At 35.9% G+C, this 72089-nt stretch overlaps 2 protein-coding genes across 5 annotated transcripts; one reads left to right on the top strand and one right to left on the bottom strand.

The window, feature by feature from the left end:
* Window positions 1–3636: 3636 nt before the first annotated feature.
* Window positions 3637–16255, bottom strand: LOC141623660 (putative methyltransferase PMT2). 4 transcript variants are annotated; one of them, XM_074439783.1, is made up of 8 exons: window positions 16153–16255; window positions 15870–15941; window positions 14694–15342; window positions 14365–14575; window positions 13844–14138; window positions 12775–13149; window positions 12175–12252; window positions 3637–4193 (listed from the first exon to the last, which is right to left on the bottom strand). In XM_074439783.1, the coding sequence occupies exons 3-8, from the start codon at window positions 15333–15335 to the stop codon at window positions 3962–3964; spliced, it is 1833 nt and encodes a 610-aa protein (XP_074295884.1). In that variant the 5' UTR covers window positions 15336–15342; window positions 15870–15941; window positions 16153–16255; the 3' UTR covers window positions 3637–3961. The 4 variants fall into 4 exon arrangements, with proteins under 4 accessions (XP_074295884.1, XP_074295883.1, XP_074295885.1 ...); XM_074439782.1 differs by lacking the exon at window positions 16153–16255 and having other exon boundaries at window positions 15870–16152; XM_074439784.1 differs by lacking the exons at window positions 3637–4193; window positions 16153–16255 and adding an exon at window positions 5139–5381 and having other exon boundaries at window positions 15870–16147.
* Window positions 16256–41285: 25030 nt separating this feature from the next.
* Window positions 41286–42482, top strand: LOC141618508 (uncharacterized). The gene is made up of 2 exons (XM_074435619.1): window positions 41286–41628; window positions 41689–42482. The coding sequence occupies exons 1-2, from the start codon at window positions 41286–41288 to the stop codon at window positions 42480–42482; spliced, it is 1137 nt and encodes a 378-aa protein (XP_074291720.1).
* Window positions 42483–72089: the final 29607 nt, after the last annotated feature.

Genomic DNA, 72089 nt, shown 5'->3' on the forward strand with positions numbered 1-72089 from the left:
TGGTATCTTTTCATGGTTTAATGATTTGTTGCTTAAGCTTGAAGGGTATGTGTAGATGGTTTAATTTACATGTATCAACATCTTGAGGTGATAGTATTGGGTAGATAATTGTGAGAGAGTAAAAAGAGTCAAGCTTTACCATTGTTGGGTTACTATGAGAGAATTACATCAAGTATTCCCCTTAATATTGAATCTTGCATACTAGTTGTTTGTGGAATTGTCTCAATAGGAAGATCTTCAATCTTTACTCATATTTCCATGTTTGTTTCCCAAAACCAATCCTTTTTCATCCATGTTTCCTACTAGTTGATCTTTGTTAATACCCATTGTTTGTGATTAGTGCCTTTTGTTAAGTTTAAATTGTCATTAGGATCTTAATTAGTAGTAGAGACCTACTTAGTAGTTAATAGTTTACAATTCAAGTTTTTAGTCTTAAATCCCTTCTCTTGGGTTCGACCCTTACTTCCCTTTACTACTATCCTTAATAGCATAGTGTAGAGTGAGTTTGGTTTATAAATTGTTAATTTAATAGGCTAATTCTAGTATATTACGACACCTAGTTTTGCGTTATCAGCTGCACTGGCAGTAACCACACTCCATTCTATGCTAGCCTCGCTCGGTGCGAACCCTGTTGTCGGGGTTGCACTGCCATCGGATTCAGGGATTAGTTCATGGGCTATTGGGCTAGTAGTGCAGGAGACACACTCAATCTCGAACAAGTCGAGCTGGCAGTACTGTCCTTGCAGGTCCCACTAGGAGGTCCTGATCGACCTGATGTGTTTATTTGTTCCACAGATGATCTAGGAATAGCATCCCAGGACACCATGTTGACTGATGTCAACGGGTCTGACGTCCGGGTTGCAAACGTGTCGGACTGCAAACGTGTCGTTTCTAATCCATTCTGAAACGGATTATGTTCTATTATATCAACAGATTTCCTGTTACAACAATAATAGCATGACAAAAAAGACGATTTCTTTTCTCGGGTTGTATTATTACTACTATTACAGGGAGTTTTCCGCACAGGTCTTAATAATAATACACTTTGACTATTCATACTCGACCCTGATTGTAATTTTAATTTCGAGAGGTCTATCATAGGCTTATCAGTCGGATTTTTTGTGACCCTTATGTTACTTTCCTGATCTATACCGCCACTGAAGTACTTATCTGCACTAAAAACGTCAATCTCGCCATCATTCAGCTTCTTCGGCCTAGAGTTATATTTGAGGTCAAGGGTATGAAGGCTGGTAATGTTGGTTTCGGAGAGACAAGAAGGTGGTAAGCTAGTAGTTGAAGATGATTTTGATGCCATGTATGTACAAAATTAGTGTTTGATTTAGCAAGGGCAGGAAGATAGAGGATTTAGGTGGTAAATAATGACCCTGCAAAAGGTGTTTTATGTGTTCGTCTCTAGTTACGTGTACTTATAGATATGAGTGTATGAGTAATACCTTAGGAGGGCCTGTTTTGGCTAGAAATGTAATCAAAATGATCTTCTCATGGAAATTTGACAGGTGATTTACAATCAGAAGAAGACTTTTGACATATCCTCTCAGTATTTTGTTTTATGTACATAGGGATGTTGAGATGTTTCTGTTGCAGGAAATGACATGAGGTACAAACAAGTGGACACTCAGACACATGCATTTCATGACTTTGTTCCATGCTAATCCTTTGCTGCTACAACATAGCAAGTACGGAGTATATGACAAATAAGGGTGTGGGAGGGGGGCTCACAGTCACAGGAGTAGAAGAAAAACTGAGGACAAGGAGGGAGACCCTCATCCTTGCTACAGTTCTATATCGACCAAGGTTGTATCAAGAAAGCTTGTCAAGAGGAAAACGAACATTAAATGCAGAATGTCGCATTGCAAAGCTTCCGATTGACCATGACTTCATGAGCTATTTCTACGGTTTTCCCTCATTATTTTTGTGGTTCCGATTCTCTATGCCATTCACTTGAGATACATAATCCTAGTTCCGAGCGTTGCATGAAAGCATATTTGCGTTTATTTCCGATATTAACTCTCAACAACCATCTCATTTAGAAGATCTACATTTTACAAGAGGACCTGCTCTCACTGTACCGGTGCATTTGAATTTTTAGACTTTAGTCCACGATTACAATCTGATACCGTAATTCGCTTAATTAAGTGACAGCGTAATTAGCTGAAGTAAACTGACTAGCTAGCATCGTGTACCTGTAAAATGTACTCTAAATTGTAACCTATGTTACTCCGACACTTTAATTACCTGTCGTGTCACGACACCTCAACACTTCAATTCAGACCACAAAATAGAAACTTCACCCAAAATAGCCATGTCTGACACTCCGACACGTGTCGTGTCTGAAAGTCGGAGTAATACAGATTGTAACAACAATCACAGACAAACTACGGAGTTCTGTACAACCCTATCTCTTGATGCTATGGTGTATGGCAATCGAGTCAGTCGGGTCGGGTCAGGTCATATCGGGTCAGCATACCCTTTCGGATCGAGTCGGGTCGTTATCAGGTGGGGCCATTTCGGCTCAATTGCTATGTCGGTTCGGGTCGGTTTTGGGTCGGGTCATTATCGGGTCTAGTAACATTACCGCATTACTACAATATCTCACCATTAAGTTAAGTTGTTTACCATTGTTTTGGTTTAGTTACCTTGTTATTAAGTCCAGCGTATCAAGGTAAACACTAAATCGCTTTTGTTTTGATCATTATTAAGTTTAATAATTATCCGGGATCAATCGGGTCAGTGATCATGGGGTTGTAGCGGATGTCGGTCACAAGCAGGTCAGGTCAGTTTCGGGATCTATCGGACGGAGACTGTATGTTCGCCATTGGGGTTAATGGTAATGTTGTCAGTTGTTGAGCCAGGAAAAAAAATGTAGGCAGAAATTCAAAGTAAAATTACACGAGATTTACAGCGTATGCCAGTCTAACAAGTTTGACAAGCTTGGCTACATGCCTATATAATTAAGGATGAATCTTACATAATCGTCATGGCTGTACGTTCAAAGTAAAATGGACTCATGGTTGTACGTTCAAAAAAGTACACAAATTGGCAATCTCTCATATGTAGAGCTGGCAAGTATGACCCGACCCGAATCCGAGCAAACTCGACCCGAGAATATTGCAACCCGAAACCGAAACCGACCCGACCCGATGATGACCCGTAACCCGACCCGATACTGACCCGATTATTGATGAACCAACAATTATTAAGCTTAATATTGATCAAAGAAAGTGATTTTGTAATTAGATTGTTATGTTTGACTTAATAATGAAGTAATTAAACCAAATAATGCTTAAAAACTAAATTTAATGGTCAAAAATTGAAGTAATGTGATAAAGTAACCGGACCCGATAATGACCTGACCCAAACCCGACACATCATTTGACCCGAAATGACCCGACCCGATAATGACCTGACCCAAACCCGAGCCGACCCGATACATCATTTGACCCGAAATGACCCGACCTGATAATGACCTGAACCCGACCTGATTCGACCCGAAAGGGTTGGCTAACCCGATATGACCCGAACCTGCTTGACCCGACCCAAACCCGACCCGACTGACCCGATTGTCACCTCTACTCATATGTATATATTTAACCTAGGAAAAAAAAAGGTTCATTTAAATGGTAGTGATAAAAATAAAAATAAACAGAGTAAAACCAGAAACAAATGGAAGTGTTAGGAATTAAGCAATTAGGCGGTGACCAACAGCGTAATGATGCTACTAATTACCTTCTTCAGTCCCCAAAAAACCTACTACATAGACTACAGCTTAAGCTAAAAGAAATAAAGTAAACACGCATTTAAAACTGGTCAAATCGAGCAGAACCATCGGGATCAGATTTTTTTTTTTTTTTTTGAGCAGTCATTGTGAGGTTGTAGTGTTACCTTCATGTGTCCAGTATTGCTTCACGGTAACAAGTATCTTCTCCGGAACCAATGGAAGTCATTGTAAGGTTGTTGTGTTACCTTCGACTGTCCAGTACTGCTTCACGGCAACAAGTATCTTCTCCGGAACCAAAGGACCATCCTCATGATCCACCATTCTTGTGTCCCACCTCATCCCGGCTACTGTCTTTTTCACTTTCACCAACACATCTACTTCATCACAAATTATGACTGCCCCTTCTGGACGCAAGATACGGTCCATTTCGAGAAGAATGCCTTCTAAGTTACATCTGGTCGCATGATATAACTCAAACAATCAACCAAATTTCACTTACTATATTATATTTAGTTTTCAATTTTTCAGGACTCGTTTAGATTGGCCCAGCACCATTTACGACAATTACATTTGTCAAAAGGGTTGGATTTAAGTAGAATCCAAATATGGATCTGGTCTGTACAAGTTCCGGTTAAGTTAGGGTCAAAAATACATTCCCGCATCTTTTTTTCTTACCATTTCTATTGTACATTTTTTTTAGTACTGTTTCTCATATGAAATCATATACTCCTTCCTATTTCCTTATATCTTCCCCTTTCTTTTGGGCACAAAAATTAAGAAAGGGGAAGAAAGAAGGAATAAAGTAGAATAAAGTATTGTAAGTTGTGAAATTTATAGGTGAGAGAAAATAATAAAGAATGAATGATGAATAAAGAATAGATAAAGTAATGAGAGTTGTTGATTTTTTAGGAAAGAGAAATTAATAAAAAATGAATGAAACTTACCAAAAAAGGAAAGAGGGAAGATAATCAAACTTATATGAAAAAGAAAAGAGGCAAGATAATAGGAAATTGGAGGGAGTACTACATTTTACATTTTACATATACATGGCCTAATAGTCTTAAATTTAACAAGGTACTATAATAAAATTGTTCTCCCTAAAATCACGGGGAGGACTAAGTTATAATATTTTTTACACATTTTGCATATTTATATCTAATAATCTACATAGTATAAAGGGTTATTTGATGAGAATAATCCAAACTATGTCCACTCTTCTCATATTAATCTACACTACCGTTTAAGTGAGAAAAATCTGAATTACGCGCTCATTTATCTTTCACTGAACTCGGCCTAATTTTTACCTATAACAACAGGTAAGGCTTCAGGTCATAAGTAGTGGCCCCATTTTTTGTTCATCTTCCACTTTCCCCAAATTAAAAATATAACCCAGAAAATTATTGATGATGTTACTACATGTGATTCAGCTTCTTCCTCGTATTAATAACATTATGGTGAACAAGACAAGCATGAAACATTGTCACAAATCACCAACTAATCAAATCACTTAATTAAACACGGTCAAAACCACCATCTCTCCACCATCATCAGCAGAATCAACTGATCAAGCACCTCATCTGCCTCTACAACGGCACCACCATCCGGGGACGACTGAACCAAGCCATATGCATCACCGCCATAACTATCTTTTCATCACAAATTCGAAATTACTTTGTCTTGTTTTCCGAAGGAAGACCAATTAACCAAATGAAAAGTAACCCCAGCTATAAAATAAGGATACTTCTTGAAAAAATCAATCATATCCAAAATTCTTTCAAGGCTTGATTTTTTTTACACACTTGTAAAGATGGGTCTGTAATTTGTAAAGCTAAGGAGGATTAACTTCAAGAAGACAGAAATCCCAATTAAAATAGGGAAAAAAATGTTGAGTTTTAGATAGGTTACATAATGTAGAAATGACGAAAATTAATTATTAATTTCAAGATTTGAAGAGGTAGAAAGTGAGTTTTGAAGGGATTTCGATGATATTTGTTATTCTAATTTGATTTTAAGCCTGACATTTAGATGAATTTTGATGAGATTTGTTTGTAATTTGAAGGGGATTTCATTTTTGAAGAATGTTGGTTAACGTGAGATTTGAAGAGTGATAGAGAAGTTAAAGTAGGTGAAGGGGAGGATTTTAAGTAACACAAATTCTTGTTTGTGACGGCACATATCCGTCACTCTTGAGTGACGGATACCATTTTACCTCATAAAGTATCCACTTTTTCTCTCTCTGCAACACTATTCATGTGGTCCCCTTTCTCCACTAACCCATTTTGTTACCATTTTAACTCACAAAATATCCGCCAAAAATGGTAACCCGTCACAAGGGAGACCAATTGTTTAAGTAATTAGGGGTTTATTGATTTTAAGTTTTTTTTCTTTTTTTTTTAAGTGTGACTTGACCAACAGGTATCCAATTATCCAGTGTATTGTGAGATAAATGAGTGCGTAGTTTAGATTTTTCTCAGTTAAACATTAGTATGAATTAATATGAGAAGGGAGGTCATAGTTTGGATTATTCCCATCAAATAACTCTAGTATAAAAGCCAAATTTTTTGTAGAACTGTGATTGGCTACTGATTTTAGGGGTAAAAAAGTGATTTTTTAATGTGGGGCTTACCCGTGATTTTAACAACAATTATGTATTATATTCAAATGATGTTTATAATCTTTATATAAAAACTTATAAATTTCATTTGCCAAAAAAGTATTATAAAAAAATTATGAAAATTATATTATAATAGATTCATGGTAAAAGAAATGCTGGCATTAGAATATAGTATCACATTATTTGCATATATTTTTAATTATGATAAAAAAATTAAAAATAAACGTACGAATATTAATAAATATTACTCCCTCCATTTAAGACCAAATACAACATTTTCATTTACACACTTGCCAGGACACAAGTTATAACGTAAATATCTTTAAGTTTACATTATAAAAAATTTAAAAATTTGATATTCTCATTATACTTTATAGGTGAATCAAATAAGATCTCACATAACCGTATTTTGTCTTACATATTGCAAGGAATCGTAAAGATTCTATTTGTTCATGAATGGTGTAAAAAAAAAAATGTTGTATTTGGTCTTGAATCGAGGGAGTATAGTATTTACTCATTATTATTAACACGGGTTATATGTCGAATTATGTGCAGAAAAAATGGTGTATTTCTTAGTAAGTTATTTGTCCCACATTGAAAAATATGTTGGTGTGGTGAATATATTACGTATAAATAATAGAATTGTCTCACATCGAAAGTTTAGCATAAAATGGGTGATCATATGATTATAAATAGAACGCTTCCTTAGAACCTAAATACCAACCCAAAACCTTCTGAGTCTCTTAAGCATTATCTTGGAGAGCTCATAAGAGTTTATATCATTATCTCCACTGTATGATATATATATTTTTTATATTATATCCAAGTGATGTTTATAATTTTTATATAAAAACTTATACATCTTATTTAGCAAAAAAGTAACATAATTTTTTTTTTTGAAAAATTATACAATTAGATTCGTGGTAAATAAATGATAGCATTAGAATATAGTATCATATTATTTGCACATATTTTAATTATGATAAGAAGTTAAAAAAATGTACTATACAAATATTAATAAATAATATAGTATTTGCTTAGTATTATTAAACTGGGTTAGATATCGAATTAGGTGCTAAAAAGATAGTGTATTTCTAAGTATATTGTTTGTCCCACATTGAAAAATAATGTAGGTGTGGTAAATATACTACATATAAATAGTTAAATTGTCCCACATTAGAAGATTATCATGAGGTGAGGTATCACATGATTATAAATAGGAGTCATATTTGAAACTTAGGGGTATCAACCCAAAATCTTTTTAATCGCTTAAATATTATCTTAGAGAGTTCTTAAAAGAGTTTGTATTAACGGCAAATCTTAGTTACAACAATACCATACAAATGATAATCACGTAGATATTTATAAAAGCGATTATATATTACTATATTAGTGATATTATATTGTTTATTTTAAGACAATCGATAGTATAATAACTTTATTTAAGACAAAATCATAATTAAAAAATAAAATGGGTGCTAAATATACATAAATTGGTTATTAATGTGTCATATATAATGATAATCTCTGCACTTAAATAGAAAATTTATGAATTATAATACAATCAAGTGTTGCATAAAAAGATCTTGAATCCACAAACAAATCAATAATAAGCTTTTTTTACTTTGATAAATAGTAGAATTAAATCTTTTTAACAATATAGGTAATTATTATGCCTCATTACATTTGAGTAACTAAAACACATCATAATTTTTAACCATTAATCAAAATTGCACCAGAAAAAAAAAATATCTTGCATTTGTTTATACATTTTATTGCTCCCTCAATTACATCTTAAAAGTCGTCTTAAGAAAAAAAATGTAATTTAAATCATATCATTTGAACATATTTTAATTATGACAAAAAAATGAAAAAAAAAAACGTACGAATATAAATAGATAGTATAGTATTTTCTCATTATTAAATCGGGTTGGATATCGAAATAGGTGCAAAAAAGATGATGTACTTTTTCGTGTGTTATTTGTCCCACATTGAAAAAAAATTTAGGTGTGGTAAATATACTACATATAAATAGTTGAATTGTTCCACATCAGAAAATTATCATAAGGCGGGTGGGGTGGTCCTAAAAATTAATTTAGGAAAGTATCATAAATAATATTTTTTTATGTAAAAAATAAAGTGAAGAATCTTTTAATTATTATAATATTTATTTCCTATATTATATTCAAGTGATGTTTCTAATTTTTATATAAAAACTTTTACATTTCATTTGGCAAAAAAATATCGTTAAGAAAATTATGAAAATAACATAATTTGATTCGTGGTAAAAATGCTACCATTAGCGTATAGATTTCATATAATTTGTACATATATAAAATTGTGTACTTCTTAGTATGTAGGATTATATAAAAATAATAGAATTGTCCCACATTGAAAGATTAACATAAAATGTGATGGTCTTATGATTATAAATATGAGGCATCCTTGGAACTTAGAGGTATCAACCCAACATCTTTTGCGTCTCTTAAATGAGATGTTTTGACTTTTGATTTTTTTGTTACTAAGTTAATTACCCCGTTGCAACGCAGGCATCCAAACTAGGTATTATATGTTAGTTTATTAAATAAAATATGGATTTAGGAGTTAGATGATGAAGTGTTTGTGTAATAGATAACAAAAGAAAAAGGCGTCACAAGTCATAGGAGTAATGGCGTTATGATGGAAGTTGTCAAATACTCCCTCCATACCACACCAATGGTAACATTGAGAATCTTGACACTATTCATGATCGTAGAGAATCTTTGATATTATTCTTAATCTATAAAACAAAATATAGTCATGTGAGATCTTGTTTGATTTATCGTCATGAATGCTATAAGAATATCAATTTTTTATAATTTTTAATATTGTGAAACTAAAGATATTCACATTGCAAAACGTGTCTCGACAAGTGTGAAAAAGTCAATGTTACCATTGGTGTGGTATGGAGGGAGTACTATTCTGGGAAAGAAAAAGGTGAACACAGGAGTACCATTAGTAGAAACTTAAAATTAGGGGTACCATGTGTAATCTATCAAAGTTCAAGGTTACCATGAGAAATTTTCCAATATTATAATGATATAGTTAATTAAATTTTCAATTAAAAGAGAGAGATATCCGTACCAATAAAACAATAAATGGGGTATTATTTTTTAATTGTTATTTTATTGTCACGCCATCAAACTTAACGTCCATTTAACAGCCTTTACATTAGAGGGTACCACTGGCAAAAAAATGAAACCTCAAGGGTATCATAGGCAGATTCTTAAAAGTAAGGGTAACATGGAAAATCTGACAAAATTAAGAGGTACCACAGGAAATTTCCGTATCTCATTTATGATAAAAAAAAATTGAAGAAAAACAACGTACAAATATTAATGGAGAATACTTGATCATATTATTAAATTTAAATATAACTATTAGATATAATGAGTAGCAATTGTCCGTATTCGTTATTCGGGATCTGGTTGGATGTTGAACTAAGTGCAAAAAAAGATGGTGTAATTCTGAGTATGTTATTTGTCCCACATTGAAAAACAATGCAGGTTTGATGAATATATACTACGTATAAATAGTAGAATTATCCCACATAAGAAAAATCATCCAAGTTTTGTGAATATATTACTTATAAATAGTAGAATTGTCCCACATCGAAAGATTAGTATAAGGGGGTGATTATATAATTATAAATAAGAGTTAACCCACGTATATATTAATCTTTTATTTTTTTTGAAAGAGATATTTTAATAATATGTAAACAAATCATTAGACATAGAATGTAAACATTAAACCGTTATAACGTTTTTTTTTTGCATTATAAATAAGTTAATTATCGTGTTGCAACGCACGGGCATTCAAACTAGTTAATTAAAATTTACAACAAATTCTCTATAATTAATGTTTCCAACAAATTCTCTAGAAGTGTTTGGGTAATTTATTTAATTCATTATTACTACATTTCAGTTTAACTCAATGTCAATTCTCTAATTTAATTTCAATTCATATTTTTTTTATTTAATTGTTAATAAAATAAATATTATATCTAATTATATTCATACAAGGTTAGTATATGATAATTTAAAACTAATCCGTGCATTTTTTTACACGAGAAGGTACTATAATAAAATTGTTCTCCCTAAAATCACCGGGAGGACTAAGTTATATTCTTTACACATTTTGCATATTTATATCTAATTTTTTGGGTAAAAACGAGTCAAAGTTAGGTTCAACCACCCTGACCCATAACACTAAATTTGGAGGTAACTTTGAGTTCACGTCACAAGTTAAGATGTGACATAGATCTCCCTCGGATGACCAGCAATCCGTAATGGTATATTGATATCACTAATACTTGTTTAAAAAAAAAAATATAAAAAAATAAAGGCCTACTTAAAATAAAAACTAAAATCTACATTCTCTATCTCCTTTTGCCTCTTTAAAAACTCTAGCCTTGATCAATCGCATATGGGGCTACCATTGACAATTAACCAATTGTAAGCCCCAAAATTGTACCTTTGTTCAATTATAAGCATGAGAATCATCATTTATTTACGTAATTTATTTTCGTCGTACGTTTTTTTACTGATCATAGTACTTTTAGTTCAATATTTTCCATTTTGATACCCTTAAATAAAAAACTCCCCAAGCGAATTCTCTCAAATTCCAACAATTAAACCTCTCAAAATCAACCAAATATCTTCAATTCTAATCCTTAATTTGGATGTAAAACAAGTATTTTACTATTTGAATACAATTTATTGAATAAATTGTTTTCTTTTTCTTCCATTTTTTTTTGGTAATTTATTTTATTGTGGGTTTTGGGGGTTTATTAAGGTTTGACTTGGTTGTATTTGGTGGTCCGGGGCAACCTTAATAAAGTGGACGACATTGCCGGAGGTATCGTGACGAGCGGTGCACCATTCGTAATTGTAGATATTGAATACTGCGATCAATAACTTGATACAACACTTATATTTTATTGGGACTTCTTCCCATGTGAATCTGCAATAGTGGTGGTCCATGATAATGCACCACATAAAGGATGCCTTGTTGAAGTGCGTACAAATTGATATCAAGTATTTCAAATACCGTTAATTTCTTCGAAATAGTTAATATTATGTCGTCGTAATTCTAGGTATTGAATACTAACACAAGGGAGACGTGGTAGTAGACTGGACAGAAGGTGGACAGTAGGCGGGCGGTGGGTGGCCAAGGTGGAGGTGGTGGGTGGTCTAGAAAGGGGGTGATAGTACGTGATTTCAGTTAGTTATTTTTGTATTTTTTTCTTCGATGCAGTACAATGAGAGGATAAATGAGAAGGGTAAAATAGTCATAAGTGTATTGTATTAAGTAAATTGTGTATTGTGAAAATCAGCACCCTATATTTATTAGTTAATAAAAGACTCCCTTTTGGTGAGATTTGTTTTTCAATCCTTTTTTTCGGGGGTTTTCCAATCAATAACAATCATTGTAGGGTTTAGTTTCATCGGTGACATAAACAAGATTAGTTTGTCGGTGGTTCATTCGTCGCACACTCGCATGTCTCTTCAATGGGTACAAATTATTCGTTAACAATCTTTGAAACCAACAAAAGGTGAACCATTCCCCACATAAGCTGCATGAAAAAAACGACACTAGTACATACCAAATCATTAAATCAAGGTTTGAGATCCTCAGTTTATACTTTATAATGAGAAATTTATTCTTTGGTTTCTATTAGCTTAGTTTTTTTATTTTACATTTCTTTTGTAGGTGCCACTTGGCGTTTATTAATGAATTGTTCTTCTCTTTCAAAAAAAAAGAAAAAAAAAAAGAGGCTTACTTGTTCTTGTATAGGCTGAAAAGTCCATTGGCATGGATGAGGTCATATGTCCTTGGATAAGTAGAGAAACCCTCACACCTGCAAACAAAGTACTAATATTTTGTTTATAAAGAAACATCAAGTAGCACATGTGCAGAAAGAAGGGGACTTTTAGGGTCCGTTTGGATTGAAGGAATTGGAGAGAAGGGGAGGGGAGGGAAAGGGAGGGATTTAATTTCCTTTGTTTGGATAAAAAATATGGGAGAAAGGAAATGGAAGGGGAGAGAAATGAGAGGACTTATTTTCCCTCCTATAGAACAAATTATAATCTTTCCAAGGATGGCAAGATTTGGAAAGAAAACATTATTTGGACTCTAATTATACCACCACCATCCTTCAATCCTCCATCCATTCTTCATCTTCCTCCTTCCTCCCCTTCCATTTCCCTTCATAATTTTTGTTATCCAAACACCCAAATCCCATTTGCCCTCCCCTTCTCTCCCCTCCCTTCACCTCCCCTCACTCCCCCTCCCCTCCCTTTCCCTCCTAAAATTGTATCCAAACGGACCCTTAGGGAAGAACAATTTAAAAAAGATGAAATATAAGGCAGACATCTCCTACCAGTCATGATAGATGCCCGTTAGTCCTCGCTCATATACAACACCCAAGGTATTCTTCTCTGCTATAGTTGGCACAACATTCATGACCCACAACTTGGGTGATTGAATTGCTGCTGCAAATCCTCCCAACCCAGCGTTCATATCCATAATATTACGGTATCTGCCAGTATCAAGTAGGCTATTGATTCTTTTGTAAGCCTTCACATGTTTCTTCCAAAGGCTACTGTCCTTTGAGTATGAATCAGCAGTAACTCCTGGAATAGATCCACTAGATACCCTAGGAGGAACTGCATACAGCCTTTCGGGGAATGCCTTCAGCTGCTCGCCAGCAATATCACTTGGGTAAGGACTGATGCATGGTTCCATTTTCTTGTACCTAAGAACCACAAAACAAGAAATGACAATAGAAAATCTGCACCAGCTTTCATGCTAAGATTATGCACTACTAGTGTCCATCTAAATTAATTTGATCGCTTCGGACAAGCTTCAAGCACAAATTTTGAAAGAGTGGCATATGAAACAGGTGCATGTTAGATATTTGTCCTATACAAACATACTCTTGTTTTTCTCCCCCTTTTTTGTCAGCCCAACAAGTCAATTACAAGAATACTTCAAGGGAGGTGTTTGCTTTGTACAAGGGAAAGAGAAACAAAGAGAAAGGAAAGGAAAGGAAAGGAAATGAATTCCCTTTACTTAAGATTTAATAGGGAATGGAAATTCACCAACACCCACCATGAAAAATTGAAAAATCCAAACACCAGCATCCAAAACACCACCCCACCCTGATCTAATTGTGTACACCGCCAGCGAATCCAACCTTGCTATGATTTACCACCAAACAATGCACTAATCTAATTGTGTAAGTAATTGATTGATTAAAACTTGACATCAAATCTAATTAGACAATCAAAACATGACAGTTGACACCAAATCTAATTAGACAATTAGAGCACCTTTTGCCCTGTACAAAGACGAAAGAACATGAAATATAAGGCTAAAATTCAAACCAATAAACATAAAGCTGGACAGAAAACCAGAGTAAGTAAACAAAATTATGGGGAGAAACATACCACACATCATCGGGATTAGTAGCCTTGCACATGGTCACCTGAGAACGATCTTGTCTGCTGCGGCATGAATCCACATTTTGACTTTTTTGCCAAATGGCAATCTCCCCCTTCTCATGAACCTTATCCCAGCAAAGAAGTTTAGCAGTTTTTTCAATGTTATCTTGCTCTTCCTGAAGATCCTCCTTAGTACGCTGCCATGCTTTGTAATTAGTCTTCCAATTGATCGGAGGACCAGAAAGTACCCAGTATCCACCTGGTCTTAGAACACGGTCTACTTCGATCATGGATATTCCACCTGCAAAGAGTATGAGAAAGAATGTCGTACCATTAGGTAATGCTGTATTGCAAGCACAGCCAAAATCACTACCATCTCCAAGAAGTAAGAAAAGACTCAAATCTCTATCCTACTATGTTATCAAGGACTAAATCTCAGTAAATTAGTTGACGCAATGATGTTGATAAAAATTGGCATGTAAAATTTAGATCAGAAAAAGATGATCACTTCTGCGAGCAAAACCCACCATTTGCTCCCCAAGGAATCAAGCAACGGGAACAATGAGCCATGTCAAAGGCATTTGACGGATATGGCAACTTGATTGTTCCAAGAACACCGATCACAGCAGGCACTCCTCTTTCCAGGGCAAACTGAACCTGAGCTTCGTGAGAGTCTCTAGGAGCAAATGACATTGCAATAACATTTCTGCTCCAAAGGTACGCACCCCAACTTGCAACCTAATACAATACAAGTCAGTTCCTGCTTATAAAGCATGGAATTTGGAGTTGAGAAAGTTACTAAAATAAATTGGCAACGGAAGACATGGTAAATTGTTAAGTATAACTCTAATATTACCCCGCAGCCGGTGTCAAGAGCTGTTCTAACAGTGCCATTCTTCATTGGAATCACAGAAGCGAGCTGATCAATATATTTATCAGCTCCTTGAGGAAATTGGGTCCCACCACCAGGGAACCTAAACACATTTCCTTCGTATTGGATCCAGTTTTGTATAGCTTTCTCCACTGTCAAGGCTTTGTAAGGAGCATTGGCATATGGTACATAGTCACGGCTCTTTGGCCATGGAAAAGGAGTTAAATATCCTTGCGGTGCAGGGATTAGGCAATGCAATTTCTCTTCTTCAGGGGGACAATGCCTTTCTCTATAGATCATATTATCTCGTGGGAACGTCATTGCACGCATTTGATCCTGACAAGGAGTGTAATCTGTGTACTTAGCATCGCAAGGCTGAAACACTTTCGTGTTTAAAGTAGAAACCTCGGTTTTAATCTCTCCGCCATGATGGGTCTCGAAACTCAAGTTTGATAGGACCGCACAGTCAGCCCCACTGTTGGTGACTGCCATAGCGATACTATCTCCCTTCCCAAACCCACTTCTATGCCATGCTCCCAACAAAAAGAAGAAACCGCATAAACCAACCACAATAAATATTGACACCGAACTCCTTGTCCGACTCTCACCCTGATTTTGCTTCGCCATTGGCAACCTGTAACATTTCCCATGGTAATTCATCAACCAAAACACCAGAACTAGTCACCAGTGACTAGACATCAACAACACATCACAAAAACTAATATGAGACGATCATATTTCAACCATACAAAAGACACCATCAATCAGTGCAAATATTTGGTCATAGAAAAAAAAGTTAGTCTTTGTAAGGCGGTTTTACCCAAAGATGGCATAAAAAGATCCAAACACAACTATATTAGTGGTTAAAAGTAGTTACTAACAGAAGCCATTTTAAAACAAATTTGTAAAATTGACAAAAACAAAAAGTTGATATATTTACAAGTATGAGGTGGTTAAAGCGTAAGTTTGTGTAGTGTACATGTAATCCTCGTCAGCTAATAAATGTCAGGATCATAGTTAAACACAGTAGATGAAGATGAAGATGAAGATGAAGATGAGATGATAACTGGAAATCATTATAAAATCATGATCGATTGATCCAAGAATGCACAAGGAGATTTAAGAAATAAATAAGGAGTAAAAAGATGAATGAAAACTTACGAATATCATGAAATTGATCCGATCGCGGAGAGACTCTTTCAAAATAGTACTACAGAATACAGAATTGATAACCTGACCAATGAATCAAATCAAATAAACAGAATTGATAACCTGATGAATGAATCAAATCAAATCAAAACCCAATTGAAAAATCCTATTCCTTAATTTATTTATTTATTAATATTAATGCATTTCCCCAGTAAAATTTCGTGTATTCGAAAATAGGAACAGGTATAACAGAGGAGTACTCAAATAAACAAGAGAGCGTGTTCAAGTATATTACGAGTTTACGACTAATCATCTGTTTATTTATGTACAGCACAGAAACTAATCATTTTATATATAAAGAAAATTAGTTGATCTTATATCTGACTTGGTGTCCCTTCAAATGGGTCAATTTTAGTTTGAAATAATAAAGAGATGGTGAAGTTTTGAGACTACTCGCTCCATTCAACTCCACATTACATGTTTGCTTTATCACGTTTGCCAATGCGACTTTTACGCGATAAATATCTTTAACTACGTATTTGCAAAAATTATAAAAGTTAGATATTTTTAATGTACTCTTAAAGACGAATCAAATAAGATCTCACATGAATATAAAATTGAAGTTGAATGTCCGCTTGTGAATAGTGTGCAAAATAGAAACTTGCAAGGTGGAGTTGAAGGGAGAGAGTATAAAATACTCCCTCCCAGTCACTATAATGTTCCCTCTTTTCCGAAACGGATTATTCAACTAATGTTCCCCTTTCTATTTTTAGAAACTTTTACTCTTATTTTATTCATTCCTCTCTCCTATCACCAAACCCTACACAACTCTTTTACTCCTATTTTATTACTTTCCTTTATGTTTTGGCCCCACAATTCTTTATTTAACTAATAATAATTCATCCCTCTCTCCTATCACCAACCCCACACAACTCTTTTACTCTTATTTTAATACGTTTCCTAAAGTATTGTGCCAAAACCAAAGGGGAAGATTATGATGAATGGGAGGGAGTAGTTAGATACTACAGTAGTTTGGATGCTCGTGCGTTGTAACGGGGGTAATTAACTTAGGGATATGATAAATCCCGCACACAATTTTGCTTAATCCAACACATTTTTCCGTCTTATTCCGACTTTACCCCTTTCAGTTTTCACACACAACTAGGAAGACAAATAAAAAAAATAAAGAAAACCCAGGAAAAAAAACTCAGATCTAACTGCCCACCAGCCGCCCCACCGACACCACCACCCTCCCCCGCCCGCGCCCGACACCAACCACCCCATCCCCACGCCCCTCCCAGCGTCGACCACCACCTACACCAGCCGAACTTGCATTTGCTTTCGCAACCACCACTAGTAGTCGTCCCTCAAGAGCCACCGCAATACTCCTCTTAAACAGCCACCGCAACCGCCATAAGTACCTACTCAATGCGCCCTCCCTATAGCGTCGACCCTTCTCCAACCACCCTACCCCGGGTAATTCGATGACCACCAACAAACACTCTTTCAAAAACCCAAATTCCAAACCCTAATCGTAAAAGTCCATTTTTAAGGAAAAAAGACATCCATTCAATCGATTAAACGAAGTGTGTTAATAAAATTGTTGATAAGATGACAAAATTGCTTGTGATATGTACTAATTACGATCCATAATTATTGTAACACCCCGACCCAAACCGGGTCGGGAGCGGTTACTTATGATAGCTCACCAGGCTGTGTACATGGCCCACAGATCAACACGGGTCCTTTATAGCGCATTTTGTCCTCACTTATGCGCATCTCGGAAACCTTCCCAGGAGGTCACCCATCCTAAGACTACTCCCAGTCAAGCACGCTTAACTTTGGAGTTCTTTCGCATGGATGACCATAAAAGAAAGTGCACTTTGTTGATATGAGTAGTACTTCCAATCCCTTTAAGCACTAGTCATTTAAGCCTATCACTGGACCTCTTCAATTACCGTGAGGTGCTACAGTCACCCCCACTTGAAGAACGCAACGTCCTCGTTGCGCCTGGGAGCATAACCGCTAACCCAGAATCCTCCCCCACTAGGTGTGTGATCACAATGGAGCGTATAACCACTGCCTCCAGGAGCGTATAACAACTGCCTCCGATCACCACACGGTCGCAGGGTTGCTCTGATACCACTTGTAACACCCCGACCCAAACCGGGTCGGGAGCGGTGTAATACTCCGTATTTATAAGTCTTGGGGTACTCTATCGAGTAGCCCTTACTCTGTCGAGTAAGGGTAAGTTGCGAGATAAAATAGTTTCTGACCTGTTGGGTACTCGATCGAGTAGCTGGGGTACTCGATCGAGTAAGGGGGTACTCGATCGAGTACCTTGGGTACTCGATCGAGTGTCCGGTTTTACGGGGAGTTTTCTCGGGTTTGTTAATTATGCGATTAAGGTATTTAAACATAGTCGTCATTGTTTTAAATCACTTTTACAAAACCTAAAACCCTGTTTAAGAGAGAAAGCAACCAGTTCATCTTCCTAATCGCATCCTTAGCAATTCTCGGAGTTCAGACGGTCAGTTCTTGTCGTTATTCGTATCGTTGAGTTCCCTGCGTCGAGGGTAAGATTTTAATATAATTTTTATAATGTTTTGTTAAGTTTGGTTAAACCCTAATTTAGAGATTGGGGGTTTTGTGTGTAGTTTGTGATGTGAAGCCTCTATGTGTTATATGATAGGAGGAGGGTTCGTAGAAGAGACTTTTGATACTTTGTTGATGCCCGATCTGTTGTTGTGCTTTCGGGTAGGATTTCCTACTCGTATTAGTCCCATAATGGGATGATTGTTGATGTGTTGAGATTGATTGTTTGATATAGTAATTGTATTGTGACTGTTGTGATTGTGATTGTGATTGTAATTGTTGTCTATGGTTCTCGAGATGCGTTCTCGGTGAGTGGAGTCACTTGCGGGAGTGGCTTCACGCCCTAGTTTCGCCCTTCGTGGAACCCGCCACGGAAGGGGATGTGCACATTAATGGACGGGGTTATCGCTCGGTATGATGAGCGGGGCTTAGGTGGGAACGGGTGCGGTCCCCCAGCTGGCGTGGTGGTCCGGTGGACGATCGATGATTGAGATGATTGGAATTGGTTGGTGGTGTGTGTGTGTGATTAAGTCATGCATTTATCTTATTGTTGATATATGTATTGAATTGTGTGATTAGTATCGACCCGTTTAAATGTTTTAAAAGCGTGGTGATCCATTCGGGGTGGTGAGCGGTTATTGAGCAGTGTGATATGACGCGTATGGGATAGCGGGATGAGTCATCACGTGGCGTTAGAAGTCTTCATTGTGTCGACGAAGTCTAGTAGCTTTGATAGTTTTAGCGTAGACCGTATGAGAACCTTGTAATTCCTTTTATTAGTTTTGGTTTGAACATGTAATCACTTAATCTATAATTACTTTAAAAGTACGTTTCTTTATTGTCTTATGATATTATTCGTACCTCGGGCAACCGAGATGGTAGTATCCTTATACCCGAGTGGTCCTGGTAAGGCACTTGGAGTATGGGGGTGTTACAAATGGTATCAGAGCGACGATTTTGGAACCTGTAACAAATGAACATAATGAACATAGGGAATCTAATAAAATGAACCTGGTGTATGTGTAATGGGAGCCCCGGCTGATGCTAGGTTTTGGGTGAGTAGGCGCCCTCACTTCAAAATCTTGGCCCCATGATACTTAAGCCAGTCACATGGTATGGGAACGTGGAGTCCGTGTGTATATGTGCGACGTGTATGTTAATTGTGCTGTATATGGTTTGTTGAAAGCATGTTGCATGATAGTTGGTTGACATGTTGGTTGGAATCGTTGGAAAAGTATATGAGAATGATGAATGATATGGTAGAAAAAGAAAGTAGTTCGTATATGATGATGTGTGATGAAGTGGATTTGTAATGTTGTTGTATTAGCAACATGGAAATAGGATTTGTAGTGTATGGGTGTGGTTTGTGTTATGAAAAGTTATGAAAATTTAAAACATGCGAGTAATACATGATTGAAAGTTGAATGTTATATGAGCATGATAGATGGTAATGTTTGACTTTTGGTAAGTAGTAACATGAAGAGGTTCAATGATATGTGTTTTATATAACGAATTGGATGAAAAGCATGATGGTTGTTTATAACGTGGCACTTGATAACACGAAGTAGATTATTTTGTTAATTGTATGAGGAGTCGCGCAGATTTGAATGCGTAGTTGTAATCATAATGTTGAAATAATAATGAATGCATAGTACGTTAGGGTATGTGAGATAACATTCGGGTAGTATTCACGAGTCTGCATGACTCGATCGAGTGGGTTTGATTCGATCGAGTGGGTACTTGTCGTTATTTTGACCAGAATCGTGTTTTTGGGCACTCGATCGAGTACCTCGGGCACTCGATCGAGTATGGGGTCACTCGATCGAGTAGCCGGGCTACTCGGTCGAGTAAGTCGAAGATCGAAGGTCTGTTTGGGTTCGAGTCGGGGCACTCGATCGAGCATGTTGGGCACTCGATCGAGTAGCCTCAACTCGATCGAGTAGGTTCTGGTACTCGATCGAGTGGGGTCTGTGCAGGTCATATGCGTATTTCGGGTCATATGTTTGTCTTTTGACATTCGTTGCATATTATGTTTAATTCAAAGGTGTTGTATTACTTCTTTATGCATTGTTTTACGTATGTGTTGGTCTTGAAGCGTAAGTTACCCAATCTTATGATGTAAAGAGTGGCACTATGATGAGTATGAGTTCGGTGGGGAGGACATGAGTTATATGTGATTATGATAGATGGTGGAAAAAGAAAAGGAAGATTGGTATAGTTTATTGAGGCATGGCGCACGTTTTGCGAGACGGGATGAGTGATATGATTGTGTGTTGAGTAATGTAAAAATAAGTGAATATAGACAAGGGATGATGTGAGTATAATGAACGTGAGAATGAAAAGATTGAAAGTAAGAATGTGGATAGTGGCGAGCTTGAGATGTGTAAAGAGTTAAGGAGGGAAATGGTTAGGAGTCGTGTGGGTTATGGATTTATGTAGTGAAAGTTCGTTTAAAGGGGTTGAGAAGAGTAATATATAGTGAACTTTGTGGAGACATGTCGCGAGGTGTATTTGTAGACAATGAGTGAGTTTGGGAGGTTTGGTTTATTAAAAGATGAAACTCTTTGTGTGATTTCCTTGGGTAATTAACGGTATTAAATGAATTCCGATTTCTAGAGATGTAAAAAAGGGGATGCAATTGTTTGAACATTAAACGTTGGTTCTATGGATAGATTAGTGGCAGGTATGAGTGATAGCATAATAAGAGAAGATCCATGGTAAGAAAGAGTGAGATGATGTCGGTAGAAAATAATGGAATTAAGTTTTGGAGCAACGAAGGGGTAACCTTGATTTCTAAAGAGTTAGCTAGAAGGAATAAGGAGTTGAACTATTAATTGGTATTATTGAGTGTAAAGAGAAAAGAAGGATAAAAGTAAGCCGAGGAAAATGTTCACCGGAGCTATGTGATATAAAGATAAGAAATCATCGAAATATGTGATGGTATCACGAGGATGTTAGCTAAAGGTTATATAGGAGTTTCAGGGCAACATGATTGGTAATGAGTTTCGAGGAATTAAGGGAGTAAGAAGTTGGTGGAGTATTGGCACGATACGAGATATTTGGTGGAGAGTTGGATGACAATACAAATAAGATAGCATTGGAAATAATGTTGAGGTAATTTTGTGGATGGGTTTGATGTTCGTTATTTGCAATGTTAACCAAAAATGGTAGAAACACCATGTTATTTTGATATGAGTGTAAGAGATTTGATATACTGAGCGGTGGCATTGTGGTGTTATCACTAATGGCTAAGAGTGATGGAATATTAGAAAGGTAGCAATTCTAAAGAGGTTGATTTGGTAGGGACCTGATTGTTGTGTATGATTGTGAGAGGGTATAAGATGTGGTTAGATGAGGCGGACGCTATTAGTTGAATAGTGAAGGTGTGATTATATTTGGCAGGAAGTGATGGTTGTGCGAATGGGGGAATATGTTATGAGGGGCATATGAGTTAAACTCGGGCGGCAGGTAACCTTTTTCGAGTGGTGACTTACGTGGTCATGATTGACTAGTTGGTTGTGATTACGGGTCTGTGATTTGTGTAAATGTTTGTGTGAGGTTCTGACCTCACAAGAAGGGGTATGGTATGATAATTATAAAATTGTTTTATGAATGTTCGGTAATATATATGTTGGACACGGTAATTTAATTTAATGATATCCAAAAAGGTAATAATTTGATTGATTTGACATGGCTAGTTATAATTTTATGTGTATTGATAACACATGTGTATTTAGGAAATGGCGAGAGAGGATGTTCATGAGATGCTTATCTGTTTATCCATATAATATGTTGCGTGGTGATTTAATAAAGTGGATTTGAGTAAGTTTTTCTTGTTTGAGAAGTTATGCTAAGTCAGTATTTATGGGAATTGTATGCAGTTGTGATGTCTATTGGTGTGGTTGTGGTGCCTCGGGTGGTGATCCGGGCATGGTACATAGTCTTTGTGATGCGGGTATTTTCGCACTACGGTGTGTGGTTGGTGGCGGTGTTGTGATGCCGTCACGGTTGTGGTGGAGTAGGCGGGATGATTATGATTCGGGTTTCGAAAGTACATACCAGTTATACATAGATTGTTGTTTTGTTTGATGTTGCTCTCTGCGAGTGTCGGTTTGTCTTTGATAGACGGTTGTCTTGCTTATTCATGTTTTCTTTACCAGGTTAAGTTGGGAATGAGGTAGAGTATGATGTGAAATAGAGTTGTATATGTTTCGTTGTTGTCATGGGATAGTGATAATCTGTTGATGGGACACGGTTGTGAGAGGTTGTTACGGTAATTTTGATCTTGTTTTCTGATGAGACATCGGTAGACATGGTAATGGAAAATGATTCGTGGAACATGTGTTGTAATGATCGAAAGGCAGGTAGTTCATAATCTTTTGTTGAGACAGTGAGTGTAGGGTGTTGGGGAAATTAGTGTCATGTTAAGTTGTGTATGAATTTTGCGGTAATGAAAGAAAGAACTTGAGGATCTAGTGTGCGTGTACGTAACGAGTGCGGACCGTGAGTTATGCTTCGAGAGATAAGTGCCTTACGTAGAGAGGTATGTTGTTTGGCAGTAATAATGAAGAGTGGGTATGGTGATTTGCTACGAGTTTATGGTATAGGTTAGGTCTTGTTGCCGAATGAGTTGAGGAATGGGAAATGTTTATGTATGGGAGCCTTGGATATAAGAATGGTGAGTGTTTGGTTTATAGACGGTTATCTTTGACATGTGGTGGTACGGAGGGTAATGAGATATAGATATGGTTTGGTATTAGTGAGTTACGAGGACGTAACATTTGTCTTAAGAGGAGTAGGATGCGATAAAACAGATTTTGATGGTTGTACATATGGTAATATATTCGGAAGTTGAGTCTTGATGTAGAATAAAAGATCGATTCGTGTTGTGGGTGATTTTATTAAAGGTCATGACCGTGCTTGTAGTAGCGTGATGTTTAGGAGTGTGAGAATATTTCGCTAGTATTTGACGGTTGGATGATGAGGTTACGAGTGTGAGTAAACTTCGAGGACGAAGTTCCTTTTAAGGGTGGTAGAATGTAACATCCCGTTTGATGTCTATGAGTGTCTTGGTATTGGATTTGATAGTTGATGATATTATGGAGCTAGCGGCATTAGAGGATGGTAGTTGGTTATGTATGGAGTTGGTGTCGTGAGAGATATATATGTGGTAGATACGATATAGTGAGTCATGTTGTGGAAGTAAACATAGTTGGTGGAGTGGGTGTTAAGAGTTCATGTTCTATGTTCGGTCGAGTTCTTGAGTCCTTAGCTAAGTTGTTGTGTCTTGGTCGAGTCCGTATGGTTGTTTTTATGTATGGGTTGAACTTCGGGGACGAAGTTCCTTTTAAGGAGGGAAGCCTGTAATACTCCGTATTTATAAGTCTTGGGGTACTCTATCGAGTAGCCCTTACTCTGTCGAGTAAGGGTAAGTTGCGAGATAAAATAGTTTCGACTGTTGGGTACTCGATCGAGTAGTGGGGTACTCGATCGAGTAAGGGGTACTCGATCGAGTACCTTGGGTACTCGATCGAGTGTCCGGTTTTACGGGGAGTTTTCTCGGGTTTGTTAATTATGCGATTAAGGTATTTAAACATAGTCGTCATTGTTTTAAATCACTTTTACAAAACCTAAAACCCGGTTTAAGAGAGAAAGCAACAAGTTCATCTTCCTAATCGCATCCTTAGCAATTCCGGAGTTCGACGGTCGAGTTCTTGTCGTTATTCGTATCGTTGAGTTCCCTGCGTCGAGGGTAAGCTTTTAATATAATTTTTATAATGTTTTGTTAAGTTTGGTTAAACCCTAATTTAGAGATTGGGGTTTTGTGTGTAGTTTGTGATGTGTAGCCTCTATGTGTTATATGATAGGAGGAGGGTTCGTAGAAGAGACTTTTGATACAAATTTGTTGATACCGTCTCCGATCATTTGTTGTGCTTTCCGGGTAGGATTTCCTACTCGGTATTAGTCCCATAATGGGATGATTGTTGATGTGTTGAGATTGATTGTTTGATATAGTAATTGTATTGTGACTGTTGTGATTGTGATTGTGATTGTAATTGTTGTCTATGGTTCTCGAGATGCGTTCTCGGTGAGTGGAGTCACTTGCGGGAGTGGCTTCACGCCCTAGTTTCGCCCTTCGTGGAACCCGCCACGGAAGGGGATGTGCACATTAATGGGGACAAGGTTATCGCTCGGTATGATGAGCGGGGCTTAGGTGGGAACGGCTGCGGTCCCCCATCGGTAGTCGGTGGGGGTCGTGATTGAGATGATTGGAATTGGTTGGTGGTGTGTGTGTGAGTTAAGTGTCTGTTTATCTTATTGTTGATATATGTATTGAATTGTGTGATTAGTAATTGACCCGTTTAAATGTTTTAAAACTGTGGTGATCCATTCGGGGTGGTGAGCGTTATTGAGCGGGTGTGATATGACGCGTATGGGATAGCTGGGATGAGTCATCACGTGGCGGTTAGAAGTATTCATTTGTGTCGACGAAGTCTAGTAGCTTTGATAGTTTTTTAGTGTAGACCGTATGAGAACCTTGTAATTCCTTTTATTAGTTTTGGTTTGAACATGTAATCACTTAATCTATAATTACTTTAAAAGTACGTTTCTTTATTGTCTTATGATATTCAGTACCTCGGGCAACCGAGATGGTAGTATCCTTATACCTGAGTGGTCCTGGTAAGGCACTTGGAGTATGGGGGTGTTACAAGCGGTTACTTATGATAGCTCACCAGGCTGTGTACATGGCCCACAGATCAACACGGGTCCTTTATAGCGCATTTTGTCCTCACTTATGCGCATCCCGGAAACCTTCCCAGGAGGTCACCCATCCTAAGACTACTCCCAGTCAAGCACGCTTAACTTTGGAGTTCTTTCGCATGGATGACCATAAAAGAAAGTGCACTTTGTTGATATGAGTAGTACTTCCAATCCCTTTAAGCACTAGTCATTTAAGCCTATCACTGGACCTCTTCAATTACCGTGGGGTGCTACAGTAAACTATATACAATGTTCCTTCTTCTAAGTTTCGGGGACGAAACTTCTTAAAAGGAGGGATGATTGTAACATCCCGTAAATTTGAAGACCTTTATTATATTTTAAAAGTAATATTTTAATCTATTTTAATTTTATATTAATTTATTTGAAATAAAATTTATTTGATAAAATATAATCTTATTTTATTTTGAAGAAATGTAATTATTTTTGATAATTTAGAAATGTTTAAAAGTGATTTAAACTATATTTAAACCTTTTCCCTTGATAAAATAGATTTCGGATAAAAGTCGTAAAATTGGGATTTTCCCATTTCTTACGGTCGTTGGGTAAACGAGTTCGGATATTGGGCATATGAGTACTTAATCTTTTAGTAAAATCGTGTTTAAGAACTTTAATTTTCTCGGAAATCGCGTTCGACGAATATTTCTAATTTCCGTCGAAACGAACCAAAACGTAAACAATTGAAACTCACCCAAACACCCTACCCAAACCATGCACCCTCCATCCTCCATGGGTCTTCTCTTCATCTTTCATTTCCTCAATTCTCATTCTATCACTTCCTTCTTCCAAACACCAAATTCATCTCAAAAATCCTCCTTACAATCCCTAAATCCACCATAACTTCTTCATTTCTCCACCAAATCGCATAAAAATTATATATTCGGAATCCTCTCTTCAATCCTCACCTACTAATAAGCTTTATTTTCATTTCCCCCAATTTTTGTTTAAGGCTCATCTTTTAGGGTTTTCGAATTTAAGCTTAATAATTGTGTTTTTGTTGTTCTTATAGGTGAAGAATATGAAGATGAGTTAGGAGACTCATATATTGTAGAAGATGATGCATAATTTTGGGTTTTATAACCTTTCTTAAGTTATTACTTGTCTCTTTGCTAGCTTAAGGTAACTATTCCGAGTTACTCGACGAATTAATGTCACATTAGTAGTTGTATTTGTTGTTTGTTGTTGTTGTTGTTGTTGTTTGTTGTTATTTGAGACGATCTTGTTGATAAATGAATGAATGGAGTAAGATGAGTATGCTTATGTTTAATTTATGTTACCCATTTGTATATTATTGTTTGGAACAAATTTGGATGAGGAATTATGTGTTGTGACAAGTCCGCGTGTTGGCTGGAACGCGTCAAGACGGACCGAGACGGTTTCAATGTTTCCAAAAATATGATAGATTGAACGACATCGAAAAATTAGGTGGTTTAGCCACTTGAATCACTCAATTCGGAGTCCGTATGAGTAAATGGCGTCGTTTTATCGATTAAAATTTATAGAAAAGTTTACCCTTGTGTGAGACGGTTATTTATGCTATTTTATTATGCGAGAATTTTGTGGAATTAGTTATTTTGTAAGTTGGAATATTTTTCTTTATGTTGATAGTGTTCACATGATAGAAATTGGAAATAGCATGAGAATGATATTGTGATGAATTTTGTGATTTGGGCCAAAGTAGGCTAAGACTCTGAGTTGGGCCAGATTGACCGAACGAGTTTGGTCAAACTAGGTTTAAACCGATCAGCCTCGATTTGACCGATGACCCGTCGCGGGACTCGGGTCGAGGGTTTGTCTTTGAGGTGAGATTGGTTATTATTGGATGTTTTATGTTATGCCTTGATATTTGTAATTATCATTTCACATGTTGGTTGTTGGATGCTTTGGATGCCTTATGCTTGAGTCTTGTTGCCTCTCTGCCATTTTAGCTTGTTCTCATGGATTATGGTACTGTTGGTTAGCTGAAATTTGGATTATTATTGATATTGGAGATATTGTTGGATTGTCAGCTGAATATGCTCTTGCGTAGTCTTTCATATGCTAGGGTGTGTATGATCATTTGTGTGTGTGCAAGTTTGGACTCTTTGCCCCTCTTATGGTTAATTGGGTGTCCTACTTGTCTTGTGTGGTGTGGGCTAAAGTATTCAAGCTGGGACTATGTCCTAGGTGAGTATTTCGGCCTTCGTCATAGATAGGCCCTTATAGTCTTTGACGAGTGTATGTTCACAGCTTAATAGACTTTGTGTCTTAGCTTGGTGGGCTTATATCCAAGTTAGGGCATGACCTCCTAACGTACTCTTAGAAGTATGTGGTCAGCTTAAGTACTAGCCAACCCTTTGGTGGACTCCTTAGGGGTACTCATGTGTGTGATCATGGGTCTTGGATGCGGTACTTTCCGCATGTCGCTAGGTCTGCGCAGGTTTAGGACTAGGGTGTTTACCTTACTTCGTGGTATAGACTCGGGAGTTCTGAGTGACTATTGACTGTACTAGGAACTTATGCCTGTCTCTAGATATATTGTCCTTTCTTGTTGATGATTCTATGAAACATAGAAGGTGAGATGCAAGTCGGCTATGGTTGATAGAGTTTGGATTCCTGGATGTTATGTGATTCACATGATAGTGTAGTATGAGTCGGTCTAGTATTCATATGCTAGGACTATGTGTTGTTATATTGTTGTTCACATGATGAGTACGATTGTCTAACATCTATATGCTAAGGCTATGTGTTATTCATATTCATATTATTATGTTTACATGTTATATTAATTATGACATTTCGTCATTTGGGAGAACTCGGAGTTACTCCCACCGACCGTGGCTTTCGTATTTGTATAAAATGCGATTGACAGGTAGGTGATGCATATATGGGGTACATGGACGAGCTAGCGAGCAAAGTAACCTTGGGACCTAGATTGGCTTTATTTTATTGTGACCCTTAAACACTTTTTATGTCATATACTTTTTAGGGACATATGTCTCCCTTTTTCATATTTGGGTTGTATAACTTTGTTTCGCGACTTTAGCGATATTTTATTTATGAGATTCATTTTAGACCTTGCATGTTTGACACCTTCCCATGTGGATATTTTTATAACAGGTTCATGTTTCGTTTTCGGTTTTAAAAATTACAGGTTTTTACCCAAATGAACCTATTACAAACATATCCATGCAGTTTTTATCTAGAATTACGTGTTTACTTTTCCGCAATAAATGAGGGTGTCACAGTTATTGAATTGGTTAGGTTTTGAGAGAGAGAGAGAGAGAGAAAAAAGGGGAGAATTTTCTTTTCTTTTTTGTGTTCAAGATGAAGGTTAGGATTGGAAATTTGAGTTAAATTGTGTGGGATTAAGTAAAATTAAGTGCGGGATTTAGCAAATACGTTAACTTTATTAAAAAAAATGGTTATTAGGTCTTACTATTTACATCTTATGTCTAATCATTTATTTAGATATGATCAAAGTCAAAACAACTTATTTAAGAGACGCAAAAGATGTTGGGTTGATACTTAAGTTCCAAGGATGCCTCATATTTATATTCATAAGACCACAACATCTTATGTTAATCTTTCGATGTGTGATAATTCTACGATGTGTGATAATTCTATTATTTTTATATAATTCTACATTATTTTTCAATGTGGGACATATAACATACTAAGAAGTAATAAATGTCTTTAAGAACGGAATTAGAGAGATAGAGAGAAAGTCTGCGATAATAATCCCCTTTTCTGAAACCCTAAATTTTGATTTTGTTGATTAGATTTTGCAATGGCTCGATCTAAAAAAACACAAAAAACTTCAAAAAAATCACAGAATTCTGGGAATAAATTGAAATGAAGATATAGTGTACTTGAGGAGGAATTATTAGAGGATGGAGAGACGATTCAGCTCACTTCGAAAAATCCTGCGAGGTGTCTTCTCCCGTATGATATCGAGTTGGACCTTGCTGATATCCCTGAGGAAATCGAGGAGGAGCTGGATGCTAAAATCACTCAGAATGAGGATGGCACTTAGACATAGGTGATGTGTAAGAAACTTAAGCAGCAGATGCAAAAATCTGGACCCAAGACGTCTTCTAAGGTATTAGTTCAACTCTCTGAGGATGATGTTGCTCCTGAGATAAATTACTGGAAAACTTCTCTTTTATGTTATATTTTAGGAGCGAACCCTCCATGGAATGTGATTGATGGATTTATTAGGAGAGTCTGGAGTAAATTTGATGTTGATAAGGTGTCTTTTACGCCAAATGGTATCTTCTTAGTGCGATTCAAAACCCTTGAGATGCAACAAAAAGCCTTGAAGTATGACCAACTCATGTTTGATAACAAGCCTGTCATTATCCATGGATGGAGTGCAGATGCTGAGTTAGTCAAGCAAGAGATTGCTAATGTTCCCATCCAGATTAAATTGATAGGGCTTGAGTTAAAATTCTGGGGTAAGAATGCTTTGAAGAAAATCAGTGGTATAATAGGAGAATTTATGAGATGTGATGAGGCTACAGAACATAAGACGCTGCTCAATTATGCCAAGGTTCTTGTCAAGGTGTCTATGTCATAAAGCTTTCCTAATTCTATTGAGTTTATGGATGAGAAAGGGAGTGTGTAGAAAGTTAAGGTGGAATATGATTGGCTTCCCATTTTATGCTCCCAATGTAAAGGAATGGGACATTTGGCAGTAAATTGCAGAAAACCTGATGATAAGGTCAAGGTCAAACCAAAGGTTGTAACTAAACAGGTTTGGAGACCAGTGGTGAAACCTATGGTTGAGAAAGCACATGTCCTTAATCCTATGAAACTTGCAGCTGAACCAAAAAGGACTGAATCTCTTGTGCTGGCCACCCCTAAAGTTCATGGAACAGTCTCTACCCGAGTTAGAATTCTTACCAGAATAAACTCTCAGAATGGTATAGAGACTGTGCCAGGAAAAACAACTTTTATAGAAGTATTTAACAGTGCTATTCATAAATCTGTCCAGATGGCTAAGGGGGGACTGAGCAGTGGGAGAAACCGAGTGGGAAAGTTAGTTGAAGAAGGCTCAAATTTCAGAAAGGATAATGGATAATATCGGATTCTGGAATGTAAGGGGTCTGAATAGCCTAAATAAGCAAAAAGAGGTCAAATGGTTTATGCATAATAGTAATATAGAGCTATTTGGATTGGTTGAAACAAAAGTGCAAAGTAATAATTGGTTGACAATCAGGAATAATATTTGCTCTTCATGGGCTATTTGTACTAATAATAGCAAGCATAAAGGTGGTAGAGTGTGGGTATTATGGAATCCTCAGTGTTTTGATGTGAGTATTGAGGATATAACTAGTCAAACAATACATGCTTTTGTGAAGGATAAAATGAATAATAGAGAGTACTGGCTTACATATGTGTATGGATTTAATGATCAGACTATGAGGGGTGCCTTATGGAAAAGTCTTAAAAAATACAATGATATCTCCAAGGATGCTTGGGCCTTGGGGGGAGATTTGAATAATGTTTTAAGCTTCCAAGAAAGGATAGGAGGAGAGGTTACAATAGCTGAAATTCAGCCTTTCCAGGACTGTGTTGATTACTGCCAACTTCAGGATATTAAGGCTGTTGGATCTTACTTCACTTGGAATAACAAGCAGAGGGTAGACACAAGGAAATATGGTAGATTAGATAGATTTTTGGTGAATGGAGAATGGTTAAATAAATTCCCTGAGGCCTATGCAAATTTTATGCCTGGGGGTCTATTTAATCATTGTCCTTGTGTGGTGAGTTTTGGAGAGAAGGAACAGAGAAAGAAATCCCCATTTAAGTATTATAATATGTGGTCACTTAGCCCTGATTTTAGTAAGATTGTTGAGGATCAGTGGGGAGTTCATGTGGATGGTACTTTAATGTACCAGTTGGTTGTGAAGCTGAAAAATTTGAAGGGTAAGTTGAGGAGACTGAACAAGGAGAGTTTTAATGACATTTGAAAGATCATAGACCCTAATTAGACACTCTAATTAAATGTCAAATTATCTCATAACTTTAGTTTATGTGATCTATGTAACATGCACGCAATATAAAAGCATATTAATATAAAAGAAGAGGAAAACAATTTTTCCTTACATTGAGAAATGGTAGTATTTGGGCACAACCAAGATCACCCATATTGGTTGTTCTTGAGCTTAAAATAAATGGCAAGATCCTCTATCTTCAAGTGTCCAAAATAGAACACCTCCTTTCTTAAGCACCCAAGAACTTACCCAACAACCTTACTAATATTAACTAGATATTAATAAGATTACCCTTGATAATATGTAAATATTACTAACAATATTAGTAATAATTTTGTTTACTAACATCTTAGTAAATTATGGTTTTAGAGAGAAAGACCAACAAGCTTTTCACATGCAAATACACAAAATGAAGTAGTGTGTAAAAATGAGCAATTGTTGGTCCATAAAGAGGAGGAAAACTGGGTGGGAGTTGGTGGAGTGAGGGAGTGTACTTGTTTTTATTTTTGTCCAATCTTATATCACATGCATATGATCATAAGATGACTTATGGAAGAAACAACAAGTAAAGTGAAATGATTATGTCTATAATCATCCACTACACTCCATTTACACAGTCCAATGTCCCATTTAAGGGTCCATTTTGGTTCTTATATTTGTCGCACAAATACGTGTAAATTTTATTTAAACATCGTATCATGTTTAAATGCTTCCAATTAATTTCGTCTAAATCACTCCGTAAATATATGTGTACCGCTACACATATAGTTTATGTACCAATACTAATCACATTAGTCAATTAGTACTAATTTAATAATTAACTGCTTAATCATTAATTCCCGTCTCAAATAATTTATTATTTAATTATCGCATAATTAAATAGTAATTTCCTCACCTCGAGTTCACAACTCGATATCTCTCTTTTAGTCATTTTATCAAGGGACTAATTTAAATTGTATCTCATACAATTAATTAGCTTTCGTGTTGGGGCTCGTTCCTTTAGGTGTGACCGAAAGGGATCAGTTGAACACCGCCGTCTCACGACAGTAACGTCAAACCCTAGTTGGCCAACCGTTACCGATATACGTTGATCAGCTGACTAGTATTGCCAATGAATATCCCATGCATATTCCTTAATGAGATTTAATAATATTATCTCGCACTATTATAGAGGACAAATACTCCAACAATCTCCCACTTGTCCGAGACAAGTTGTGCGATGATTATAACACACAATTGTGGATAAGTCCTTATCCCAACAATATCCTGCTTGTACTTTACAAGGGTGTGTTACCGATTCTCTTGTCCGTTTTAACAACAATCTCCCACTCAATGCAAGGTGTCTTTCAGGTCGCACTTGCACATGAACATATCGTGAGTGGTTTTCTCAATCGGGAGTGTGACTACCTGACCGGAAAAATCTCCCACAGATTACTTCCGAGCGTGGCCACGCATTTGTAGTCATAACTCCTCGAGTGGCCTTGAGATGTTTAAACCCAACGCGGGTGGACAATTCCTGTCTGCCCTATCTATCCTATTTCACAATACAGATCACCATGACCCAGTAGATGTCCTTTGGCCCCCTTTCACGGCATGACCTAGGACAAAAACCTAAGTCACTCGGAAACTGTACAGGCTCAGATAATAAGTCTCCAGTTTAAAGAATCGACTCATAGGAATATCATAGAAGTCCCTGCCACGACCAGGCGTCTGTAATAGATCTAAAGGACTCTATAAATGTCACTGCCCGGCAAAGTGTCCCACAGTCTGCCTATGTAAACGACTAGTCATCCTTATGACCTTATGGTGCTGAACCTACCATCAATCGTCTTACAATCTAGTCACTCCGAGACGTCACCTCATTAAGTGACTAGGGGCTAATACAATGTTCATCCTATTCACTTGAATTGGGGTTCAACATTGCCTCCACAACCAATTCGGATAAACAAGGTATTCTTGTTTTCAGTCAAACTGAATAATTGAGTTCTTAAAGAGACTCAAACAATGAATGCGAACATGACTTACGTAAATATTAATACGCTATCCAATATTTACATAACTATCTTTAGCAATTAAGGTATACACTTCAATCACATTGAGATGACATAACCATCATGCCTACCTTATGCCTACGGCTTTGGTTAGAGGATTAGCAACAGTTGCATCACTCTAATTTCTATTGCTATTTTCCTTTGTTCTATGCAATCTTTTCATCACATAGGGCCTTTCTAAGTACATGTCTAAACAAGTTTTAGACTCTGGTTCTAAAGTCAGTCAAACACTCCCACTGTTTTCACACTCTCTCGGGGAACGATATTCGGCTAACAGAACTACTCTAGTTCCATTAAAATCCAGATATCAATTATCTCTTTTACAATATCGGATGCTGTAATGTACTTAGCTTTCGTTCATGATTTGTACGTATAACACTTATACATACACATCCTTCATATGACATCTTTTATGTATGACTCCTCATACATATCTGCTTTATACATGTATAACTTCTTATATATATATATGTATAACTTCTTATACATATTATTCTTTATGCACATAGCACTCTTATATGTCAACCATTCCTTAACGAGGCTCATAACATCTTATAAGCATAGGAATGTAATCGTGTAACCCTTTTACACGAAATTCATAAATTCCTCCAAACTACAAGAGTAAATCCTCAGTGCTTCTCAAGTACTCAAGGATGATCTTGATAATCATCTAGTGACCCTCACTAGGAAATGATTGGTAATAACTTCTCATATTCTCAATATGATAAGTCCCGACGAGAGCAGCTTTTAGCATATTTAATAGATCCTGCAGCGAAAGCAAAAAGATCATATTAATTTGTTCAACAACTTGAACGAGTCAAGAATCTTATCACATAAGTCTCTTGACTAAGATGCTAGTATCCATGGAGATCTATCTCATTAGATCCGGATATTTAAGATGCGCCATGATACTCTCAAGTATTTACCCGAGAATATTTCTAGTCACTAATATGGCAAACACATATTTTAGACTAAGAAATATCACCTTAGCTACATTTCTAGTCAATAATATGTCAAACACATATTTTAGACTAAGAAATATCACCTTAGCTACATTTCAAGTCACTAATATGTCAAGCACATATTTTATACTAAGAAACTCACTTTAGCTCTCACTAAACTCCATGTATCATCATGTTATCTCGACACTCGAGTAATACCGTTTTGATAGACTACATGATTGAACCCAAAGTTCCAAATCTTTGACGTATATAGATCACAAAAGGGATCTTCCAAGCATGCTAGGCTTCTTAGCATTGACAACATCAACAAAACTTCTCCCTTCATAAGATACATTCAAGGAGAAAGTTTCGTTATCCTTTTGCCTAAACTCATCCTCATGAGAGGCGATATTGCTAAGACCATACGAATTGATAAAGGCATTTGGGTTGTCACAAACTCTCTATAACAAGCCCAAATGTTAAACATCTTATGTAACCTTTACGACAAGATCAAGGTAACCAACCAAAGTATTCACCTTAAATTAAGTCTCGAAAACATCTCGTGTTTCCTTCCTTATCGCATCGTGTGCAAGGAGATAAATTCGAATTGCATGGTGACACGCCATCACATAGAGTTCATACTATAGAAAAGCCTTTGATGAGGGTTTAAGATTCGTCACTTTTGAAAAGTAACGCAATATTATCGCAAAATTATCTCCTTATAACCACTGAGCCACAATAAAGAACGTCTTATTGCATTATACTCTGTTTGTGGGTCTTGGACTTCCGTAAGTTCAAAATTTCTCCCACTCTGTCTTCCAGAAAATGAAAATCTTTCTGGAAAGACAGCATTACGAGCCACAAACTCTTTGTTCTCGTTTTGGAGGAGTAAAAACCAAGTGGTTCAATTTTGGATAACCCTCACAAATACACAAATTGGTTCTGAACATAAACATTTATGATCCCAAATGTATAAAAAGACAAGTTAGGGACTCTTCCTATCCATATCTCATATGGAGTCATTTAGGCTATTATAGTCGGGTTTTAAACTTTTAGTGAGTAAATAGCTTACAAAAATTGCAAAAAACCTCAAACTATATCTCATAAAGTTTGGTTTATCTTCTTGACTATACCATACTCTATGGTTCACAATCTTCTTAGTGATTATCAAGGTCATTACTTGATATTACCCATTTGATCTTCAAAGTCATTACTTTGAAATTTCCGATCAACATTATGATCTTCTCGTGCTTTTGGTTTACTACTTCATTTTGAAAATATTCCACGTTTCAAAAATTACTTTTATGTCTTATTAAGTAGATATGAGGTTTTCATATCTACTTAACTTTACGGTAAAAGTAACGAAGTATATATATATAACCAACTATCGGCCTTAAGAATCCGTATGTATATGGTTAATCACCTCACTATTGTGTTTCTTTTCAAAAGAAAACATAATTTATGCACACACACCATTAGATTCTCAATCAAATGGTTGTTCGATGTGCTTATCGTTTATTCGTTTAAACGAATTTACTTGAGGTTTGATCAATTGGGTTCACCAGATTAGAGACTTTAAAATCTAAAAGATAGTATAACATTTAGTTTTCGTGAAGAATGTAAAATTCCTCTAACTTAAGTGGTCTAAACCAACCACCAAGTTATCATAGGAGTAGGTACAACATTTTGTTTTAAATCACATGAGTGATGCCTTCTATGTATAAACATAGATAATTACATTCTTTTAAAACCAAATTTAGGTACATTTGTCCTTATCGAAATCATTGCTACTCTAGCACCACTTCGATACAAAAATGTCCTATGCTAGACGTCTTACGTTTTGTCAATTCATGTAAACTTCTTTACAAAGAAATGATCCATACTTGGTATCTCATACCAAGATAGTGGAACTAGCCTATCCTTTGAGTAGATGTCTACTTCAACTTTGTCCTATCTCATACATCTATGGTTACTTCTTCTTAACTCCCACTCACTTTCACATTCCTCTTTGCTTCAACAAGCAAAAATGAATCTCATGAAGACCTCTCTTCATGTCATTCGTGATATTTTATACACTTAGTAAGAGTGAATTACTATAAAGTGAGTGCAACATATGGCAAATCTCAACTTCTTGCGAAATTGGACTACCTAACCGTTCAATTGTCATCTTATGCTTAAACTCTTTAGCGCATAAACAATTGATTTGACCTTTCTCGAATTGAGCCATTTGACGGTATCATATTGGAGTGTTCTTTGTGTTTTTGAAAACTCTTTTCGCAAACTTTTGAATTACTCTTGAGTAATTAAAACTAATATGTCATCTTCATGACGGAGGTGTCACTTCCGAAATCAAGACTCTCTTGATAAAATGTGACTCCCTTTTAAACTCGTAATAAGAGTTTGCAACATGAAAACCCCTTTTTAAATATGTATGGATGTTAAGTTGTATAATAATCGCAATAATTGTTGTAAGCTTATGTAGGTGAATTAGTAAATCATGTTACCAATCATTGCTACCGAATTCCTTCAAAGAAACCGCTTCCCATGAAAGAACGAAACGAGTATAATTATAAATAGAGAAAGGAGGATGAAGTGCGCGATGTCATAAAATATACATTAATGAGAAAGAACGAAAAATAGGAAAAATTAACATTCAATGTTTTAAAAAATACTTGTGAAAACATGTTCAACAAGTTTTAACATTTATATAATGATCTCTCACTAAATTATATAAATGATTCCAAGACCCAAATATTAAACAAAAATGAGCATCGCTTGGGCGAAACACCCCATAATTGTGTAAATTCGGTAAGTCACGTTGACTAATTCTACCTCTAGAACTCTTGGTCGACGAATTTCCTTAAATCCATCTACTGGCCCCGGAACACAAGACCGTCTTATATCCCGTTGAGTCCAATCAATTTTGGCGTGTGATAACCGCTTACCACCCTACTTACTCAAGGTAAAAAGAGAACACCCCGCTTGGGTGAGCGTGACTCTAATGAATAAGAGATTCATAGGTGTTACTAATTGGTAAGGCTAATCTCAATTTTAGTTATGTGAGAGATCTTGTCAATTTAGTCATAAATTCCCTATAAGTGAACTAAGTCGGTGAATGTAAATGACGTGAATTGACAACCGTGAAAATAAAATGCATGTGAATGGCGATTTTGGCATGCGCGAAAATAAAAACAAGTAAACAAGTAAGCATATGAATAAATCCTAGTATGGCTACCTAGTTAATAAAAACTAGTCTATTAAATTTCGGAAACCAACTCCTTGGTCCCTTGCCTCTTCATTCCAAAAGTGGCTCCTTCTTGTGGGATTTGGAACACCTTCCAAAAATAGACTCCGTCTCGATGTAATCCGTCTTTTGGAAACGCCGGTAAGAACAACTATTACAATTGAATTACATAGCTATTCCTATTATAAATTAATTAATAAAATAAATAAAACTATTAACTAATTACAAACAGACGATACGAGATCGTATTTAATTACAAACAAATCGATATTCCCGTTCATTTCGGGTAATAACGATTAAAATAAACTAGGCCATACTAGGTACAACAAGATAAATACTTTAAATAATTGACAATCATTGATTCAACTTAAATAAATATGCTTAAAATGCTGTAAAATGATGCCAAAATCGCCCTATCTATCAATCGTTGGTATCCATCTCGGTTTTGTGGATTTAATCGATTTTTAACTTGTAAAAATCAATAATCAACTCTTAAATCACATTTAAGTCCAAACTAATTCTCCAAACTGTTTTGGACCACAAAATTAGTCCTCACTAATTTTATAATGAATAATTAGTTTGATTTGGTGATATTTTGCTAATTTAATCGGTAAAATCATAAATTTTAAGTAAAAATCCAAAATAATTGAAAACTTACCCAAACAATTAAAACAAAAATTTTGAGTATTCTGGAACACTCCCAAGAACATCAAAATATCATAAAAATTGCCCCAAAAATCCGGATAAAATTTATGAAGAAAAAGATCGATATTTATCTGTTTTTAACCACTAAAACCAATAAACATCAAAACAAGGTGAAATCACATTTTAAATTTCACTTTTAACTTTTAAATAATATTTTTAAATGTACATAAATTTATCATGGTCAGGAACAAATATTTCAAAATTATGATTAATTTATTTAACTTTTATCGACTTTTATCTCATAAAATCAATAAACATGCAAAATTTCAAACCAACCTTCAACATTTTGCATACAATCAGTAAAAAATATGCATGAAACACCATAGAAATTCCATGACCTGAATCATCTTTTAACTATTTTTAGTCAATTTATAACTAAAAAACAACATTTTGACTCGGGTTTCTACCAAAAATCATTAAAATAGCAAAATAACTTCATAAATCACCAAACTTTACCATAAATCTTTGAGATCACAAGGTGTTCATGCCCCAAAAATTTTGTGCTAAAACCTCTTCTAACACAATTTTTGAGTTTTTATAAATTATCACATAATTTATTAATATGCTTAAAATAAACATGCAAATTACAATCCTATACTCTGATACCACTTGAAAGATCATAGATCCTAATTAGACACTCTAATTAAATGTCAAATTATCTCATAACTTGAGTTTATGTGATCTATGTAACATGCATGCAATATAAAAGCATATTAATATAAAAGAAGAGGAAAACAATTTTCCTTACATTGAGAAATGGTAGTATTTGGGCACAACCAAGATCACCCGTCTTGGTTGTTCTTAAGCTTAAAATAAATGGCAAGATCCTCCATCTTAAAGTGTCCAAAATAGAACACCTCCTTTCTTAAGCACCCAAGAACTTACCCAACAACCTTACTAATATTAACTAGATATTAATAAGATTACCCTTGATAATATGTAAATATTACTAACAATCTTAGTAATAATTTTGTTTACTAACATCTTAGTAAATTATGGTTTTAGAGAGAAAGACCAACAAGCTTTTCACATGCAAATACACAAAATGAAGTAGTGTGTAAAAATGAGCAATTGTTGGTCCATAAAGAGGAGGAAAATCGGGTGGGAGTTGGTGGAGTGAGGGAGTGTACTTGTTTTTATTTTTGTCCAATCTTATATCACATGCATATGATCATAAGATGACTTATGGAAGAAACAACAAGTAAAGTGAAATGATTATGTCTATAATCATCCACTACACTCCATTTACACAGTCCAATGTCCCATTTACGGGTCCATTTTGGTTCTTATATTTGTCGCACAAATACGTATAAATTTTATTTAAACATCGTATCATGTTTAAATGCTTCCAATTAATTTCGTCTAAATCACTCCGTAAATATATGTGTACCGCTACACATATAGTTTATGTACCAATACTAATCACATTAGTCAATTAGTACTAATTTAATAATTAACTGCTTAATCATTAATTCCCGTATCAAATAATTTATTATTTAATTATCGCATAATTAAATAATAATTTCCTCACCTCGAGTTCACAACTCGATATCTCTCTAAATCAATCTAATCGACTAATCTTTTAGTCATTTTATCAAGGGACTAATTTAAATTGTATCTCATATAATTAATTAGCTTTCGTGTTGGGGCTCGTTCCTTTAGGTGTGGTGAAAGGATCATTTTGAACACCGCAAATCTCTCACGACGATAACGTCAAACCCTAGTTGGCCAACCGTTACCGATATACGTTGATCAGCTGACTAGTATTGCCAATGAATATCCCATGCATATTCCTTAATGAGATTTAATAATATTATCTCGCACTATTGTAGAGGACAAATACTCCAACAATTGAGAATACTACTGCCATCACCTGTATGGCATTGAATCAGGTTCAGCAGGAATTGAAACATAATCCTCTTGATGCTGATTTAATTGATATTGAGAAAGCAGTGGCCACTGAATATTCTACCTTGTTACTTGCCAAGCATCAGTTCTTACAGCAAAAATCCAAAGCAACTTGGGCTCTTGAGGGTGATGATAATACGGCCTACTTTCATGCTAGCTTGAAGGCTAAAAGGATCAGGAATAAGGTGATTCAAATTGAGGATAGTAGTGGTAGATGTCATACTACTGCTCAGGACATTAATAAGGATTTTGAGGAATTCTTTATTCAGATCCTGGGAACTAGCAAGCCGGTTACAAAAGTCCATACTCCTACTGTTCAGAAAGGCAAAATCCTTAATCAGGAGCAAAGATTGCTTTTACTCAAGGATGTTACTCCTGAGGAAATTAAACTGGCAATGTTCTCCATTCCAGGGACTAAGGCACCTGGTCCTGGTGGATATAGCAGCAAATTTTTTAAGGATACTTGGAGTGTTACTGGTCTAGCTGTATGTGCTGCAATCACTGATTTTTTCACCCATGGCAAAATGTTTAAGCAGGTCAATAACACCATCTTGACATTGATCCCCAAGGTGACTATGCCTACCTCTGTCACCCAGTTTAGACCTATTGCTTGCTGCAATATGGTCTACAAGTGTATAGCAAAATGCCTATGCAACAGATTAAGTTTGGTCCTACCTAGTATAATAAGCTCCAATCAAAGGGCCTTTGTTAAAGGCAGGGACATTGTGGAAAATATACTTGTGTGTCAAGACTTGGTTAAACTTTATGGTAGGAAAGTATGCTCTCCAAGAATTCTGATGAAGCTAGACTTACAGAAGGCATATGATAGTATTGAATGGAGCTTTGTGAAGGAAATACTTGAGGCTCTTAATTTTCCTGAGGAATTTGTTCACTTAATTGTTGAGTGTATTTCAACTCCATCTTTCTCATTGGCACTTAATGGAGAGGTTTTTGGATTCTTTAAAGCTAGAAGAGGGATTAGACAGGGTGATCCTCCCCCCCCCCCCTCCCCCCTCCTCTTTACAATTTGTATGGAATACCTAAGTCGTGTTATTCAGGTTGTCTAAGGTTATGAAGGGTTTAAATATCATCCACTGTGCAGACCAATGAAGCTCTCTCATCTTTGTTTTGCTGATGATCTCCTCTTATTCTGAAAAGGGGAGAAGAGGTCAGTAACCATTCTTTTAAGGGCTTTTGAAACTTTCTCATGTGCATCAAGACTAACTATGAATAAAAATAAGTCTTGTATGTATGGGAATGGAATCAGTAGAGGTTCTCTTGAGGAGTTATGTCAGTTAGCTGGTATTCCTGCTGGTAATCTTCCTTTTAAGTATTTGGAAGTCCCAATAATTGCTAAATGGCTAGCTGCAAGTGACTGTGCAAAGCTGGTGGAGAGAGTTGTGGAGAGGATAAGAGCAATTGGAGCCAGGAAATTGTCATATGCAGGAAGGCTTGTTCTGATAAAATATGTGCTTAGTACTCTTTATTGTTACTCGGCACGTATTTTTGTTTTACCTGTGAGTATTCTTAATAAAGTTGAGGCTCTATGCAGAAGCTTTCTGTGGCAAGGTAAGTAATTTACTGATGCCCCTGCTCTAGTTGCGTGGGATAATTGTTGTAAACCTAAAGCTGAGGGTGGGTTGGGTATTAAGGACCTTAGAAGGTGGAACACTGCAGCTCTAGGTAAGTACATTTGGTGGTTAGCTCAAAAACAAGACCGCTTATGGGTGAAATGGATCCATGCAGTTTATATGAAAAATGGGGATTGGCATTCTTATACTCCTAAGGTTGGTGCAAGTTGGGCTTGGAGGAAGCTTTATGGTATTAAAGAGAAGCTCAAATCTGGTTATGTTGAGGAGTGGTGGTTGTCTCTAGAAAATTGTTACTCTGTTCAACAAGGATATCAGTGGTTAGGAGTTCAGGTTACTAAGGTAGACTGGGTTCCTTTTGTCTGGAACAATATCAGTCTGCCAAAATATTGTTTTCTTGGCTGGCTTGTTGTTCATGGCAGGTTACTTACTAAGGATAGACTTAAAAAGATGCAGATTTGTGCTGATATTGGTTGTGTACTGTGTGGAAGAGAAGATGAAAGTCATAAGCATATTTTCTTTGAGTGTGTCTATAGCAAGATATGTCTTGGACTGCTGAATCAATTGCTGAATGTTAGCATTCCAACTTCTGAGTTTATACAATGGTGGCTCAAGAAACGATTCAAGAGTTTGCTAAGGAAAAAACTGGTGGCAGCTGGGATGCAGGCTTTGCTATATAGAATTTGGGAACAAAGAAATAAATGTAGGATGGAGGAGAGATTGGCAAGGCCTGAAGTCTTGATATGGGCAGTGAAATCTGATATCCTTATTCGAATGCAAGTGATGCAACGCAAGAGACCCATCAATGAAGACTACAGGAAATGGATTAACTAGTCTAGTTGTTTTATTGTGATATGTTGTATGAAAATTTGATATCTATAAACAATTGATGTAATCCGTTGGTGGTTATTTTGGTATAATATTACTTACATTCTACAAAAAAAAAAAAAAAAAAAAAGAAAACATACTAAGAAGTACACAATTTTATATATGTACAAATTATATGAAATCTATTCGCTAATGATAGCATTTTTACCACGAATCAAATTATGTTATTTTCATAATTTTCTTAACGATAGTTTTTTGCCAAATGAAATGTAAAAGTTTTTATATAAAAATTAGAAACACCACTTGAATATAATATAGGAAATAAATATTATAATAATTAAAAGATTTTCCACTTTATTTTTTACATCAAAAAATATTATTTATGATACTTTCCTAAATTAATTTTTAGGATCACCCCACCTTATGATAATTTTCTGATGTTGGACAATTCAACTATTTATATATAGTATATTTACCACACCTACATTATTTTCCAATGTGGGACAAATAACACACAAAAAAGTACACCATCTTTTTTGCACCTATTTCGATATCCAACCCGATTTAATAATGAGAAAATACTATGCTATCTATTTATATTCGTACGTTTTTTTTCCATTTTTTGTCATAATTAAAATATGTACAAATGATATGACTTAAATTACATTTTTTTTTTCCTAACACGACTTTTAAGATGTAATTGTGGGAGCAATAAAATGTATAAACAAATGCAAAATATTTTCTTTTTCTGGTGCGATTTTGATTAATGGTTAAAAATTATGATTTGTTTTAGTTACTCAAATGTAATGAGGCATAATAATTACCTATATTTGAAAGTTAAAAAGATTTAATTCTACTATTTATCAAAGTGAAAAAGCTCATTATTGATTTGTTTGTGGATTCAAGATCTTTTTATGCAACACTTGATTGTATTATAATTCATAAATTTTCTATTTTAGTGCAGAGATTATCATTATATATGACACATCAATAACCAATTTATGTATATTTAGCACCCATTTTATTTTTTAATTATGATTTTGTCTTAAATAAAGTTATTATACTATCGATTGTCTTAAAATAAACATTATAATATCACTAATATAGTAATATATAATCACTTTTATATAAAAATTATAATATCACTAATATAGTAATATATAATCGCTTTTATAATATCACTAATATAGTAAAATAAACATTATAAATATTGTCTTAAAATTTTCTATTTTAGTGCAGAGATTATCACTTATATAGTAATATATAATCGCTTTTATAAATTTCTACGTGATTAATATTTGTATGGTATTGTTGTAACTAAGGTTTGCCGTTAATACAAACTTTTATAAGAACTCTCTAATATAATATTTAAGCGATTCAAAAGATTTTGGGTTGATACCCCTAAACTTCAAATATGACTCCTATTTATAATCATGTGATACCTCACCTCATGATAATATTCTAATGTGGAACAATTCAAGTATTTATATGTAGTATATTTACCACACCTACATTATTTTTCAATGTGGGACAAACAATATACTTAGAAATACACCATCTTTTTCGCACCTAATTTGTAACACCCGCGAATTTCTCATGTTGACATTTATAATTTATTTAACCGTTCAATTACTTTATTTTATGTTTTAAATTATTTAGTTTAATTAATTGCGTTTTAAACATAATTTTTATAAAGGCTACATTTTTATGAGCTTGCTTATATAAGAATATAAATATTTTAGTCAGATATTAATAATAGGTGATAATAATAATAATAATAATAATAATAATAATAATAATAATAATAATAATAATAATAATAATAATAATAATAATAATAATAATAATAATAATAATAATAATAATAATAATAATAATAATAATATTTCCGTCTTATGTTACCGACTAGCATAGACCGTCGCATTTCTCTTGTAAAGCTATTTTTAATTCGGGCCAACCCGATTCCGATAACACAACACACCTACCTACTCTCTTACCCTCTACATTTATATATATATAATCTTATTATTATTATTATTATTATTATTATTATTATTATTATTATTATTACTATTATTACTATTATTACTACTATTACTATTATTATTATTATTATTATTATTATTATTATTATTATTATTATTATTATTATTATTATTATTATTATTATTATTATTATTATTATTATTATTATTATTATTATTATTATTATTATTATTATTATTATTATTATTATTATTATTATCATTATTATCATTATCATTATCATCATCATCATTATCATCATCATCATTATTATCATCATTATTATTATTATTATTATTATTATTATTATTATTATTATTATTATTATTATTATTATTATTATTATTATTATTATTATTATTATTATTATTATTATTATTATTATTATTATTATTATTATTATTATTATTATTACTATTATTATTATTCCTATCTGACCTTAAACACCATTTCCGTCAGTTTCAAACCAAGATTTCGTCTTCATTTCTTCACCATTCCTCTTAATTTTTGTATCAGTCTGTTCCTCTTTCCTTCCTCCTTCTTTCAAGGTAATAAAGTCTCGTTTTTGTGATGGTTTCGTTTTTCGCCGTCTTATAAAAGTTTCGGTTTTTGCCTCAATCCTTTCGTTTTCTTGCTCCTTGATGAAGGTGTCGAAGACCCGGTGGAAGACTCAAGCTTTGGCGACCGTTTATTCGAAGAATAAGGAGCGTTTAAGGTAACGGTGATAGGTTACTCGACAAAGTGTCGATATTTCTCCTTTTACTCGGTTTTCACTCGTTTTTCTGTTGTAAAGCTTAGTCCTTTAAGTATTTCTCATATGTATGGTCGAATATGTGGTTAAATAGTCATCTTACATGGTTTTTTTTAATACTTCCTGACTCGTTTTCATAGCGGTCTCGGTTATGGTGGCGAGTTCGAGTTTATGCCGTCTGTTTTCGCGAATGTTTGGGCTGCCGTTTTCTGGTTTCCCTTGAGCATCCTTGTAGTATATTTTGCAGTGGTTATTTGCGTTCTAATCGAGCTTGTTTCTGTCCCGACTTTGCTTCAATTTTCGTCTTGGTTTTCAGCTGAAACTTGGCTGCTGGAACTCTACCTTCATGTTGTGTCTGGACTGTTTAGTCCCTGTATAGTCGTGCTCCTTTCTGTCTAAACTTTTCCCTTTGATTTCCGTCTGAAAACATGAACTACTAGGCTGTTGAAGCTTTGTTTGTACCGTGACGGGCATTGCTATTGTCTCTGTTTTGGGACGGAACAAGAAGTGGTGTGAAGGGTGGATGTGGGTAGTCGAGTGGTAGTTGTGTCGGGGCTGCTCATGCCTTCTTTTGGGCGAGTCTGATGGCCTGTTGTGGCCTGGAATTGGCCTGCCATGGCCTGGCAGTGGCCTGTCGTGGCCTCGCCATGGCTTGCCTGGCCTAGGCAGTGGCTAGGGCTGGGCGGTAGTGGCCCTAGTCACGTGTAGAGGTATGGCCATGGTTGAGCCGTGGCCTAGCCTCGTGTTGCGTGCCTTGTTGAGTCGGTTTATATTCGTGTTTGATTTATTTAAATCCCGTCTCGTGCGTTATAAAACGTAATTCGTTGAATATCGTCCATTATTATATATTCCTCACATGTTTTATAAGTGTGTACTTCATTCATTAATTATCTCATTTCTATATGGAATGCCATGTTTTCATCTTAAAATGAGTCCAATTTAATTATTTATACTTTATAAGTAATAAATGGTTTATCTTACATTTGAGTCTTTTAGAATTAAATTCTTGTTTTGCTTATTATAAATGGTTCATTTCCGTTTATTTGCATTTTTATTCAAGTGACAAGTATTTAAGAAATAAGTTGCTAATTCACGCTTATGAGTATAAATTGGCATGGAATAATTTACTTGGTTCATTAATTGCTCATTTCTCCTATTTTTCCTATTCCAAGTTGATTTATCTCATTGTGTATTTATTTGGTTGAGTGGTAATCTTTTAGAAATGACATAATACTATCATATATGCTTGATTTACATTTACGCCCTACTTGTGCTGTTCTGACAAGTGTGGTTTTGGTTACTTGTGCTGTTCTGGCAAGTACGATTTTGGTCACTTGTGCTGTTCTGGCAAGTGCGGTTTTGGTCACTTGTGTTGTTCTGGCAAGTGTGGTTTTGGTTACTTGTGCTGTTCTGGCAAGTCGATTTTGGTCACTTGTGCTGTTCTGACAAGTGCGGTTTTGGTCACTTGTGCTGTTCTGGCAAGTGTAGTTTTGATTACTTGTACTGTTCTGGCAAGTACAATTTTGGTCACTTGTGCTGTTCTGGCAAGTGCGGTTTTGGCTACTTGTGCTGTTCTGGCAAGTACAGTTTTGGCTACTTGTGTTGTTCTGGCAAGTACGATTTTGGTCACTTGTGCTGTCCTGGCAAGTGAGTTTTATCATTGTCGTCCTACCAGGGCAATTATATTTAATGAGTAGTAAAGGTCTTGTTTAGTTATAGATATTGTCAATTGTTTGGATGTAAGAGTCTTGGTCCTATTGGATACTAGAGGTGAGATGCAAGCCTCCTAGTTGCGATATGATCGCCGGGATTGATGTTCCCATCCGTTCTTATGGTGAGATGCAAGCCATAAGTATGAATGTGACATTAGTAGCCACGTCCCGTGCAATGTTTGTTAAGAGGTTTTCCAAGTAATGGCTATGGTTTCCATTCTTGTAATTTGTATCGATTGATCCCTTATTTATCTGCTTCACATGATTCAAATTCTAACCTCATATCTATGTTATATTTCCCTGAAAGGTGTGCTTTTGTCTAAATGACTGTATTCTTGTCTTTCATACTATTTAATTATCTTACGTGAATAGTTGAATCTTTATTATGTTAATATTGATCTATCTTGTTCAATCTCATTTAATTCCCATGTTTAAATATAAACTTGATGTTCATATCTTTTGTAAGTATCTTACATGATTTATCTAATTGAGTTCTTTGTTATGTTCATTTTGACAATTTGTGGCTGGGAGAACCTTGAGTTACTCCCCACTGACTGTGGCGTTCATGTTTACATGAATGACAGGTTGTGAAGATGCTTACGTGGGGAAGACGTGTGGGCTAGCGAGAACTAAACCTTGGACTAGTAGTCAGTTTATTGGGATTGCTTAGACTCACCATTTATCATTTTGTCATTCAGGGGATATATTTTCCCTCACCTTAGACTATCACGTTTGTATAAACTTAACTTTAATTCCGCATTCTTTATTTATGTTTCAGATTTTAATGAACCCGCGCTTTAAACTTTAAAAGTTTCAAACATTTCCTAAAATTTCGCATTTTATTATTGTATTTTTTTCGCGTTGTTGTGGGGGTTCACAGTATTCGACATCTAACCCGGTTTAATAACAATAAGCAAATACTATATTATTTATTAATATTCGTATAATACATTTTCTTAACTTCTTATCATAATTAAAATATGTACAAATAATATGATACTATATTCTAATGCTAGCAATTATTTACCACGAATCTAATTCTATTATTTTTCAAAAAAAAAATTGTGTTACTTTTTTGCTAAATGAGATGTATAAGTTTTTATATAAAAATTATAAACATCACTTGGACATAATATAAAAAAAATATATATCATACCGTGGAGATAATGATATAAACTCTTAAGAGCTTTCCAAGATAGTGTTTAAGATACTCAGAAGGTTTTGGGTTGGTATTTAGGTTCTAATGATGCCTTCTATTTATAATCATATGATCACCCACCTTATGCTAAACTTTCGATGTAGGACAATTCTATAACATATTTTTCAATGTGGGACTAATAACATACTTAGAAATATACCATCTTTTTCGCACATAATTCGACATCTAACCCAGGTTAATAATAATGAGCAAATAATAATATACTCCGTCAATTCAAGACCAAATACAACATTCGTTTTTTTTACACTATTCATGAACGAATAGAATCTTTAATTACGATTCCTTGCAATATGTAAGACAAAATATGGTCATGTAGGATCTTATTTGATTCACCTATAAAGTACACTGAGAATATCAAATTTTTAAATTTTTTATAATGTAAACGTAAAGTAATTTGTGTCTTGGCAAGTGTGTAAATGAAAATGTTGTATTTGGTCTTGAATGGAGGGAGTACTATTTATTAATATTCATAGTTTGTTTTTAATTTTTTATTATAATTAAAAATATATGCAAATAATATGATACTATATTCTAATGCTAGCATTTCTATTACCAAGAATCTATTATAATATAATTTTCATAATTTTTTTTATAATACTTTTTTGGGAAATGAGATGTATAAATTATATAAATATTATAAACATCAGTTGAATATAATGATATAAACTCTTAAACGATCTCCAAAACAATACTTAAGAGACTCAAAAGGTTTTTGGTTGGTATATAGGTTCCAATGATGACTCCTATTTATAATCGTAGGATTACCCACCTTATGTTAATCTTTCGATGTGGGACAATTCTATAATTTATACATATTATAATTACCACACTAACATTGTTTTTCAATGTGGGACATATAACATATTAAGAAGTACATCATTTTTAATATGTGCAAATCATATGAAATCTATACTCTAATGAAAATATTTTTTTACCACGAATCTAATTATATTATCTTCATAATTTTTATAACGACATTTTTTTGCCAAATGAAATGTCAAAGTTTTTATATAAAAATTAGAAACTTCTCATGAATATAAAATAGGAAATATAGATATTATAATAATTAAAATATTCTCCACTTTATTTTTTATTTGGAAAATATTATTTATGAAACTTTCCTAAATTAATTTCTGATGATGTGGACGCTCTAGAATCGCTTGAAATTCACGGGTTTACTTTTAAAATCTTATTAACATAGGTAATCATGATTAAGATATATTGTTTAATTTATTTCGGGTTAATGATTATGCATTACCTATGCCCAACGATAAGAAAGAGGAACACAACCCTCTCTCTTATCAATTCGCATGAGTTATCAGTTATCACACATTGTGCTCCCGTGTAAAGTCCATTAGCATAATTTTAACTTAATAAAAAATTATTAATTCACACTTAACCTAAAAATATTCAACTCAATATTAAGATTCTAGTTTGTGTTTTGATGGATATCAAATTGCACATCCAACTCTTATACTTGCATAAATTTAATTTTATGCCTAGACAATTGACTTGAAATGACTTTACGACAAATACTCTTTTGTACTCTTTATGCATTTGACCCATGTTAAGATTTAAGACGGATACTCCGTCTTAAGCAGGACTTACCATTCATGCCTATAACACAATTTTGTTAGAAGACTTAATAAAAAGGTCCAAAGTTATTAAAAACATAAATTTAATTTTATTTACTAAAGAATGTAAATACATACCTGAAAATATAGAAGACATAAAAAATGGAGAAAGTACTCCATTCACATATAATGAGATAATAAATCAAACCTTTAAAAGTACACTCCATGCGACCAAAAGAGCAAAGAAAGTATTATTTTTACTAATTCAATAAGAAAATTAGGAAAAATAAGCCAAAAAAATTAAAATGAAGAGGTAGATAAACATATAAACCGATCTGAAAATAACAAAACAGAAATCAAATTGAGCTCTTTTTGCCCACCAGTGCCATTCTTAATTGACAAATTAACTCCACAAATTCATGGATGTAGGCCATATTATGTAGCTATATCAAATGGAGTAACGATTGCCGACAAGTATTACCAAAAGCAAGCCCAGAGCATCAACAGTGTTGCGTGTTCTATGCTTCAGTTTTTCCTTATTGACAGTACCTTGATTTTTAACAATTTGTTTTGATAAATTTCTAAAGGGTTGTAGATCGTAAATTATGTAAGGTTTGTGTTAATTTTCTGTCGCTTGTGTTGTGACTGACGGAAAGTGATTGGGATTGTCCATGATAATACGTATTTATATTGATTTCATGGGGCATTTTCGAGAACAATCTAATTTAGACATACTATATGGCGAAAATTTTGTTCTCTTTATCATATTTTGGGTCAATTATTTTGTTATGTAAAAGATAATTTCTAAATATAATTAAATATGAATCTCCATGATTTTAGCATAATATCAATCAAAATTTATTATATACCTTTTCTGTATAAATTAAATATAGAATATTCTATTCCATATTTCATTCCTTACCCGTTGAATTAGCAATTAGTTATCAATCAGCTTTTTATTTTATTATTTATACTTTTTTTAGAATTTACTAATGGTTCTCATCAGCTGCCACATAGGACTATGCTAGTAAATTAGGATGCCAAATCAGCGGATTTGGCTACTGCTTTAGAGAAATATATATGTGTGTGTGTGTGTGTGTGTGTGTGTGTGTGTGTGTGTGTGTGTGTGTGTGTGTGTGTGTGTGTGTGTGTGTGTGTGTGTGTGTGTGTGTGTGTGTGTGTGTGTGTGTGTGTGTGTGTGTGTGTGTGTGTGTGTGTGTGTGTGTGTGTGTGTGTGTGTGTGTGTGTGTGTGTGTGTGTGTGTGTGTGTGTGTATAGAGAAGGGTTCTAGTAAGTCCTTCATATATATTGAGTCCCTAAGTCCTTATAAGGGCTCTTGGATGAAGGAAATGGAGGGATGATATTACATCTCAAAGAAGGGTCATAAATATCCCTCCCTAATCTTGTATAACTCCTAATCTTGTGTAGATACCTCATTTCTGCACCTCTCGCAAACCACCCGGTGATGATTGGGCCGCATGTTTGATACGCGGAACGATTTGTGACAATTCGTAAGATTATCGTCAAGTGGTTGCTCAAATATTAATGTCTACCTCTTAGTTGTCATCTACGTCCCGGTACGGTCGTTTTGACAGTAATTAGAGTACATTCGGAGTCCGGGCCTAAAACCGTCTCCATTTTCTGATAACCGTTAAATCCCGAGTCAGAATGTTCTGGAATGTTCCGGATATTTCTTTTCCATATTTCATAAATTTTATCTTTTAGTAAACAATTTCCCGTAATATTCACATAAGATATTAAGGAAAACCGAATTATTTCCGTCCTACCATAACTCAAACACGGAAATCTTTCTTTCAGCAGAGGAAACCCCTTGGGAATAGACGCGGCCAGTGCTGCGCCTCTTCCAAGAGACGCAGTGGCTGCTGCGCCTCTTCTCAGGCCCTTTTCTGCATGTTCCTCGTATCTTTTTTCATATCTTTCCGAGATTCACTTCCAAAGAGTCTCCGAAACCCTAATTCCTTCACGTGATTAGTATAAATAGGAGCCTTTGCTCCTCATATTTCTCACGCGAGTGTCCGCCCTTCTCTTCTCCCTTTGCATTCTAGACTTTGTTCTTACTTTTTGGCGCCTACGTGCTTGAACCTTCGACCACGTAAGCTCGGATCCTTCTGAGTACCAGCCTCCCCGTTGCATGACCGACCAATTTGACCAACTCCACAATAATCAACTTAATTAATTGTTTTCCTCTTACGAGGGCACTTTCTTTGCATTCGCGTCGAGCATCACTAATCGATATCTTAGTCCTTCTCGTTTCGTCAACATGTAAGTCTGAGGGTGTAATCTCTCTTTTATTTATTGTATTTATTTATTGTATCATCAATTGTAAGGTTTATGTCGAAAGTACCATTAAAACCGATTTCTAAAACCATGCTTTAAAACCTCTTTTTACGGATTTCCAGTAGATAACCGTCGAGAAAGGACGCAGCAACTGCTGCGCCTTTTCGAAGGAGCGCGGTTCCTGCTGCACCTCTTCGTGAGGTTGCCGCAGTTCCTGCTTCCTTTCTTCTTCGTTCGTCCTCTGTTATTCGTCCCAAATTCCTCTTATTTGTTTCGTTGGTTTGTCAATCTTTCACCATCATAGCATATAATTCACATGTATATTGTAATCATCATCGTTAACATGTTTTATCCATCATAAATCCGACTTAAATCCCTAATAATCCAATATTTGCGGGTTTTCGTCATTAAATTCAATTCCGGGTTGTAGAGATTCAATTCATCAATGTTGGGTTTCTGGAATTCGTCTTTGATATACCTTTTATCTGTCTTTTGTTGTATTCATCACATATTCATCGTTAATCCATCGTATCTAACTTAGTTAATTGATTTAATTTGTTTGACTCATTAATATTTTTCACTTCTATCATTATTCCATCTTATGCTCATTCGTTCAATTCCGTCTCATCCATGTTTCACTCTTTTCATGACCCATTCATATGTTAAATAACATGTTAATCACTTCCATCCGAGTAAATAATACCAATTGATCATCAAACTCACCAATTAACATTAACGGCTTGCAATTACGGCTTCACGACGGGACCGAGCCAAGGAAAGACGACGCGTCTGCTCACGCGCTTTATTCCAAAAGACGAGCTCTGCGCTGCGCTTTGTTCTGGCCGAGTTTCGTCCTTAACTCCGTTTCTGCCTTGACCTAGTTTAATTAGCTTACGTATAACTAACTATTATCCGTAATATCACGCTAATTCCTGTTCGTAATTTATTCTTTTATTTCTTTTTCTCAAATTATCCGTTTTAAAGGTATTTTCGACATAAATCGCCTAATCCATTGTAATTATTGTAATTTTCATCATTGTAATTTATAATTATTGTATTTCTTTTATTGCTTGTATGTTTTCACATGTAATTGAACATTAAATCCTACTTTGACCCAATTGTTTGCTAATTACGTGTCAACCGACTTAGTATACTTCTCACATGCTAGGATTAAAACTTGGATGTTGCATTGCATGCATATAGCCGACGATATATCAAGTACGAATAACTTCCCTAATCATTAGTAGAGGCCGCTATCGAGGCGGGCGGGATTAGGTGTTCGATCAAAAGAGCTTCCTAATACGTACCCTCACCCCTTACTCCAGATCTCCGTCAACACCCGTGTTCATTGGCATCCACGAGAGTCATTCTAGACATAGAATGCTAAGGGTAACGATTGCTTAGTGTTCATATCTCTACTTTGTGTCTTGACATGACACGAGGTATTCGAACGGTTCCAATTTCCCATAAAAATTGGTGGCGACTCCATACAAAAATGCAAACGCTTGTTCCTCTTTTCCAACCCAAGCGCCCCCGTGGGCGGCCCGCTGTCCACAGTTTGGCGACTTCGCTGGGGATAATACACTTACGTGTAGCAAGGGTGAAACTTGAACAAGGTTAGGGAATAGTTTGTACAAGACAATTGTCGGTTTTCATAACTCGGTCTTCCTAGACCGTTTTATTCGGCCTTCCTAGGCCCAACCCAACCCATTTGACCAATCGTCCCGTCTAAACGGTCCTAATTCTTATTTGGGCCTAAGGATGGATAGCGATTGACGTCATCCATACCATGATGCTTACTCTTGTTTGTATCAAGGGCCTTCACTACTTGAGGAAATGGACTAGGAATCGGCCTTACTCTTGTTTGGTACGAGCCTCTCCACAGACTTCGGGTTTGATGGTTCGGTATGGCAACCCACCCTTTAAACCAAAACCCTTTTAAATGCACTCAGCATCCCGTTATAATGCTTGTATAAATGTTTGTACCTTACGTGATCACCGCTTCTAAACGAAACCATGACGATTTTTCAAAAATCAAAACCCTTTTTTCCAAACAAAATTTCGAAATAGACTTTTAATTAGCGCAAAATCCGGTCAAAACTCTGTCCGTTTGTCGTGTCAAAATTCGGGCCACAAACCCATTTCAAAACCTCACTTCGAGTCCACTCCTACAACTACACTATAGTTGACTAGGACACACATTTTCAAAAAACCTTGTCTTTCTTCAAAGTTCACTCAACACAAGTGGCACACACCCACTTCACGAGTCAAAACATTTCTTCTTTTAGCAAGTGTGTTAGAATGGTCGATCGTGTTTTGATTCGCCGCCGATCTCTTATCCAGTTTCCAAGATGCCCGAATCAAGTGATGAAACAAATCTCCACCAACTTCAAGATGGTAATGATCGAATCCTAGCCGCACTAGCCCAAATACAAGCTACCCAAGAACAAACCTATGACCGCCTTGAGCTCATTGAGGGCCGTATCTATGCCGTAGAGGGAAGGTTGCCTCCTCATGAAAGTGAAGTACTACGTGACTCTGACAACGAATCCAAAGATGAAAATCCTCTCATGGGGATGACTGTAGCTGAGAAAAGACTCCAATACTTAGAGGAGCAATTGATGTACCTTAAGGGTGATGACATTTATAGGGAGAACAATCGCAAGTATGAGGTCGTCAATTCCAAATTGCCAACTAACTTTAGTATGACGGATATCCTTAAGTTCAAGGGACACGAGAACCCTTTGAACCACATCCGTGCCTTCAAGGATTACATGTCTATCAAAGGCATCAAACCCGAGATGTTCTTAAGGATCTTTCTTTCATCTCTTGATACCATCCCGAGGCAATGGTTCTACTCTTTAGGCCACAAAAAGGTCGCTACTTGGGAAGATGCCGCAATCGAGTTCTCTAAACAATATGCGGATAATGCCGAGATCCAAGTTAACATGCGTACTCTAGAGGTTCTTACCCAAAATGACAAAGAAGGATTCACCGACTTCCTAAGTAGATGGAGGAAGACTAGCACTCAACTAGTTGAACGCCCGGATGAGGCTACTCTTGTGGAGAAGTTTGTGGATAATCTCAAACCCATCTATGCCAATCATTTGAGATACCAAAACATCAAAACCTTCAAGGACTTAACCGTACTAGGGACAAGGATTGAAGATGACATCCGTAAGGGACTCTTGTCCAAAACGGTAGGTCGAGGATATCAAGGGTCCACAAGTCGTTCATACGGCTCTACTAGCAAGACCGATGAAGTTAACCTTCTCGAGCCATCCAAGAAAACTACCCCACCAAGGAAATTCACAAACCTTGGGGACACGTACTCCAACGCCCTAAAAAGGCTAATGAAGCAAGGTAAACTCCAACCCATTGGACCTACTCCCGAACCCGAAAGGAAGTCCAAATTCTGGGACGAGAATTCGTACTGTGAATACCATAGGGGCAAGGGGCATGACACAGAAAAATGCTACAAATTGAAAAACGTGCTTCAAGACATGATTGAAGATGGTCGACTACCAATACCACCGGGAGGTAAACCCAATAACACTCAGAATCCTCTTGGAGTTCTAGTGATCACAAGTGATGAATCTACCTTAGATTGCTCACACCTCATTTCTCCAATCGAAAATGAAATTCATGCAATCGAGAATGAAGGGTTCTACTCCACTATCTCTCCTACCATTTCCGACTTCATCACATGGGCAAGGAGTGTAGATAGGCAAGTTTGGGAATTAGAAAACGTGGTGACAACTTTACGCAATCCCAACGCAACACCCGAAGAACATGTGCCACTAATTTTCTCTCAAAATGCCACTATGCAAGAAGTAATCATCGTGGTTGATAAACTAGTCGACCAAATCATACGACTAGAAGATGATATCATGAGAATGAGGGAACTAGCTGCAATCAATGGAGTTTGGGCCGACGATGATGAGGACGAGTATCTCATTGAAAACTCCCTAGTCAAAGAAATAGTCCAAAATGGTGAAGACCAAGATGTGGACCACCTAACTCGTTCGGGTCGTCCATATCAAAGCACTACTCAAAATGGTCCAACCAACGTCATCATACCAAATGACAACGAAGATGACTCCACTGATCATTTGCTCAAGCAATTACAGAAAACGAAGGCTGATCTTTCAGTCTGGCAATTAATAGCAAGCTCATTCCCGCATCGCCAAGTTTTACTACAAGCTTTGGCCAAGCTAAATGTAGCACATAACTCCACCCCTGAAGATGTAGTCAACTTGGTCTTCCAAGAATCACCAAAGCTAAGTAATCCTATTACTTTCTCACCTTTTGGCGCTAGTCACAACCTTGCTCTATACATCACTGTCATTTGTCTAAAGAAGAATGTGCCAATGACCTTGGTGGATGATGGCTCCGCGGTCAACGTCATACCCCTAAAAACGGCATACAAGCTAGGCATGAAAGAGTCGGATTGGACCCCTACCAATCAAGGCGTGCGTGCATATGACGGTACACGACGAAAGGTGGTAGGACTTGTTAACTTAACCATAGCCACATGGCCAATTGAACGAAAGGTTAACTTCCAAATAGTGGACATTGAAGCTTCATTCAACATACTTCTGGGAAGGCCTTGGATTCACGCTTCCAAAGCGGTAACATCCACCCTTCATCAAAAGATCAAGATCCCACTAAATGGTAAAGTAGTGACGATCACTTCGTCACCCATCAAGGCAATAATCGAAAAGCAATTGAACAATCAAGTCCTTGCGGATCCCGTATACGAACTTGGGGGCTTCCAAAGTGTAAGTGTCATAGAAAGTGAGTTGGCACCCTTATACTATAATCCCTACTCCAACTTGGTGGTCAACCACATACTCAAATCCCAGGGATACTTCCCTGGAATGCCTTTGAACCCTATTCGGAAGAATACCTTCGCACCATACAAGGAAGGCAACTCAACGAGGATACCACTTGGATTAGGGTACAAACCCACGAAAGAGGAGGTTCTCGAAATGCTTGCCCAAGTCCAAAACCGCAAGCACGTAGGAATCCAAATGCGACCCTATCTCCCTACTTTAAATGGGTACTTTGTTCAAGAAGGAAGTCTAGAACTCTTTCACGGATTTCCTGAGCCTTGGCATTATCTCGAGAGGAAGCTAGCCGGAATCGAGATCTTTCACGATTGCTACTTTATCCCTCCAGAAACGGTTCCTACCGTCAAAAACCGTCAAGCACCTTGCTTAGACGAACATGCTGTTAGCCTATTGGTTGGAGAAGATCGATTCGTTAGGGCCGCGCAGGATGAGATCATTACCAAGATACTTTAAGACGATCGCTTCAACCCCACCGCGTTAATCACAGAAACCAACACAAAACAGCAGAAAGGATGGAGAAAATCAATCAAGTGGACCAACAATCAAGGAAGACTCTTCAAGCTCACCACTGAAAAAGGAGAGATGTTCAAAGGAGAACCAGAAGACGATGAGTTCGAGTCGGAGTCGGAGTCTAGAGAAGTCATTAGAGAGTCTACTCCTGTCATCATCCCCACTCCCTTTGTTTCTCCTAGCTTAGCCTCGAGTAGTCACAGTAGTTCGGGAAATGCCCCAACCACTGTCCCTTTGCCGCCACTGACCATGGATCAGTTGGCTTCTTTGTTTCAACTTTACTCAAATTTTAATATGAATAAATCAGGTTCTGCTTACTCTTCGTGTTATCTTGAGTGCAATTCTGTTTATGATGATACTGAGGATGACCAAGACCCAGACTCAATCGAAATACCTCCCTACGTAGCCAAAGAAATACTACATGAAGGGGAAGGGGGACCAGTAATAGAGGACACCGAACCCATCAATGTAGGAATCGAACTAGAACCCCAAGAACTTAGGATAGGGACTACCTTGAGCTCTACCGAAAGGGCCGATTTCATAGACCTCCTAAATGAATTCAAAGACGTTTTCGCTTGGTCCTACAAAGATATGCCAGGATCGACGGGGATATCGCGAACATAGGATTCCGATTAAGCCGGAGTTCAAACTCAGAAATGAAGCTTCGACGAATGAGAACGGAATGGGCTCTAAAGATTAAGGAATAAGTTGACAAGCAATTCAAAGCCGGGTTCATCAAAGTTTCCGAGTATTTGATTTGGGTAGCTAACATAGTACCCGTACCCAAAAAGGATGGGAGAATCCGTGTTTGTGTTGACTTTAGGAACTTAAATAAAGCAAGTCCAAAAGATGACTTCCCTCTACCTCACATCGACATATTAGTGGACAACACCGCTGACCACGCATTACTATCCTTCATGGATGGGTATGCGGGTTATAACCAAATCAAGATGGCCATGGAAGATATGCATAAGACCGCATTCGTCACCCAATGGGGAACCTATTGCTATACGGTAATGCCGTTTGGATTGATCAACGCCGGAGCTACATATCAACGCACCGCAACTACTCTCCTACATGACATGATGCACAAAGAAGTTGAGGTATACGTAGATGACATGATTGTCAAATCCAAGGAAAGAGAAGGACATATTGCGAACCTTCGCAAGTTCTTCGCAAGGCTACGAAAGTACAACATGAGACTCAATCCTCAGAAATGCACATTCGGGGTAACATCTGGCAAACTCCTGGGATACGTCGTTAGTCAATGAGGTATAGAAATAGATCCTTCCAAGATCAAAGCTCTGATCGAAATGCCACAACCTCAAATAGAAAAAGAAGTCAGAGGATTCCTAGGAAAGGTGCAGTATATAAGTCGATTCATATCGAAACTTACAATGATCTGCGAGCCTATTTTCAAGAAACTCAAGAAAACAGATCACACCATGTGGGATGATGATTGCCAAAAGGCATTCGATCGAATCAAGGAGATATTTGCTAAACCACCGGTGCTCATGCCACCACAACGAGATCAACCTCTTGGTTTGTATCTCACAGTAACCGAAACGGCCATGGGTGCCATGCTGGCTCAAACTGTAGGAAGTGAAGAAAGAGCTATCCACTACCTTAGTAAGAAGTTCTTGGAGTACGAGTGCAAATACTCACAACTCGAAAAGACATGCCTCGCTCTTGTGTGGGCAACGAAGAAGCTACGCCATTACATGCTTAGCTACTCCGTCAAAATATACTCCAAAATGGATCCAGTCAAATACCTCTTCGAGAAACCCGTCCTCAACGGACGTCTAGCAAGATAGACCCGATGCTCTTTAATTCGACCTCAAATACGTGCCACCGAAAGTTATAAAAGGTCGCGCTGCCGCCGAATTTTTCGCGTGAGAAAATCCTATCAATGACGCACAAACAATAGATACTTGGTCATTTCCAGACGAGGATATACTCCAAACCGATGTAGACTCCTGGGACGTTTACTTTGATGGAGCATCAAACTTAAGAGGATTTGGAATATGAGTGTTGCTCATTTTCTCCCGAAGGCGAGCATACACCAATTGCTGTCAAACTCGACTTCGAGGTGACAAACAATGCCGCAGAATACGAAGCTTGTCTCATTGGACTACAAGCGGCAGTGAGCTTAGGCATTAAAAACCTTCGAGTACACGGGGATTCATCATCAACCAAGTTACAGGATCTTGGAAAATCCGAAGCGAAAGCCTCGCACCTTACCAGGCTAGAATAGACCAAGTCGCTCAATTCTTTGATCGCGTAACCTACCTACACCTACCTCGGGAAGAAAATCAGACGCTCTTGCGAAACTTGCATCTTTGATTAATATGCCAGATCACATGATGGAAATGCCTTTGTGCATCGAATGACGGTCGGAGCCGGCTTATGTCCACCAGATCACCGATGAAGAGAAAATCGCACAGGAACCCTGGTTCCAGGCAATCCTGAATTTTAAGCTTAATGGTACATATCCACCGGATATGGATAAGAGGGGACAACGTGCTATACGCCTACTAGTTTCCCAATACATTCTCATGCAAGGAGAATTATACAAAAGAACACCTCTTGGTGTAGTCCTACGTTGCCTTGATCATTCACAGGCACGAAAGGTGATGGAAGAAGTCCATGACGGAGAATGCGGTCCTCACATGAGTGGGCCTATGATGGCAAAGAAAATCACACGTCTGGGGTATTATTGGACAACAATGGAGTCCGATTGCATCAAATACGTAAGACATTGCCACAATTGCCAAATCTTCGGGAATGTGCAACATGTCCCTCCTTCATTGCTCTATACAATGACATCCCCTTGGCCATTTTCTGCATGGGGAATTGACATAATCGGGAAGATAACCCTAGCCGGAATAGGAGGTCACTGTTTCATTCTAGTAGCGATTGACTATTTCACCAAATGGGTAGAAGCGGCTTCCTACACTGGTCTTACAACTAAAAATGTGGCAAAGTTCATACAAAACAACATCATCTGTCGGTATGGTTGCCCACATGAGATCATTAGCGATAACGGATCACATTTCCAAGCTGAGACCGAGCAATTGCTAGCCAAATACAAGATTAAGCATCACCACTCTTCGCTCTATAGACCACAGACTAACGGCGCGGTAGAGGCGGTAAACAAGAATGTTGTCACGATTCTCAAGAAAATGATTGACAACTATAGAGATTGGCCAAGCAAGATACCCTTTGCTTTGTGGGGGTATCGTACATCTGTTAGGACGCCCACTGGGGCAACTCCTTTCTATTTGACCTACGGCATGGAAGTTGTACAGCCAGTCGAGCTAGAAATACCATCCTTGCCTATTTTACTAGAAAGTCAAATCCCGGAAGCCGATTGGAAGAGGGATAGATATGAAGAACTCATCCTCCTGGATGAACGTAGGCTACGCGCCTTGCATAATGTCCAAACATATCAAGCACGTATCAAACGAGCTTTCAACAAAAGGGTTAGGCCAAGAAACATCAAAGAAGGAGACTTAGTACTTAAATCGGTTAGAGCTCTTTTACCTGTTGACCCACGGGGAAAATTCAAACCTAATTGGGCCGGACCATTTCTAGTCAAATCCATACTCCCAGGGGGCGCGGTTAGAATAACAGACCTAGATGGGAATGAGTTTTCAAACCCAACAAACCTTGACCAACTGAAACGATACTATGCCTAGAGTAGGAACAAAACGCGCCTCGCGTGATCCCACGTGTCGCTCTTGTGGCACTAAATAAACGGCCCCTGGCCAAGCTGAAATAAGCTAATGTCACTGTGCTCTTGCATTTTGACAAATTCGTCATCCTCATATCATCAAATAAACTAATATGCACTTTCAGAGTAAGCAAAAGCTCATGCTTCTTTTCTAAAGTTCATTACAAGCTCTTGCTTAGAACAATTATTCTTTTACATTTACTCGAACTACGCGCAAGAGTTTGATTTCGCTTTTTAAGTGAATACGTAGGCAATCCTTCACGGGATTCAACCCATTATATCTAAAAATGTAAATAGAAGGACATTTGCATTGCATTTGGAATTCGACAAGAATAATAAATAGAAAATCACGACGGTTTCATAACCATTTAACCTTTTTTATTTCTTTCATTTTCTAATAATAATAGTACGCTACATAATAAAAATAGAATAGGCTAGGATTCTAAAAAACCCCACCTTTTTATTACAACAATAATAATAATAATAACCAAATAATAAATAAAGAGACTCGGGCTATTCCTCCATCTTCCCCTTGCCCTTGTCATTCTTGTCATATTTCTTGTCGCGACCTCGAGCCGGACGCTCTTGCGCCACTTCAGACCTAATCACCAACGGTCTTTCTCGAGGCCTAGCTTTTCCATTCTTGCCAATCACCATTTCTGCGACAGGAGTAGTCTTTGGTTTCTTCGAAGGATGAATGACTTGAAACCCGGCTTCTTCTTCTCCCTCTGTCAGATGCTTCTCTTTCTCTTTCTCTCCCTCGCGCACCTTGTAGTCGATGGGCTCGCGCTTCCTCAATTTCTCGCGCTCTTCCGGAGTAGTAGCCTTTCTCCATCTCAGATAAGAATCTGACACCCATAAAGCATTGGCGGAGAAATTCAAGAACCACATGTTTCTTTGGGCCCATTTAATAGCCCACTCTCTTCGGCTCTCTGTAGTAAGCGCCATAGCAGTCTGCGGGACGGTATCATGCCTAGGGATCGTCTGTTTCAGCCCAACTTGTCTCATCAGCCTTTCCGGGAAGATGCACACCATAAACTCCAATCCAGGAATGCGCACGGACCTAGTGGGATCCAAAGAAGACATTCCAGTGACGGACTTGAGGTGCCACCACGGTACGACCCACCTGATTAACGGGCCATCATCACTCTTCAGCTTGTTCTTCCAGTAATCACAAACCCGCGTGAAGTCCACCATATACAACCTTGTCCTCATCGCAATCGAGCGGGCATGATAGGAAAGTGCATGAACTGGGGGCTCGATCAATCGGAGCCGTTCCATAAGCCAAACCTACCAAAAGCAGGTATTAGACACCAAAAAAAAACGAGAAAAAAAAAAAAACGAAAAAAAAAACGAGAAAAAAAAACGAAAAAAAAAAAACAAAAAAAAAACGAAAACAAAAACGAAAAGAAAAGGTGTTTTTTACCTGCAAAATGACGGGACTCCCCAAGACCGGCAGATCACGGTTGGATTTCCTATTATCCAAGCCCAAAATAATCTCTCCCAAGCATAAGCAAGCTGGGCTCCTGCGCAGCTCCATCTGCTCAACAAGGCCCAGAAGACGGAGATCACCTCTCAAGTCCTCATCAACATGCCCTTGGAAGACATACACATGCAACAAGCAAAAGCCAAATGCCCTCCGCCTAGCAACATGAGAAACGGTGGGGTCGGCCCGGTTGATGAATCGATCTATGAAGTCCAACATTCTCACGCCTTTTGAGGTAACTAGACGGTCCACCTCAAGCCTAGTCAATCCAAGCAAGTCTCTAAATTTGCTCTTGTACCCTTGAGAAGCAGAAGGAATGGCAGGCAAGTGTTCGGGGTCCCACCCACCAATAGCAGCAATTTCTTCAGGAAAGGGGCAAATATCACCTCCAGGGAACGCAAAAACATGGTAGTTCGGGTCCCAATAGTCAAGGCAAGCATCCAAGAACGGTTTAACAACCTTGATAGAAGGGTTATTGATCTTAGTCACTGATTTCTTTGTCATCTTGTCTAGAAATCTGTGCCCTAGAGATGGCGGCTGGTTTTTTTTTCTCTCTCTCTCTCTCTAGGAAACATTTAGAATTTTTCAATAAGACCTTTTCAATACTCCTTTATATTTCAATTCTCATTACTCTATATTTATGTCTATATTAAATTTGCTAATAATGAACATGAATGGTCAAAAGTCATAAAACATTTATACATATTTATGTATATATTAAATTTGGTAATAATAAAAAATAAACAAAAGTCATAAAACACATCCTCGTTTGGCTATAAATGTTTGATGGAAGACAACATTTGTGAGCCGAAATTCAAGCGAATATTTTTTTACCCCCATTGTCAAAAGAATTATATATATATGTCAATAATCTTTCTTATCATTGTATCAACATCAAAGTAAGTGTACTAAGGTTTTAAATTAATAATTTATTTATTTATTTTTAAGTTCCATTAGTTATGAAGTAATCTTCACATTTTTAACCTTCACATATATGTTGTTTTGTTCTCATTTAGGGGCTATCAATATTTGTGGAGTTGTGCTATACATAGGTACATATACTTACATCTTTATGATCCAATACCTTATTTCTTCCATTATTTAAGGGAAAACTTAAATTAATAACGATAAGGTTAATATTACATAAATCAAATTCCACCATTTTGTTTATTAATCACTCAGTGGATTTTTTTTAGGGATAGTTCATTAGAGAAAGAAGACTATTTGAAGAAGAGAAATACTAGAAGTGCTTAAACAAATATTCCCTCCATTCCACTCAATACTATGTTATAAACTAACTACAAAATTGACTACATGAATATGAATGACTAATTGTTTTTAGGTTCATAAATAAAATTTAGTATTTCAGAAACTTTCAAATGTATGTTTTATTTGGGCATGCGTTTCTTTATTATTCATCATTTTTCCTATGAAAAATAGCTCTCATAGAATGAAATTGAAGTTGTGAGGGCCTCAATTTTATTAACAAGTTGGACAAAAAAATTCTATTGACATAGATAATGCCTAAATGTAAATTATTATCTAATATTTATGCGTACTTGTCATATTATCTAATGCATATGTCTTATAACACATAAGAGATTACAATGAGATTATTTTTTTTGGTGTAAACCGGGGTGTCCACCGTCGACAACAGTGTATAATCCCCTCGCCGCGGGTGCTCTCACGAAGAGGTAAACGGCTGGCCAAAGAGTTTACTCCATTCCCATGGGCAGGGATCGAACTCCTGACCTCATGGTTAAGGGATGAGGTGAGCAACCACCACATCAAACACATTTGGTTAGATTACAATGATATTTGTAGTAGGCTATTATTTAACTCATTTTATCATTTATGCAAAAATATAAAATTTAGAATTTTTGACAAATTGGTATAGATGATATAGTAAGACTAGAATTTATTAAAGTTCATAACTATGCTACTATATGATTTATGACAATTAAAATATTGAGAAGATAAAAAATCTTATAATTTTATATGTTTTAAGCTCCTTACATTGTGAGATTTATTATTCTCAAAAAAAGAAGGAAAAAAAAAGAAAAATAATTCAACATTATGCATTAATTTGCCTTTTTCGTCTTTACTTACTAACTTTATTTGCCAGAAGACAAACGATGTTCAAACTTTTACATAGAAAATTTAGTACAAAATCTATACAATCTAATCAAAAGCAACCTTAAGCATTTAATTTTTTTTACATAGTGTCATGAATTACTGGACTCATTGAAAGGTAACTTTTTTTAAAACCACATGTTTTTAGTATATTAATCAAAATAACAACTAAAATACAATATATAATTTTGAAAATAAACCAAAATTGTCAAAGAAATAAGGCATTAACAAACTAACTTTTATGTATTTTAAGACTATATTTTTTAAATGGATCAACTAATTGCTCAGACAAATATAAACAGTACGATAAAAATAATAACACTAAAACAGATAAACCCGTGAATCTCACGGGTCACAAACCTAGTTACATTATCAAATAGTTATGAATTAAAGAAGAACTTTATTTAAAGTTTTTTCCATTGTGACCAAAAATTTGAGATTATTTTTTTTTTTGGTGCAAACAAAAAATTTGAGATTATTGAGATTGTCAAAATATGATGTGACAAAGGAAAAACTTTATATAAAGTTCTTTCATTGCACTTGTTCTTAATAGTGGATCCTAATTAAGAACTAAGAAAAAGTCCTTTCATTGTGGTATCAAGTTCTTAAATTTAATAATTAGTAAAAAATGACTTAAAAATAGGAAGAATTTTATGTGAAGTTCTTTTATTACACTTGCTCTTAGTAACTCCATAGAGCTTGTAGCTTTATTTAAGCATTCACCAAACAGGCCAATAAGGGCAATAGCAATGGGTATAAATAAGAAGTTCCATATCTTATAAGGAACACCTCACCTATTGCTCTACCTAATAAAAAGTTCCTTATATGAAACTGGTTTCTTAGAAATCGGTTTCATGTTAGAAAAAGGAGAGAAGAAAGGGGGACCACATAAAAAATATGGAATTTTTACCATTAAGAATAATTAAAAAGTTTCATAATTAATTATTTGAGTTCAAGTGTCAATGTAAAAATTAAGTATGGAACTTTACAATTGATATTGCCGTAAGTAATTAAAAGGAGTAGTTTGCAATTTGGATGGAGCGTCGTTCACGATGATTTAGCATAGTCTGATTGGTGGATACCGCACGGAAGTAATGATGGGAGACAGAGACATTGGATTTAGTTTCAACGTTAGCTTAAGTGGACACTTCACGGATGTGATTCTCCATATTAAGTGGGAGTAAATTAACCTCGATTTGAAATTTAAGTTGAAAACCACATTTAGATGTGCATTTAGATTAGCATTGTCGGTGCTAGCAATTCACGAGAGTTCATCTGTTGACCAAATTTTTTTGGGTAAAATAATCCCGCAATTGTCGTCGCACAATTATGTTACTTTGCTATTCTCTCTCTCTCTCTCTTTTTTTTTTTTTTGAAAGATCAACTTTATTAATTAAACGCCATACGACATTTAAAAAAATGTCAAAATTAACGAAATACAATCCTCCTATATATTAATCCTCCTATATATTAAGAGAATAAAAATTCTCAAATGTTTTCCCTCCAAAAGAAATCTCGTTAAATATGGAAACAAGTCTTTCTTTCATTACTTTTTTTTTCTTTTATATAATATTTTAATCATTATATAATCTTTTCTAAACTCTGAATTGTAATCATTTAATTAAAATCAAACAAAATTGATATAAATCTAAATATTATAAATTCCTAAATCTTTTATTAGTGTTATTATTATACATTAGAGAATGAATGACTTAATACATAATTACACTGTATAAAAAAAACTATAAAAATATTATTAGTTTCATAAAAAAAATCAAGAAAATTATTTGATAAAATGTATAAATTGAAATCATTAATTTTGTGTTAAAACAATATAATACACATTTCATGACTTTGCTCAATTCTGTTGATTAATTTTCAAACTCATTTTTTTTTTCTCATCTCCCTGAACTATAAGAATAAGTCTTACTCTAAGTTTTCCCGCTCAAAAATTTTAGTAAGGAGTTGAGCTCTATTAATTGTCAACTAGTGTAGTTCCCGTGCTATAGCACGATACTTTTTAGATTTATTTTATAAAGAAATATTATTAATTAAATTATTTGTATAAATGAAGTATACTTTTAATTTAATGTTATAATTTACTAAATATAATATTAATAAGAGGTTGAAAAAAAAAAGTTTACTACCATAAGAAGACATTTTAAGTTAAGTTATTTTTTTACTATTAAAAATAACACAATAATTTTATACCGTTACATGCAACTAATTTATGACATTAATAGTACAATTATTAAGTTAGTTATATAATTTTATTAAAACGCGTATTGACCTAAAAACGAAATGCAGTAAAAACTATTCCTCGCGAGGAAAAAGACGATTTACGAATTATTAAAATAATGTTTTCACTTTTTTATTTCTAGTAGAAAATACATAAGTGTTTTTACACCCTTCAAAAAATAGTTCATATTACTAAGACAAAAATTTACATAATAAATAACTGATGATTTCTTACAAAAGAGGTAGCATATAAATATAATATAAATTTAAATTTATACGAAATCAAGTTCACTCATCTAACTTATAATATGACATGTAGAGTCCAAAATTATGGGCTATTAATAACTTTTACTTTGATAGATGAGATAGAAAAAGTGGGCTACGTATAAGGTCCACAATTTACAATCCATCAAATCTTGTTGTGTTAATAGTATCCAGAAAAATAGGCCCAATTAAGAAGAACTCTCTTTAGGCGGGAAAACTAAGAGAATTTTTATTCTCTTAGTAGTAGGGGGGATTTGTCATTTTCTAAATGTTGGGTCTTACATCTGATTTATATGATCTTAATATTATATCATGTATTAGTCTACATATGAAACATGATTGTAGTACAACAAATCGCTATTTCGTAATTAATAACATTTCGTATAGGCCGTTTTGTAATAATATATTTAATCTAAATTTTATAAATATGAAAATTCATATATTCTCTGTTAAATATTTTACGTAATTTTAATTGGCATTGTCTATGAAGATATTCACAGAGAGTTTTAGTTTCTAATACCACTTTAACTTTATCTCTTAACTCTTATCCATACTGTCTAAATATTTAAATTCGCTTTAAAATTATCATCTTTATTTGTTAAGCTCTCTAACATCCCGATCTAAAAAAACCATGCATTTATGCATGAGATTTACACTAGTTTTATTAAAATCAAACAAAAACAAAGATTTTTAATTTGAATGGAAAATGCTTTTACACGCCCTCTCGTCCCAGTCATTTGTTGGTCTTTGATTAAAATACCCCTCACAAAGAATAAGGAGAAAAATAAATTTTGTCTGACCTAACATTTTGTATATGAAGACCTGACATCAACTGCATCACCATTTGAGAAACTAGGAAGGCGCCGATCTTCCGCTTATTCATTATAATAATAGATCTAAAAGTGTCATCTTGATTTATAAAACTCATCATAAGTGGAACAAAACACTCCAATAAGGAGAGAATAATAATATAAAGCATAAAATTACTTGATTATTAGGATTTACAGAACATTTATTAATTAATCAGTTAATCAATCTTCAATATCATCAATTAATTAATAATTAAAATCAATTAACGATTAATATATATACTTTAGAGAAACTTTTCAAGCGATATTAAAGGTTCCAACCTAAGTAAAACACTTAAAAAAATATTCCCTCCTATTCACTATTTTCTTCTCTATTTCCTTATTCGGATTATTCGGGTTTATTCCATATTTTCTCTCGTGGGTTGATTTGTGTTGTCCAAATTCAATTATTGTATGTGAGGTAGTGTGTTTTGTGTGGTGAGAATTCACTTTCTTATTTCTTGTGTAAAAGGAAAAGGAAAATAAAATATTGAATTAGAAGGAATAGTAAAAGAAAATACAAACCAAATATTATCGAGTTTAATTTTGATAAATATAATAGATATACTATTAATAATATTAAAATATAGACTAATTTTCACATTTAATTAAGCAACTACATACTTTAAATTATCGCCAAATATTTACAGCGTACCAGCTGACGTCACTTCTAGAATTCCCTCTTTTTGTAGGTTACTATTCCCTCCGTCCCAGTCATTTCTTGGTCTTTTATTAAAATATCCCTCACAAAGAATAAAAAAGGCAAACAAATGACTGAGACAAAGAAAGTATCATCCAATGTGCTTACTCTGCCATGTAAGGTTTGTAGTAGGAAGATGTTAAAGGTGCGAAACTTTATAGCATTCTTCCTCTCTGATGAGCCCATCTGTAACACCCCCTTCTTACCCGACCAAGGTAATTGGGAGATGTTACCGTCTCGGTTTCCCGAGACAGTGAAATCGGAATTACAATTAAGAATCTCTTTAAATAAATAACAAGTTTAGTGATTACATGAACGTAAACAAATGATAATTGTAAACTATACAAATTACAAGTCGACTACCATCTATGTCACCTATGCTATGCTACACAACTCCGAGTCCAAGGCGTGGCCCAAATCCCGATCACGCTAACAAGCAAACCTCTACTCAACCTGCTCCCCATTTGATCGAAAATATCATATGGATCGACACAGGCCACCCCGGAAATAGGTGACAATTACACAGACACACAAACGCCAGTTTCAATAACTAAAGTGTGACACAACTCAAAGTGTGTGAGTATGCAACATGACTATAATATGAAAGAGACCCTATCAAATAGCAACCACTCCGGTATCTGATTAGGTCTATAACTTTGTCATCTAAGCTAACCGATCAAAATACTATTTATAAACTTAGCTAACTACTCTTAGTAGAGTGTGTGGACATGGGCCACCCTCGCCACGCGCACCCGCGTGTTAGTTTCAAGGCGGCAACACTTCTCCCACGGAACCTTGGTTTGCCAAAGCACGTCATGGGCCGTTACCTATTTGTGAGGCATTGAAATAGGTGAAAGGTTGAATAAGCCTGCATTTGTGGAGTCGCCACCAATTTAATGTGGAAAAATTGGAAACCGTTCGAATATCTCGCGCCATGTCAAGTCACAAAGTAGTGACATGAACACTAATAACTCGTTACCCTTAGCATTCTATGTCTAGAATGACTCTCGAAGATGCCAATGGACACGGATGTCCAGAGATAACTGAAGTAAGGGGTGAGGGTACGTATTAGGAAGCCCTTTAATTGAACACTTAATCCTGCCCGCCTCGATAGCGGCCTCTACTAATGATTAGGGAAATCGTTCATATTTGATATGTCGTCGATGTAATGCATGCAATGCAACAAACAATAGATTAATCCTAGCATGTGAGATTAGACTATATCGGTGAACATGTAATTTAGCAAACAATCGGGGTCGAAGTTGATGTTATATTAAATACATGTGGAACATACGTAAATAAATCATATATTATAATAAATAATGAAATACGATACTTAAAATTACAAGAATTAAAATTACAAATAATTACAATGATTATTTGATCTACGTCAAAAGCACGCTCAAAACGGGATTTTGGAGAGGAAAATAAAGAAAATAAAATTAGAAATAAAAGTAAGAAAATACGTCAGATTAGGAGCGATAATACGATTAATAGTTGATTAAATACGTAATTAGGAGCTACGTCAAAGCGAGAAAGAGTTCAGGGACAGAAGCCAACCCAGAACAGGCGCATCATCTGCTGCGTCCTCTGGAAGAGGCGCAGCTCTTCCTGCTTCTGTTCTTGAGCTGGGCTCTGTCTGTGAAGTTAGAACCGCGGATTGTTAATGTTCATTGGTGAATTTAAGGTCAATTATTGATATTAGACTCAAGTAAAAGTGATTTAACAGATTACATACATCTGGAAACGTCATAAAACGAATTAAAGATGAGAATTTACAGCGATTTACATGATCATGCGAACTCGTGTCGGATTTGATAAAGGAACAAACTTTGAATTCGAAAATTGAATGGAATTTGATAAATTGAAATCAAACAAATAAAACTATATACAAAAGATGAATTCCAGAGACTTGATATGAACGAATCGGACCTCTAAAATCCGGGTTTGAATAAGATGACGAAAACCCGCAAATATTGATTATAAGGAATTTAAGTCGAAATTAAACGTTATAACTTGAAAGGATTAATAAAGACATGTTATGTATACTGATACAAACAAAAGAAAATGAAAGAAACCAGAAAAACGCAAAGTTACAGAAGATCGAGGAAAAAGAAGAAGAGCAGGAGCAGCGACAGCTTCAAGAAGAGGCGCAACATGTACTGCGACTCTTCGAAGAGGCGTAGCTGTTGCTGCGTTTCTTCTCGACGTCAGACCTCCGCTGTTTTGTAAATACGGTTTTAAAAGATGGTTTTTAAGACGGTTTTGAACGTGCTTTTGATATAAACCTTACATTAATGATACAAAATAAAAGTACAATAAATAAAATAGGATTTACACCCTCAAACTTACATGTTTGACAAAACGAGAAAGACTAAAGTTATCGCTTAGTGATTGCTCGACTCGAATATGCGAATATCAAAGTGCCCTTGTTAAAGGATTTGAAAGATTGATTAAGTGGAGTTGGTCAAATTGGTCGGTCTATGCAACGTGACTGGGACTCAGAATGATCTGAGCTTACGTGGTCGATTGATCAAGCACGTAGACGTCAAAAGCAAAAGCATGGTCTAGAATGCAAAGAGAGAAGAGAAGGGCGGACACTCGCGTGCCAAATATGGAGACCGAAGGTCTCTATTTATACTAAACACACGAAGGAGTTTAGGAATGACACGGATACAGAAACAAATCACGGAAATATTCTGGAAAGCGTGGAAAGAGGGCTGGGGAAGAGGCGCAGCAGCCACTGCGACTCTTGAAAGAGGCGCAGCACCTGCTGCGTCATTTCCCTCGAGGTTTCCTCCCCAGCAAGAAAGATTTCCGCGTTTTTTTTATGGAATTTCGGTAGTTATACACTTCCTTATTCCGTGAAACACAATATACGGAAGATATTTCCTTAAAATATTAAATTTAGTTAGGAATAAATATCCAGAGAATTCTAGAACACTCCGGAACATTCCGACTCGGCATTTAAACGGTTTCTTAGAAAATGAAGCGGTTTTTGACCCGGACTCCAAATGAACTCTAATTACTGTCAAAACGACCGTATCGGTGCGTAGATGACGACCATGAAGTTGGCTCGAGTGTTTGAGCTATCACTTGTCGATGAACTTATGAACTGTCATAAAATCGTTCTGCGTATCAAACATGTGGCCCAATCATCACTGGGTGGTTGGCGGGAGGTGCAGAAATGAGGTATCTACAGAGCCCCCACTTTGACTGAGGCTTGGACAAGGCGAAATTCAAAGTATAGCCATCAGGTCAATCGAAGA

Source organism: Silene latifolia, chromosome X (genome assembly GCF_048544455.1).
Source record: "Silene latifolia isolate original U9 population chromosome X, ASM4854445v1, whole genome shotgun sequence".
Taxonomy (NCBI): domain Eukaryota; kingdom Viridiplantae; phylum Streptophyta; class Magnoliopsida; order Caryophyllales; family Caryophyllaceae; genus Silene; species Silene latifolia.

What these genes read in the sequence shown, in the direction of transcription:
- LOC141623660 (XM_074439783.1), bottom strand. Translation starts at nt 15,335, where the DNA reads ATGGCGAAGCAAAATCAGGGTGAGAGTCGGACAAGGAGTTCGGTGTCA. An exon ending in GATTCCTTGGGGAGCAAATG is followed by an intron (nt 14,139 to 14,364) that starts GTGGGTTTTGCT and finishes TACTCTTTGCAG; the next exon opens with GTGGAATATCCATGATCGAA. An exon ending in ACTAATCCCGATGATGTGTG is followed by an intron (nt 13,150 to 13,843) that starts GTATGTTTCTCC and finishes TGTGGTTCTTAG; the next exon opens with GTACAAGAAAATGGAACCAT.
- LOC141618508 (XM_074435619.1), top strand. Translation starts at nt 41,286, where the DNA reads ATGAATAAAAATAAGTCTTGTATGTATGGGAATGGAATCAGTAGAGGT. An exon ending in CAGAAGCTTTCTGTGGCAAG is followed by an intron (nt 41,629 to 41,688) that starts GTAAGTAATTTA and finishes GTAAACCTAAAG; the next exon opens with CTGAGGGTGGGTTGGGTATT.